General features: G+C 35.7%; 2 protein-coding genes across 2 annotated transcripts; one reads left to right on the top strand and one right to left on the bottom strand.

The window, feature by feature from the left end:
- Positions 1-16,248: 16,248 nt before the first annotated feature.
- LOC148951782 (uncharacterized) lies at positions 16,249-16,650 on the bottom strand. Its single transcript, XM_089089064.1, has one exon. It carries the CDS (start codon positions 16,648-16,650, stop codon positions 16,249-16,251), a length of 402 nt encoding a protein of 133 aa, XP_088945190.1.
- Positions 16,651-39,135: 22,485 nt separating this feature from the next.
- On the top strand, positions 39,136-68,875 carry LOC148951781 (uncharacterized). Its single transcript, XM_089089063.1, has 4 exons — positions 39,136-39,209; positions 41,294-41,611; positions 47,415-47,586; positions 68,607-68,875. The coding sequence occupies exons 1-4, from the start codon at positions 39,136-39,138 to the stop codon at positions 68,838-68,840; spliced, it is 798 nt and encodes a 265-aa protein (XP_088945189.1). The 3' UTR covers positions 68,841-68,875.
- The last annotated feature ends 3,214 nt before the right edge of the window (positions 68,876-72,089 follow it).

Genomic DNA, 72,089 nt, shown 5'->3' with positions numbered 1-72,089 from the left:
ACCTTCTTGTCAATAAGTTAGGCTTGTGCGCAGGAATTCTTTCAGGGGGGACTTGACATACTTTGACTTGGGTCTCCTGCTTGGCACTGCTCGGCGTAGAGTAACGTCTGCCTCCTCCATCCGCTTCTGTTCAGTGCGAGCATTTGTGCTTCGCTCGGTCTGATGTTTGCCATCGCTAGGACCTCGGATAGGCTGTCGAACAATCGTTTCTTCCGGCCGCCGAGGGGTCCCTTCCAACTGGGCTTCGTAGAGTCAAAGTCAAAGATCGTCTTTGCGGGTAAGTGCAGGGGCATTCAAATTGGGTGTCCTAACCATCATGAGTTAATTTCATCTGCTTGGGTAGAAAACAGAGATTGCTTGGTAAGCTGCAGCAGCTTCTCATTACTCACAAAATTAAACCATCTTATATCTTCAATCCATCTCAGGCTCTTCGTCTGGAATACATCGATGGCCTTTAGTGTTGCGGTAGATGCATGCCATGTTTCAGCTCCGTAAAACATTACAGAACTGACAAGGGTGTTCAAAATCCTTGGTTTAGTTGAACGACTGATGTTCGGTTTTCGCCAAAGCTGAGGGTTCAGCCTGCCCATGGCAAAAGACAGTTGGATATCTTTGCCTGCAGCTCGGGGAGAAGTGATTCATCTGAAGAAATTGTGGAGCCCAGGTAGGTGAACCTTTGGGCAACTTCATTTCTAGTTGTTCTGTCTTGGCTGTCTGGAGAATAGACAGAAGGAGAACACGGGTCTATAGCCATAATTTTTGTTTTCTTACATTTCATCTGCAGTCCCACATTGGCTGCCTCTTGTCGTAAAATCCGAAGCACTTCCAGCAATTGATCCATGGAGTCCACTAAGATGGCCAAGGCTTCAGCGAAACCAGCATATGAGATGATGTGATCTCCAAACTTGAGCCCAAAACTGAGACGTGAAGTTGTCATTGTAACAATGTGGTCTAGGATGGCATTACGGAGCTCTGGGGTCATTCCCCCTAACGCACATCCCTAACGCACTCCTTTTGTGATTTGGAAGAACGGGCTGCACTGGTCGCTGACTTGAACACTCTCTGTACCATGGTGTAGAGCTTTGAAGAGTCTGCAATTTTTCTCATACGAGAAGCTTTCCCCGGTTGCCGAATCCTATGAATAATATTCAGACTTTGATCCAGCAGGACCACTGAGAAAAGTTTTCTGGGGACTGACAGCAGAGTTCTTCCATGGTAATTCGAGTAGTCACTTCTAGAGCCTTTCCTCTTCCAAAAAGGGATAATGACACCCTTCCGCCAATCCTTGGAGATTATCTCAGTTTGCCAGATTATTGAGAACACGGTGTGGAGGGCTTGCATATTTGCCTTCTGGGGCTTGCATATTTCAGCAGTTCAGAGCTTATGCCACAGATAACAGCAGCTTTTATTTTTGAGCCTTTTAACTGAATTTTCGATTTCTGAGGGGCTGAAGGGCTCATCTGGAAGAACATATGTTTCAGATCTTTGACTTCAAGAATGGCTGAGACTATTATTTGGTGGGAGAGGCTCGCCAGTATTGTTTAGCAGCGAGCAGAAGTGGTCCTTCTACTGCTCAAGACAGGAAACTTAAAGAAGTATCCTATTCCTGGATAAGGGGGGGGGGGAGGGAAATAATAAAAAAAAATATTTGATAATTTTTGGTTGACTTTTCCGCTCCTCATTAATGCTTGTTGAATAATAAACTTAAAGTTTTTTTTTAATCTTCGACTGAACAACTATCAGTTTTTAGCAATTTTACTTGTTATTATGATTTTCTTTCTTTTTTTGTTACCCCTAAGACTAATACAAAAAACACATTTCAAAATTAAACATGTTTTCAGTAAAATACAAATGAGGTTCTGGTCTTTAGAAAGCATCAAAGGTGTTAGGTCAACTCCTGTTTGTGGTAATTTCTGTTCTTGCTAAGTTTGAATTGATTGTCTAGTTGAATTTTTGTTTATTTTGAGTCTCATTTGTTTATTGATCGCGACTTTTCCTAGTTTTACTTTTGAAATATTATTTGACTTTATTCATCCTAAGTAATTTGTATAATATAATTCTTTACTTTTTGCTTGAAAGTTTCTTTCTTGGAAATGATATTTTTAAATTTGTCAGAGATAGCGCTCTGGAATTGCCTGTAACAAAGAGCCATAAGCTTTCAGTATAATGTGTTAAAGGTAATTACTGGGTCAGAGAAAAATAAATGAAGAGAAAAACAAACCAAAAGAAAGAAGAAAAGAATAGTTTTCCTATTTTAGCAGTTGATATAAATAAGCCTTTGAACAAGGTTCACTTTACTCACATATCCAATCATCTAGGACAAAGCAGTATAACCCAAAAATCAACCAAGTAGAACTGTTCAAATTTGTGCGAAATTTTCATTAGTAAATGTAAGCCGTCAAAAAATTATAAGCAAAAACAGCTCAGATCTAATTATATATGCACAAGTGATCACCCCCCATCATGGCTCCTCAGAGGAATACAAACTTGCCTGTATGGGTTTTGGCACATTAAATTCCTTACCCAGCAAAGCGGCGTGCCTACCTAAAGCTCTTTTATGGTATCCCTGTGGTAAGTGCCGCTTGTTAAATGCATGCCTATTGATAGAATGATAAAAACAAATCAAAAAAAATGAGGTTATATCTATCGTTCATGTAAGAGTCCAGCCAGTAAGTAAGCCAAAAAAAAATCTAGAAAAGTCCCACATTTCACGAGTCAGAGATGAGTTGTTAATAAACTGCTTTATTGGTTTCTAGAACCGATTATAAACTAAAAGCTGTTCAAGCTGGACCGGAAACCATTTAAACAAAACAACCCTCAAAGAAAAGGAAAAAAAGGAGATGAATTATATTAAAATATCCTTCAATATTTCTTGATAACTTTTCGTATGTCATAAGCAGCGCAATAGCGCTGTCTAAGTAAAGAACGATGTCTGAACACTGTATTTTTTAATTACTTTTTTGGACCAGGGACTTTGTATCTAGGGAGTTTTGTTAGAAACTTCGAAAAGGGTTCATTTAATAGAAAAGAATAGTCCCCTTTTGATAGTCGAAAGTGATTGGAGTCAGGCGACCCCCTCACACACCCATCATTTCCCCAAACACATCCAATCTAAGTTTTGAGATAGCCATTTTGTTCAACGCAGTTTTAAAGTCCGCAAATTATGTGTTTGAGGATGATAACCCCTCCCGACCTCAGGTCAAGGGTTGTATGTTATTCCTGGGGGGCTTATGAGGCTCTTATAGAAAGGGTGGTCGTGTAAAATTCGGAGAATGCTCATTGGATTAGTAATCAAAAGTTATAGTGCCCTTTTTCAGATTCAAAGTAATCAGACAGCAGATACCCCCAAACCTTGTATTTTCCTGAAATTCCCCTCATAGAAATTTTGAAATAGCCGTTGTATTCAAAATAGTCCAAATGTCAAAAAAGGCTTTTGGATTTAAAACAAACCCCCAGAGCCTGTGGGCAAGGGTTTTAAGTTATGCTCCGGAGGTATTTAAGGTTTTTATTGATGGGGTAGTTGTATATACATAAGAGGAGGCTTGAATGGTTGAAAATTGGAAGTTATAATTATCTTCTAAGAGTCAAAAGTGATAGAGGGCAGCTATCCCCCACCCCCGACTACCCCTCGTTTCACCAAAAGAATCTGTTTGAAATTGTGAGATAGTGATTTTGTTCAAAATAGTCCAAAGGACATATAACAATACGTCAAAGGTTAACACAACCCCTAGTGCCCTGATGATAGGGTTGTATGTCATACCCTGGGGACAAGTAAACTTTCTGTGAAATGAGTGGTCGTATAACTCCAGATGTGAATCATTTGATTGAAAATGGAGGTTATAGTGCCCATTTTAAGAGTAAAAAATTAGTAGAGAGCAACCACCCCCCCCCCCCACCGCTTATAATTCCTCCAAAGGCATCCAATCAAAATTTGGAGACAGCGATCAGCATCGGAAAGTAAATGAAACCCAAAACGAATAGAAATTACAATAAGTAACCGAGTCAAACTCGAAACGAGCAGAAATTATCATGAGTAGGGCTCAAAACCCTATGCCTTCCCAAAGCCAGAACGTAATTTACACTTTACTAAAAAAAAAACCTCAAATGTTTTCACTTTTATAACTTTAATAAATCAAATATTATTAACATTTTAAGGAATAAGTATGAGCATATGTACAGTAAACTGGCAATGCATAATCATTTGTAATTTCTTTTCGTTTTGGGTTTCATTTATTCATCGATGCTGATTTGTGGTAGTTTTATGCTTGGTAGATTATTTGATTCTATTTTGGCCCATTTTTGGTTTAAGGGAGTTCTTAACTTTTTTTTGAAAACTTATTTCGTGGAAAAGTTTTTTTTAAATTAATTTAGCTAGAATTTCATTATGCTGAGAACTAAATTTGTTAAATTGCCACGTTATTATATTAGCTGAAAACCATTAAAGATCAATTTATGGTTAAACATTTGACATTTATTTTTAACATCCGTATAATTACTGCAATTTTTTGCATATCTAAATAGTGGGGAATAAAAAGCTGAGTATCTGATATTAGAATGTCCATTACTTTCAATGACCGGGAAATCAATTACTTCAAAATGGAAATCATCTGTTTTAATATTTATTTTATAAACTAATCAATTGTTATCTGAAATATTAATATTTAAACCTAAAATGTGATCATATTGGCCTGTCTCATGACTTGGTTTCAGAATCAACTCTGGTGGGTAAATGTTTTTCAAATCTTATTAAACCCCACGCAACTTATTACCAAAAGATTGTCCAAATATCTTTTATTATGTGAAAGAGAATATTTTACATTACTAAAACGAAAAAATAGTTAAAAAGAGAAAAACGAGGATTATACAAGCCAGTGAATCATGATTAGCCATTGTGGTCCCAGAAATTATTTTACATTACTAATTACATATTTATTTCTCCCAGAGCCCCTACGTATAGAAAAGTTGGTAGTGTAAACTTTGGAGTTGGCTCATTCGATTGAAAAGTAAAAGTTCTGGTGCTTTTAAAAAAAACTGCAGGGCAGCCAACTAAGTGTTCAATATGATACCAATTCTGTGAAATTCTGGCAATTCCAAATTCGAGATCTTGTTTAATAGTGTTTTATTTTTGTTTTTTAAATGTTATGATTAAAGAAAAAAGTTTAAAATATAATTGGTTTGGTTTTCCATAAAATGCAAATAACGTAACTGACTTTAAAAAAGGCTCATTGACAGTTTTAGCTCAATGATATTAGCCATTACTGAGACATTGCAGACAACACCTACATAAGCCGCAATACACGCATTGTCTTCTAATAAGTTAAACATATCTCTCAACATTTTTTGAAAATATTAACTTGATAAATATAAAAGTTTCAAGGTTATTGCAGATGCTCCTTTTTTTACAACCTTGATGTATATAGTGCCTTTTGAATTACTACAAAACCCACCTAAATATTCCCTGAAAGTTTCAATTGAATACCCTTAGCCGCTCCTCTGATGTTGCAGATATGTTTTTTTTGTAAAATTTAAAAAACAAAGTTTTTCCGAGGGAAGTAAAGAACGAAGTTGAAACTTAAAACGGACAAAAACTATTACTTCAGAGCCTATTTAATATATATATGAATATAACTAATGTAAATAAACCAACTAATTGTGTTTACCTATGCTTTTTGGATTATACAAAACTAGCGCTTTACTGAAAACACAAAATAATATAGGACTATGGTACAGTAAAAGTAAACCAATTAAGGATACTTTTTATAGAATCAAAATATTATCAGTCCCTTTAAGGATCAACCATTTTAAGATAAAACAACAATCCACTTTAGGATTTTCTTTATTATTTTACGTTTAATTTGGTGTCACTTCTGCACAATGGCTCAGTCCAATGACTGGCTCTCGATTTGGTTAAAAGGACATGTCATGATTAGTTTGTACACAAGTTCGAAGCCAGGCCATATTGATAGTATTAGGACTATAGACTAGCTTTAGAATTTGCATCATAGCTTGAAATTCACTCTTGTATAGAGAGAAATAATCGGATTTCTAGAGTTCATATTATGTCTTATTTGATCTTCATTTCAAGTCATGCTAAAGCATATTTCTTACAATTTAAGACTGTATATTACCCGCTATTGGTATTATGGCTGGTGAGAGTAAAATGCTGCTTCATAAATCAATCCAATATTTCTGTATGCTGTTCAATTACTTCGCGGTTATTAAAAAATATTTAGTTTTACGCTTATGTTTTTAAGATAATTTTAATTGTATACTGAAAGTTACTAATGTCGAAACTGGTGTAAGACTATGAAAAGCTTTATAGATTCATTTACTGTTGTCAGGATACATACTCATTTTTGACTCTTAAATCAATAAACCTGTTTTTTATACTTGACTTTTGTGTTTTCAGTAAAACGCTAGTTTCCTAAAAGCATAGGGGAACATAATTAGTTGGTTTATTTATACTAGTTATATTAATTTATATTAAATAGGCTGTGAAGTAATAATTTTTGTCTGTTTTAAGTTTCAACTTCGCTCTTTACTTCCATCGGAAAAACTTTGTTTTTTTTTAAATTAATCTTTGTTCGTTTTTGATTAAAAGTTAATGCAGAAACAGCGCTGCCATGATCATTTTTATTTATACGGAATAATGTACGCTCATTTTAAGTTTTAATGTCACTTTTTAGTTTCAGTTGAAAATATTCACAAATATGACCTATGATTCAAGTGAACATACCCCTCGATGCCTATTTTTTCGGTTTCTTCTGAATATAATAATTGTTTTTGGCGCAAATTCAATTTTAAACCCTTACGAAGAGAAGTTGTAACCACTTTGCATCCTATGTACTTTTTTATTGTTTTATGGAATCCATGGAATTAATTTCATGGATTCAACGATTGATTTTCAATAAAAAATGGTAAGTCTGTTATTATTTTCCTCAGGTTGTGATTGGAAAATATTTATATTGATAGCTTGTTCTATTCAAATATTTCATCATATTTACTAAGGCAGCCGCTGATGCCATAAAGAATTGCCCCTTCTCTCTCTGAAGAAATAAAATTTCAAACAAAATATCATGCAAAACATTGAATATAATAAGAAATCACTAATATTCTAATGAAAGGAGTGTGCAGTAGAAGCAGGCATGCCACCCCTAGTGATTTACTATTTCTAGTGATTTTTTATGTTGCCTAGTGATTATTTTCTAGCAAGTGATTTTCGTTCTAAAAGTAGTGATTTTTACCTAAATCTAGTGATTTTTTACGATATAGCCCGTATATTCATGATTCAATTGAATAAATGATACATCAAGCTAACTATTAAAAAAAAAAAAAACACAAAATAGTGATTCACTACAGTTCCTAATATGTTCCAGATTAGCGTTTATGCAAATATACCGCCTTTGAAAGCACGTAGATGTGAGAAACAGCTTTCTAATGAGCCATTAAGCATCTCTCTATGATGTTCTGGTAAACCGCTAGCCCTGGAAAAAAATAGAAAAAAGGGAAATAAAATCGGTGCTACCAATACAAAAAAGTGATTTTCATTGGTGATCATGGTGGGGGACTGTAATCAACCGACACAAAGTTCTGAGTCATGTTTCCTCCAACTGAGTACTTTTTCTTCCGATTCGGCGCTATTTTTAAGGGGTTTCAGGCTCTTTCTCGAAATCACTATAAATTTCTTTTTGCAATATACTTTTACTTCTAAGACAAACCAAAATAATAGTTACCATTCCTAAATTTTAAAGAGTTCATAGTGAATTCTTCCAACGGACTAATGAGACTTACTAAGAGGGCTGGGAGGGGGAGTATACGGTGAGGTTCCCTTGTAAATCTCCAGTATAAATCGCAGTCTCAACTAGTCTTAGTCAAATTAGTCACAGTCGCCGTCCCAAGTTGTTGCAGTTGTAGTCACAGCTAACGCATTATAACCCTGAAAGTATCAAGTTAATACCCTTAGCCATTCCTTAGGTATTACAGATATACCCTTCTGATGAGCTGGATGTAAATTGCCTGTTTTGATTCAATTCTAAATTCTGCTTAACATTTCCTTAACTTCCACTTTAGTACCCTTAGTGTTTGCGGACACAGTCAGTATCAAACATTCCCCAAATACAGCCTAATAATTCATATATGCTAACAATCGCCACATTACATAGTTTATAAATCTTTCCCTCGGGACCGTAGGGCTATTTCATCCTCAGAGGTATATTTATCTGACCTTACGGCTATTTTGAACGATTTACCCATCTAAAAGTTTTAATGTGCCCTTTTAATAGTCGAAAGTGATTGGAAGGCGACTAACAACCCCCTCACGCCTACCATTTCCCCAAGCACATCCAATCAAAATTTTGAAATAGCCATGTTGTTTAACGTAGTTGAAAGTTCTGGAAATTCGGTCTTAGAGGATGACAACCACCCTAACAGACCTTAGGGAAAGGGCTGTAATTTATGCCCTGGGGACATATAAGGTGTTTATAGAAAGGGTTGTCGTTTCCAAAAGGGCTAATTCGATTGGAAATTGAAAGGCCTAGTGCCCTTTTTAATAGTCAAAAGTGATTGGAAGGCTTGACATTTTTATAGTAAAGATCGAAGTGGTTATTATGATTATTTTTTGTTGTTGTTGTTGTTTAGACCAGGGCAATGCGTATCGAAGGAGTTGTCGTGGGAACATCAAAAAGGGCTCATTTGATTGAAAATAGAAAGGGCTGATGCCCTTTTTAATAGTCGAAAGTGATTTGAGGGCAACAAATCCCCCTTCCATTCCCACCCTCCCCCAACCACCCTCCCACACCAACCCTCCCATTTCTGCTCTTAAAATTTAACCAAATCAAAATAGCGCAAGTGTATCCAAGCTATCAAAGAAAGTAAACAGATTTTTTTTTGCGAATGGTATCAAGTATTCATTTCAGGTGAACTAGAGGAGGTAAGAAGCGAAATTAAACAGTACTATTTTTGTCCAGATTATTAAAAGGGTGTATGTTGTTAAAAATTGCTGAAAATTTTTCTCTGGCATACAAATAGCAGGCCAAACTATAAAGTATTTAAAAAAGCGCAAGGATTTAAAGTTTTATTTTCTTTTTCCTGAAAATACTATTTCAATATAAAACGAACAGAAATAAATTTAAAAAAAAATTCCGCAAAACAAGTTTTTCAAAGAAAAGTAAAGAACTCTATTAAACAAAAAATGAGCAAAATAAAATCAAATAATCTACCAAGCATGAAACTACCACAAATCAGCATCGATAAATAAATGAAACCTAAAAAGAACAGAAATTACAATAATTAACCGAGTCAAACTCAAAACGAGCAGATATTAACACAAGTTGGGCTCAAAATCCCTATGTCTTCCCAAGGCCAAAACAAAATTTGCACTTTACAGAAAAAATACAAATGAATGTGCTTTGTCAGTTTAATATGCATATACTGATATTTAGTAATCAAAATGTTAGTATTATTTGATTTATTAAAGTTATAAAAGTAAAAAAAGTTATATTTTTTCAGTAAAGTGCAAATTTTGTTCTGGCCTTGGGAAGGCATAGGGATTTTGCACCCAACTTATGTTAATTCCTTCTCGTTTCGAGTTTGACTCGGTTAATTCTTGTAATTTCTGTTCGTTTTGGGTTTCGTTTATTTACCGATGCTGATTTGTGGTAGTTTCACGCTTGGTAGATTATATGATTTTATTTTTGCTCATTTTTTGTTTAATGGAGTTCTTTACTTTTCTTTGAAAAACTTATTTTGTGGAAATTATATTAAAGTGTGGAAAAACTTATTTTTTGGAAAACTTATTTTGTGGAAATTATACTTTTATTATAGTTAAGAGCGATGTGGGTATAATTTATTATTTGTTGTTGTTGTTGTTGTTGTTTAGACCAGGGTACTTTGTATCGAATGAGTTGCCGTAGGAACTTTGAAAATGGCTCATTCGATTGAAAATAGAAAGGGCTGATGCCCTTTTTAATGGTCGAAAGTGATTGGAGGGTAACTAATCCCCCCGCCCACCCTCCCATTTACCCATTATGTTTAAAAACTAAATGTTGCCTTAAGATTAAATCAAAATGCACTGTGTTAATGCTAATTCCCAATAAGGCACCTCAGCAGTATCCCAAAACTGAGGGTATTATGTTCAAGCTTTCGGGGCTACTTCTGCTCTTAAAATTTAATCAAATCAAAATAGCGTAATTGTATCCAAGCGATCAAAGAAAGTAAACAGATTTTTTTGCGAATGGTATCAATTTTTCCATTTCAGGTTAACTAGAGGAGGTATGAAACTAAATTAAACACTAATATTTGTGCCCAGATTTTTAAAAGGGTGTATGTTGTTAAAAATTGCTGAAACTTTTCCTTCAGCATACGAATAGCAGGCCAAACTATAAAGTGTTAAAAAAACGAAAAGATTTAAAGTATTATTTTCCTTTTCCGTGAAAACACTATGGTAATATAAAACGAACAGAAATTAATTAAAAAAAAACTTTTTCCACAAAATAAGTTTTTCAGAGAAACGTAAGGAACTCCATTAAACAAAAACTAAGCAAAAATAAAACCAAATAATCTACCAAGCGTGAAACTACCACAAATCAGCATCGATAAATAATTGAAACCCAAAACGAACAGAAATTACAATAAATAACCGAGTCAAACTCAAAACGAGCAGAAATTAACATAAGTTGGGCTCAAAACTCCTATGCCTTCCCAAGGCCAGAACATAATTTGCACCTTACTGCAAAAAATGCAAATGAATGTGCATTGTCAGTTTAATATACATATACTGATAATTTTTAATCAAAATGTGAATATTTTTTGATTTATTAAAGTTATGAAAGCAAAAACATTTATATTTTTTTCATTAAAGTGCAAATTATGTTCTGGCCTTGGAAAAAATATGTTCTGGTTTCATTTATTTATCGATGTTGATTTGTGATAGTTTCACGCTTGGTAGATTGTTTGATTTTATTTTTGATCATTTTTGTTTAATCGAGTTCTTTACTTTTCTTTGAAAAACTTATTTTGTGTAAAAAGTTTTTTTTAATTAATTAGAATAAATAGCTCTTATGAAAGTTAAAAAAAAAACTTTAGCGTAAAGAGCGGATTTGCTAGATGTTTTCCAGAGAAATTGCTTAAGGATTGTTCTGGGTACCCGGCTGACTGACCGTATTTCAAACAATAGGCTATACGAAAAATGTGGTTCAATACCGCTCTCTAGGGCTATAATGAAAGAAGGGTTGAGGTGGTTAGGGCACGTTGTGTGGATGAACGATGATAGATTGCCGAAGATTGTTCTTTCCGACCAACCTTCTAGGGCAAAACAGAAAGCAGGTCGTCCTTGTCTGTGGTTGAAGGACGTCATAAAGAAAGATTTAATGGAAATTGGAACTTCGTGGAAGGGTGTACAAAGCGACGCTTTGAATTGATGGAGATGGAGGAGGAGCGCGCGTAGCTGTGTTGGCCTCAGGCGGCTTGGAGCTGCGGTGAGTTGTTAGAAGTAGTAGTAGTATTAACTAGGGATTAAACCCGATCATATACATAATAGTTTCTGTTCGCTTTAATTTTAGACGGTGCTCCTTACTCTCAGTTGAAAAACTTTTTTTTTTAATTTAAATTCTGATCGTTTTTTTTTAAATAATGCTGGGAAATCCGGCGCTGTCTTCATTGCTATGTCCCTTACCCCATGAAAAAATTACTCCATGGAAAGATCCTCCCATGTAACCCCCCCCCCCCCCACTAATAGAAAAAATCCTCTTGTGAAAACGTCTGTATACTTCCCTATAGCCAATACTATATGTAAACCTTGGGCAACGTTCATAGCTTGCAGCCCTTTCCCTGGGGACTGTGGGGGATTCAGTCATCCTCAAAGACATAGTTATTGTGTTTTTCAACCATGCTGAACAAAATGGCCATCTCAAAATTTTGATCGGGTGACTTTGGGAAAAAAATGAGCGTTGGAGGGGGCCAAGTTGTCCTCCATTTTTTTTTGGATCACTTAATAAGGGCCCTAGAACTTTTAATTTCTGTTCAAATGAGCCCTCCCACGATATCCAAGTACCACTGGGTCGATACGATCACCCCTGGGAAAAAAAAACAAAAACAAATAAAATATTTTTTTCTAGCAAAAAAATAGAAAATTCCACATTTTTGCAGATAGGAGCTTGAAACCTCTACAGAAGAGTTCTCTGATACTCTGAATCTAATGGTGTGATTTTCTTTAAGGTTCTATGACAATTTAGGGGGTATTTCGCCCTTTTTTCGGAAATCAGGCAAATTTTCTCAGGCGCGTTCCTTTTGATGGGTAGGACTTAACTTGATGAAACCTATATATTTGAATTCAGCATAAGAATATGATTCTTTTTATGTATCTATTGGCATCAAAATTCTGTTTTTGAGAGTTTTGGTTACTATTGAGCCGGGTCGCTTTTTTCGGTGGAGTTTTGAGAGTTTTAGTAGAGTTTTTCGTTAACACAATTGTTTGATTGTATTTATTTTTTTTTTCCGTGTTCTTAGCTATTACAGTTTTAAAAACACATATAGTTGTTAATAAACACAAATGACACAGTAACCTTTAAGAAAGTTTAGAGTGGGCGGAGGGGATATTTAGCCAAACTTTTGTTTGTTGTAATTTTTATTGATTTGTGTTTTCAAATATAACTTAAATATTCATTTTACTTTTTACACCTTTTAGGATATATTGAAACCAAGGCCGTACCCAGAAGGGAGGTTTAGGGGGGTTTGAACCTCACCCGAAATGTTTTTCTGACTCGTAAAGACATAACAAAAATGGACTTAAACAAATTTTTTTTTTTTTTTTTTTGTTTTTTTTTTGTATAACCCCCCCCCCCAAAAAAAAAAAAAAATTCTTTTTTAGTAAAACACCCTCCGAAAAAAAAATCCTAGGTACGGCCTTGTTGAAACATCTGTAATAGTGTATCGGTTTCTGTAATATTATCTTATTTAATGACTCATTATAGTTTCTATTTTTTGTTCTTTTTTAAGTAATTCAGTTTTCAGTTTGAGTTATTTTATTTTCACTCATCTACCATTTGAATACGGCATTATATTTATCTTCGAAAAATTTCGTTTAATCTTCTTTCAAACTATTAGCAGTTAAAGTCAAACAAAGCCCAAGTGATAAAATAACTGAAGAATGTCAAGCCCACCAAGATTCGATATGTATCTTTTTTTTATTAGTTAATTTCTGTTTGGTCAGGGTAATTTCCTGGGCGGAGTTAATAATTCAGTGCCTTTTTAGGCATATATATCAGACCCTGGTCGTTAATCGGCAATCAAAAGGAGATTTACTGCCGGATAATCAAAATGTATGTATTATCAGCTTCTTATTTAACCCGTGTTTCTTAAAATGTGTTTTGAATGATAACAAATCAGTGGGCTCGATTGGACCGTGTCATTCGCGTTTAACAAGTTCTGTACTGCTAATGCTGTTTGATTTTACTATTTGATAATCAATCCCAAAAGCAAAAAAAAAACTCTCTTAATTTAAGTCAAAATTAATAGAAAAAACACCTTTTTTTTGTACAGACAGTTAACGGATGCCAGAATTTTTTTTTGGTTTTTCCGCAAGACAAATTTTCTCCCCCTGCACTTGAACTCAATATTTGTGAAGAATTCAGCGTTTTAACACGTTACAGTGATGATAAAGTCTTTAATTATGCATTTCGGAGAGTTTATAGAATTTCGAGAATGATCTAAATTTTATTCTACTATTTGCTCTTGTACCATCTTTAAGTAATTAAAAAAGGTACTGATGTACTAAACGGACTCTTTTATATAGTGCTAGTTTGGTTAATGCTAATGAAAAAAAAAATAAAAATAGGATGAGTATATAATAGTTTAGAAACAAATTTAGGCTATATATTTGCACATTAGGGGGGGGGGGCCAAAGCATAGCATATATTAAATACGTAACCTAATCTAGGCGCCTTCCCCCCCCCCCCCCCCGCCAAAAAAACAACAAAAACAACACTTTTAATATCTTATGCGCAGTTAAAACCACGTTATACATTGTATTTCTCTACAGCGGTGACTTGAATCATCCCGAAAAAACGGGTTTTTCGTCGCGTCTCCGTCGCGTCTCCGTCGCGTCCGTTTAGTACAACAGTACCTTAAAAAATATATTTCTATTTAAAATTTTGTTGTTGCACCAAATTTTCATGATTTTGTAAAATTTGGGAGAGGATTAATCTACAATCCCCTCTTTTCTATTTTTTTTTTTTTTTAACAATTTATCAAGGTTCTAAAGAATTTGAGTAGTTTGGGTCTTTCTGAATCCCATACTGTGTGGATCAACATATAGTCGCCTATCATTTGCTTGAATAACCCAACCTTTATGGTGGGTAAATTGAGATGTCATTCGATTTTACTGTAGGTAGAAGCGGGTTTTGGCTCATAAGAAAACACTTTTTTAATTTTTTTTTTTATTTCCTTCGTAGTATTGCACCCCTTTTCGGGAAAGGCATTCAATAAGATAATAAGGTATCATCCGTGACTACAAGTGATGTTAATATTTTCAGTTTTTATTCCTTTCCCCGTAAACAATTTGCAGCTCCTTTTCAACAGTGAACCTAAAACAAAGTGAGAAATAACTAACATTCTGGAGTTCTTTTTTGCAAATCTTCAACAAATAATACTTTAAAAAGGAATTCCCATAGAAGGGAGTTCTTCCCAACTGTCTGAATAATTCTTAGAAAAAATTAAGAATTAATGTGTTAAAACCCATAGAAATATAGGACTACACTCTTAAAGTGCAAGCAATTTATTAATTACCTAGAGACTGTACTTTAAAAGCTGAAACCTGGAGATACATATATATAATTTAACCATTATTACCTATGAATCCACTAAACAAGATGCATTTTAATTTACTATCTTCAGCTGGCTCCAGCAGGAGAACAAAAAAAAAGAAAACCATCAAAATTAATACTTAACACTTCATAATGCTACTCATACTACTAAAATTATTAAAAGGTATTATAACAATAAATTCAGCATATTTACTCCGAAACTTGATAATACTATTCCAACCTTCCGACACACTGATCTAGTAGAACACTCATCAATTTAAGTAACATTTTTGATCCAAAATCGTACCAAAAACTCGACTAAACAATGTATTAAGTTCTTACGTTTCCATTTATAAAGATGTTTTTTTTTGTTTAGACCAGGGCATTTCGTATGGAAGGAGTTGTCGTAGAAACTTCAAAAAGGGCTGATTCAATTGGAAATTGAAGGGGTTAGTGTCTTTTTTAATAGTCAAAAGTGATAAGATGGGAACTAACCCCCCTCCCACGCCCACCATTTTCCTAAACACATTCAATCAAAATTTTGGGATTGCCATTTTGTTCAACGTAATTTAAAGGTCCGAAAATCATGTCTTTGGGGATGATTACCCCCCCCCCCCATAGTCCTCATGGCAAGGGCTGAAAGGTTTTTTTTTTAAAGAAAGCGTTTTCGTAGAAACTTAAAAAAGGGCTCATTCCATTTAAAATTGAGAGGGCTAGTGCCCTTATTAATAGTCAAAGCTGATTGGAGGGCGAATCTCCCCCCCCCCCCACGCCCTTCAATTCTCAAAACACTACCGATCAACATTTTGATATAGTCATTTTGTTCAACATAGTAGAAGAATCTCGAAATTATATCTTTGAGGATGACAAACCCCCCACAGCCCTCAGGACTAAGATTTTGAGTTATGCCCTGGGGGCATATAAGGCTCTTATAGAAAGTGTTGTCATAGAAACTTAAAAAGGGCTCGATCGGAAATTCGATTGGAAATGTAGAGGGCTAGTGCACTTTTTAATAGTCGAGATTAATCGAAGGGAGAATCCCTCCCCCCGCACCCATCATTTCCCCAAAGACTTCCGATCAACATTTTGAAATTGCCATTTTATTCAACGTAGTTGAAAGGTCTGGAAATTATGTCTTTTTTTATTACAAGCTTTACGGCTCCATCACAGATGATGATTTGCCGCTAGTCCTAGTATCTACCTTATTTTCTAACACTGTGGTACTTGTTATACCTTCTCTTGAACCCGTCAAGGGAAGGATTTTGAGGAATTACCTCTGCCGGCAATCTACTCCATGTGGCAATCGATCGACAGGTGAGACTCATTTTCAGATATTCTTGGGGGGAGTACCCTGCTCAATGTAGTCCTGACGAGCTGTACTTTGGCGAGTTGATCGCAAGGGCTTTGCTTTATCAGGAACGAGCTTCGGTAGCCCTGCCGACGGAGGGTTTTACAAGTAATTATAGAAAACCGACAGGGAGGCCACATCGAAACGTTCCTGGATCAGCTGTGGGGTTTTAGCTTTCGTGTTGCCAGAGGTTGCTGCACGCACTTCTCTATTGAGAATATGTTGGAGTGGAGCGATGCGGCTTTTTGGTGCACCAGCGAAGAGAGGACATGCATATTCCATGACTGGTCTGATCCACGAATTGAAAAGTGGCAGAAAAAAATTATCAGGGAGAAGACTTTTGCATCTTAGGATAACATCTAACTTCTTGTTGCAAGAGGATCTAATTTTACTGAGATGCTTAGTCCATGAGAGATCCAAAGAGAAATTAACTCCAAGTAAGCGCAGTGTATCAACTCGCGTTATTACCTCTCCTTTGAAAACGAAATCAGGAGGAGCCCTCATATTACGTGCCTTAGAAATTAGGAGCTCTTTCGTTTTCGATATGTTAAAACTTACAGGCCATGCATCAGCCCACGCTCAATTTTCTCTAGGTCAGCCTGTAGCTCCTTGTGGGGTTCACTAGTATATATTCGTCTTTTGCGATGTATGTTTTTGTTGTTGTTTCATCCGCAAAGTGGTGAGGTTCTTTTCACAAGGTTGTCCCCTAGGCTGCTTATGAATACCAAGAAAAGAGTTGGCCCAAGAATAATTCCTTGTGGTACTCCTGATAAAACAGGGTGTTCTTTTTATACGAAGCCATTGAGGACAACTTGCAACGATCGTTGACGAAGAAAATCAGCAAGCACGTCAAACAGTCGACCATGAATTCCATAAGCCTCGTACCATAATGAGAACCCCCCCCCCTCACAGCCCTCAGGACAAGGGTTGTAAGTTATGCCCTTGGGGCATATAAGGTTTTTATAGAAAGATTTGTGGTATAAACTTCAAAAACGACTCATTCGATTGGAAGTTGAGAGGACCAGTGCCCTTATTATTAGTCAAAACTGAATGGAGAGCAAATGATCCCCCCCCACGACCATCATTTCCCCAAATACTTCCAATTAAAATTGTGAGATAGCCATTTTGTTCAACGTATTTGAAAGGTCTTGAATTTATGTCTTTGAAGATAACAAATCCCCCCAGCCCTCAGGGCAAGGGTTGTAAGTTAAGCCCTGGGGACATATAAGGTTTTTATAGAAAGCGTGATCATATAAACTTCGGAAGGGGTTCAATGTATTGGTAATCAGAAGCTCTACTACTCTCTTTGAGAGTCAAAGGGATCGGATGGAAACTAACCCCCCCCCCCCCCACACACACACATACATACACACACAAGTCATATTGTCCCGAAATGCATCTAATAGAAATTTTGAGACAGTCATTTTATTCAAAATAGTCTAAATATGATATAACAAGGCTTTTGGAGTTGAAACAAACCCCAGAGCCTAGGGGTAAGAATTGTAAGTTATGCCCAAGGGGTATTTAAGGTTTCTATGAAAGAGATGATTTTATAAACTTTAGAGGAGGCTCATTTGGTTAAAAATTGGAAGTTCTAGTTTCCTTTTAAGAGTCAAAAGTAATGGAGGGCAGCTGCCCCCCCTCCGACTACCCTTCTTTGCCAAACAAATCTGATTAAAATTGTTAGATAGATATTTTTCTCAAATTGTCCAAAGAACTAAAACAATGACAGTTATTGGGTTATAAGTCACGGCTTGGGGTCATATAAGGTTTTTATGGAATGGGTGGTCGCATAAACTTCAGATGGGGCTCATTTGATTTGAAATTGAAAGTTATAGTACCCTTTTCAAGAGTCAAAAGTGATTTTAGAGCAACCAGCCCCCATCCCCCACGCTCATCATTCCCCCAAGACATCCAATAAAAAGTTGGAGACAACAATTTTTTGCATGTTAGTTGAAGAATCTGGAAATTATATCTTTGAGGAAAACACCCCCACCCCTACAGCTCCCAGGACAATGGTTGTAGGTTATGCCCCAGGGGCATGCAATGTTTTTATAGAAAGGATGGTTGTATATACTTCGGAGAAGACTCTTTGGATTGGTAATCTGATTCTCTAATGCCTGTTTTAGTATCCAAAGTGATCAGAAGGCAGTTACCCCCTAACCCTCAACACCTCGTGTTTTCCCAAAAGACGTCGAATGAAAATTTTTGAGACAGTCATTTTATTCAGAATATTTGAAAGATCATATAACAAGGCTTTTGGGGCTGAAACAAAGCACCAGGGCCTAGGGACGAAGGTTGTAAGTTATGCCGCGGGGCCTTTAAGGTTTACATGGAAGGAATGGTTGGTTAAATTTAGAAGAGGCTCATTTACTTGAAAATTAGAAGCTCTAGTTTCTTTTTAAGAGTCAAAAGTGATGGAGGGCAATTACATCCCCCCTCCCTGACATCCTCTCTTTTCACCAAACACATCTGATTGAAATTATGAGATAGTGATTTTGTTCGAAATAGTCCAAAGAACATATACAAATGTCTTTAGGGGTGACACGACCCCCCAACCGCCCTGAAAATAGGGTTTTAAGTTATGCAATGAAGGCATATAAGGTTTTTATTGAATGGGCGGTCGTGTAAACTTCAGATGGGGCTTATTTGATTTGAGATTGGAAGTTATATGCCCTTTTTAAGATTCAAAATGATTTGTGAGCAGCCAGTCCCCCTCCACGCTTTTAATTTCCCTTAACACCTCCAATCCAAATTTGAAGATAACAATTTAGTTCACCGTAGTTGAAGGTTCCGGAATTTATTTCTTCGAGGAAGACAACCCCCCCCCCGCCAGGCCTCAGGGAAGGGGTTTTAAGTCATGCCCTGGGGCATATAAGGTCCTTATAGAAAGGGTGGTCGTATATAGCTTACTTTGGAGGGGACTCATAGGATTGGTAATCAGAAGTTCTAGTACCCTTTTTAAGAGTCAAAGTGGTCAGTCGGCAGCTACATCCCCCCCCCCCCCCCCACACACACACATAGACGTCGTGTTTTCCTGATATGTATCCAATAGATATTTTGAGACAGTCCTTTTATTCAAAATAGTCGAAATATCATATAACAAGGCTTTTGAAGTTCATACAAACCACTAGAGTCTGAGGGTCAGAGTTGTAAGTTATGCCCCTGGGCCATTTAATGCTCTTATGGAAGGGATGGCGGTATAAATTTTAGAGGTCACTCATTTGGTTAAAATCGGAAGTTCTAGTTTCTTTTAAAGAGTCAATAGAGATTGAGGTCAAGTAGCACCCCCCCCCCACACCCAACTACCCTTGTTTTCGCCAAGTGTATCTGATTGAAATTATGCGATGGCAATTTTGTTTAAAATAGTCCAAAGAAAATATAACAATGCCTCCAGGGTAGTCAAAACCCCCTAGAGCACTGGGGCAAGTGCTTTAAGTTATGCCCTGGGGCCATATAAGGTTTATATGGAATGGGCGGTCGTATTAAATTCAGATGGATCTCATTTGATTTTAAATTGAAAATGCCCTTTTTAAGAGTCAGAATGATTTGAGAGAAACCCCCTCCCCATGCCCATCATTTCCCATGACAGACATCCAAACAAAGTTTTGAGACATTAATTTTTTCAGCATTGTTGAAAGGTTCAGTAATTATGCGTAGCAATAGTTGTATTAGCACAAAGAGAAGTATACAAATTACACTTTTTTTTCAACATCCCCTTCAAAACATGATGAAATTGTTAACTTAATACCATCAACCGGTCCTGAAGCCTTGCTGATACGTCCTCTTATCTTGACAACCTGTATGGGAATAGTGTTTTTCAATGTATTTAAATACAGCTACAATATTGCCCAAAATCTTTGCCTTAATACCCTTAGGTTTATTATTAGAAGTAGTAGCACCAGTAGTTATAGTAGTAGCAGTAGGAGGACTGTTAATAGTTGTAGTCTTAGCTTTAGTACTAACAGTAGTAGTAGCAGTAATAGTAGTTGCAGGAGTAGAAGCCGTAGCATTATGATGCAAATTTTGTTATTTGGTATGTTCAACATACCCCACAGCAAGTGCTGTAAGTTTTAATTGCACACGCAAAACTGTTCATAAAATTTTTCTGATCTACCCTTTTGAAAACCTGCATACGGATGGCAGGTTGTCTTCCTTACAATACAGATACTCTCTGAAATTTTCAAATTCATACCTTCATAGGTTGTGGATTTTGAACTAGCCAGAAGACCCTGTGTGTATATATTTAATGCTGCTTTTACGGCTACTGTAACTAACGGCACTAATGGTATTCAGTTGAAACTTTTAAGGAACGTTTAGGGGAAGTTTCAATTAAACAAAAAAAGTATATGTATGAAGGTATTAAAAAGGCATATAAGCAATATAAGGCATATAAGGACAAAGGCACGATGCCTTATCATAGCTAGTAATGTCATTGATATGTTAAAGAAGCTAATTTGATTGAAAATTAAAAGTACTAGTGCCCTCTTAAGAGTCAACAGTGATTGGAGGGCAATCAGCCCTCCTCTTTAGCTCATAATTTTCCAGACATCACTTTCAATCAAAATTTTAAGACAGCCACTTTGTTCAGTATATATGAACGTTTTAGTATCTATATCTCTATGGTTGTTTGGTTGGGAAAACCCCACAGCATGTAATTTGCCCATTATACTGAAAAGCTAAATTTTAATTTAAAATTAAATCACAACGCACTGTTTGTATGCTGGTTGCCATTAAGACATCTCAGCAATATACCAAAAACGACTAGGGGTATTAAGCTCCAACTTTCGGGGCTACTTCTATTACTATTTCTGCTCTTAAAATTTTACTAAATCAAAAGAGTGTAAGTGTATCAAGGCTGTGAAAAAGTATATATATATAACTTTTTTGGAATGGTATTAAGTTTTATTTATCAGGTCAACTGGAGGATGTATATGACTAAATTAAACACTACTATTTGCGACATGATTTTCAAGAGGGTTTATGTTGTTTCAAATTACTGAAAAAGTTTTTCCAGCATAAAAATAGCAGGCCAAACTATATAAATTCTTAAGAAAAAAATGGAAAAATCAACAATTAAAAAAAAGTTTGAAAAAAAGGAAGATATGTCTGCAAACCAGGAGTAGAATATTAGAAGCTACAGTGTTGACAGTAGTAAAATATGGCTCTGAAGCATGAGTGCTTCGAAAAGCGGATGAAGATTTGCTAAATGTTTTCCAGAGAAATTGCTTAAGGATTGTTCTGGGTACCCGGCTGACTGACCGTATTTTAAACAATAGGCTGTACGAAAAATGTGGTTCAATACCGCTCTCTAGGGCTATAATGAAAGAAAGGTTGAGATGGCTAGGGCACGTTGTACAGATGAAGGATGACAGATTACTGAAGATTGTTCTTTTCGACTAACCGTCTAGGGCTAAACGGAAAGCAGGTCGTCCTCGTCTGGGGTGGGAGGACGTCATAAAGAAAAGTTTAAAGAAAATGAGAACTTCGTGGGAGGGTGTGAAAAGGGAGGCTTGGAATAGATTGGGATGGAGGAAGGAGCGTTCGTAGCTGTGATTGCCTCAGGCGGCTTGGTGCTGCGGTGAGTTGTTAGTAGTAGTAGTAGTAGTAGTACTTTCTTTTTCCTTGAAAAAGGCTCTGTCAGTACAAAACAAACAGAAATTAATTAAAAAAAAACTATTTCCGCAAAATAAGTTTTTCAAAAAAAAGTAAAGAACTCCATTAAACCAAAAATTAACAAAAATAGAATGAAATAATTTACCTAGCATACAACTACCACAAATCAGCATCAATAAATCAATGAAACCTAAAACAAACAGAAATTATGATAAATAACCGAGTCAAACTCAAAATGATCAGAAAGCATATGCTTTCTAAAAGCCAGAATAAAATTTGCCCTTTACTGAAAAAAAAAATTCAAAAAGAACCTGCATTGTCAGTTTAATATACATATGCAGATATTTATTCTTTAAAATATTAATAAATTTTTAATTTCTTAAAGTTATAAAAGTGAAAACATTTAAAAGATTTTTTTCAGTACGGAGCAAATTTTTTTCTGGCTTGTATAAAGCACAGAGGATTTGAACCCTACTAATTTTAATGTCTGCTTGTTTTGAGCTTGACTCGGTTATTTATTTTAATATCTGTTCGTTTTAGGTTTCATTTTTTTTATTGATGCTGATTTTTGGTAGTTGTATGCTTGGTAGATTATTTGATTCTATTTTTCTTAATTTTTGGTTTAATGGAGTTCTTCCCTTTTTTTTACAGAACTTATCTTGTAGAATTTTTTTTTAATTAGTCTTAACAAAGGTCACACCATCAGATTCAACTTGTCAGAGAACCCTACTGTAAATGTTTTAAGCTCCCGTTTGCAAAAACGTGGAATTTGTATTTATTGCCAAAAGAAAAATGATGAATGCTAAAAAATTATGAAAAATTATGTGTTTATTTATTTTCAAACAGTTCGTGGTAACGAACTGTAAGTAAAGAGCAACTCGGCTAAATAGTAACCGAAATTCTAAAAAACAGAATTTTGATACCAATAGATACATCAAAAGAATCGAATTTTTATGCTGATTTCAAATATATAAATTTCATCACAAGTGAAGCCATCAAAAGTCCATCAAAAGTGACGGACCTGAGAAAATTAGCCTTATTTTCGAAAAAGAAGGAAACACCCCCTAACAGTCATACAATCTTAATTTAAATCACACTATCAGATTTAGCATATCAGAGAACCCTACTGAAGAGGTTTCAATCTCCTATATGCAAGAATATGGAATTTTGTATTTCTGCAAAAAGAAAGATCACGGATGCTTGATTATGTTTTTATTTCTTTCCCCAGGGGTGATCGTATAGACCCAGTGGTCCTAGAATATTGCAAAAGCGCTCATTCAAACGGAAATTAAAAGTTCTACTGACCATTTCAAGTGACTGAAAAAATTGGAGGGTAACTAGACCCCATCCCACGATCATTTTTTTACCCAAAGTCACCCGATCAAAATTTTGAAGTTACGTGGGATGATATTTACATGGAGGAATGTTTCATGGGTGAAGGGAGTTTTCCATGAAGGACGCACAGGATTTCCCAGCATTATTTAAAAAAAGATCAGAAATTAAATAAAAACAACAAGTTTTTTTCAAATGAAAGTAAGGAGCAACATTAAAATTTTAAAAGAACAAAAATTATTACGTATATGTGGGGGTTTGTCCCTTGTCAATAACTTGCTCTTTAAGCTAAACTTTTTTTTTGTACTTTCAAGAGATTTATTTATTCTAATTAAACGGCCATTGTGATTTAGGGATCATTCTTTAAGAATTGGAACAAAATTCGAACTTTAGCGTAAAGAGCGAGGTATTGACGAATGGGCGAACTCCCTCATATAGATAATAATTTCTGTTCTTTTTAAGTTTTAATGTTGCTTCTTACTTTCATTTGAAAAAACTTATTTATTTTTTTAATTTAATTTCCCCAGGGATGATCTCAATGATCCTATGGTCCTAGAAAATCTGGCGAGGGCTCATTCAAACGGAAATTGAGAGTAATAGTGCCCTTTTAAAGTGACCAAGCATGATTAAAGGGGAACTGGTCCCCCTTTCAGGCCCATTTTTAATAAAAGTTTTTCGATTAGATTTTTTAAATAGCTATTTTTTTAAACATATTTAAAGGTCTAATAACTATGCCTCTAGAGATGACATGACCACCACAGCCTCTGGGGAAAGGACTGTAAGTTATGAAATACACCTTTTTTTACATAAAGCATCTGTTATTGGGATGTTTACAGACATTTTCGTTGGGAGATTTCCGCAGGGATAAATTTTCACCGGGGAGAATTTTCTGCGGGAAGAACGTTTTCAGGATTGAACTTTCCAGGAGAAATTTTACACGGTGAGACTTTGCCGGGATTCCTGTGTAAAATTCTTTTTATTTGTCTCACCTTCTTTTTGGAGAATTTGTTTTATATGCGGAAGGGTTCAGTGAGAGTCGCTCGGGGGAGATTTTCAGCGGGGTTGGAATTGTGTTGGGGATTTTTCCGTTAAAGGAGGGTTTGTCCGCCATGGAAATTCTTCAAGGGGGACTTTTAAAGGGGATAAATTCTCCATGGGGGAACTTTCCACCGGAAACATTTTCCATTCGAGGCGGAGAGGAAGAAGATTTCTGTGAAATTTGCCCATGGAGGAGGGATTTCCCGCCGTGATTTGAAAAAAATGATAAGAAAATAAATAAAAATTGTGTCTTTTTTCAAATAAAAGTAGGCTAAGGAGACATTTTACTTCCTGTGAGGGGGGGATTTAACGCGGAATGAATTTTCCGTGAAGTAATTGTTCATGGGGTTCAATTTTCCATTGGGGGGAGGGGAGCGGATTTCTCAGCCTTATTTGAGACAAAAATAGAAATTAATTGAAAAATAATTTTGTTTGACTGAAGTAAAGAGCATTATTAAAACTTAAAACAAACAAATTATTTCGCATATGAAGCGGGGAGGTTTCCCTTGAACCCATGCCCTGTTCTCTAAAGTATTAAGGTTCTTTAAAAATACTTCTCATTCATAATTCAACGGGCCTGGTATTTGAGCACTCTTTCTTGAAGTATTTTACAAAAAGTCGTTCTTTTTAATATTGCTCATTACTTTCACTTAAAGAAAGCTCATTTTTATTTAATCCAGAGAAGGTAGATGGTTTATATAAACGGTTCTAAGTGTTTACCCCCCTGGAAAATACCCTCCCCCGCAGAAAATTCCTCCCGGAAAATCCCCGTGATTTACCCCCTGCGGAAAAAATCCCCCCGTGGAAAATACCCTCCCAGAAAATACCCCCCCGTGAAATAACTCCCCTAGAAAATTATCCCCGCGGAAAATATTCCTCCGGAGAATAACCTCCAGAAAATACCCACTCCCCGTGGAAACCCCCCCCCTCCGCAGAAAAAAAAACAGGAAAATACCCCCACCCCCGGAAAATACCAACCCATGGAAAATACCCCCCCCCCCCCCGTGAAAAATGCCCCTGTAAATACCTCCTCCCCCGAAACCCCTCCCCTGGGTATCCCCCCACCCGGTACAGTACCAAAATTCCTTCCCCCAACGGAAAATAAAAAACAAAACTAAAAAAAAATCTCAGATTTGGAAAGCCTTATTTTCCACGGGAGGGGGAGGGGATTTTCCATGGGGATATTTTCCGGGGGTATTTTCCAAAGGGGGGCTATTTTCTGGGGGATATTTTCCTGAGGTATTTTCCGTAGGGGGTATTTTCCACGGGGGGCATTTTCCGGGGTTAATTTCTGAGGGGGTATTTTCCGTAGTTTTTTTAGGTAGTATTTTCTGCGGGGGAGGGGGATTATTTTTTTGGGGGGGACGCCAGGGGGGGACGCCGGCCACCTATATAAACATTTATCTCGGTAGTTTTAGTTTTTCGCAGGGGGATCGTGTCGAACCAAATTTTAGTTCACTGGACAAATAGTGTCCTTTGTTTTTTACAATCTTTTTCTATATAACAAAAAACATTATATTCACATTCCTTGGGAACTAGAGGGGGAAAATGTGAGATTGACGTCTTGAGCCTCACCGGAGAATTTCTTTGATAGTGGAGAGGGCCGACGAGGGCTACCAGAGGTTTATTTTGAGACATTTAAACAGTAATATTTTTCTTTCCCTATTTATACAGTGCTCCAATATATTTAAACAAATGTATGCAATGTATCAGATAACCATATTTTAGAGGTTGTGTCATAGTCAGGGCGCCACGCTTGGCTATCTAGCTTATTTCAAGACGAGGGTACGACGTAATGGGGTTATTATGAAACATATACCAAAAGATAGCCCAAAAAACGCTGATACCGAAAATAAAAACGGCACTTTAAAACAGGAAGGGGAAGTCTATAAAATTTGGATCTGAAATTCAGATTTCCCAAAAAGTGCTATCTTTCGAGCAACAGCCGCAAAAACTGGTTCCAGACGTCATTTTCCGGTAGTCTTTGTGTTGTTTTGACTGCTGTTGTTTTAGTACTAAGACTAAGACCGAATCAAACAGTTCGTGGTAACGAACTGTAAGTAAGGAGCGACCCGGCTCAATGGTAACCGAAACTCTATAAAACAGGTTTTTGATAGCCATAGATACATCAAAAGAATCAGATTTCAATCCTGAATTCAAATATATAGTTTTCATCAAGTTTAGTCTTACCCATCAAAAGTTACGCGCCTGAGAAAATTTGGCTAATTTTTGAACAAAGAGGGAAAGACCCCTTAAAAGTAATAAAACCTTAATGAACATCACACCATTAGATTTAGAGTATCAGAGAATCCCTGCTTAGAGGTCTCAAGTACATAATTGCAAATTTGTAGAATTTTCTATTTTTTGCCAGAAGAAAAATCAAGGATGCGTGTTTATTTGTTTTTTTGTTGTTTTTTTTTTTTTCCCCAAGGGTGATCGTATCGACCCAGTGGTCCTAGAATATCGTCGGAGGGCTCATTTGAACGGAAATTAAAAGTTCTAGTGCCCTTTTTAAGTGACCAAAAAAAATGGAGGGCAACTAGGCCCCCTCCCACGCTAATTTTTTTCCCAAAGTCACCCGATCAAAATTGTGAGATAGCCATCTTGTTCAGCATGGTCGAAAATATGATAAAAATGTCTTTTAGGATGACTTAATCCCCCAAAGTTCCCGGGGGGAGGGCTGAAAGTTATGAACTTTACTCAATGTTAACATATTATATTATTGTTTATTGGGAAGTATACAGACATTTTCAGGGGGGATTTTTTTGGTAGGTGGGGGGAGGGGGTGGGTCGGGGCTTACATGAGAGGATCCTTCCATGAAGGAAGGTTTCATGGGAGAAGGGATATTGCTATGAAGGGGGCGCCGGATTTCCCAGCATTGTTAAAGAAAAAGATCAGAAATTAAATAAAAAAAAAAGTTTTTCAACTGATTTCAACTGATCAACTGATTGTGATTAAGGGGTCATTTTTAAAGAACTTGAAAAAAAATTGAACCTTATCTTAAAGAGCAGGGTATTGACAAAGGGGCGAACCCCCTAATGTACGTATTAAAAATCTATGAATCTAGAAGTTTGTTATGTAAGTTGATTCGGAAGTTACGTATATTTATTACTAATAAAAACGTTCGTAAATAAAATTAAACAAGTTTCGAGAAAGCCACTTAACCAAATAAAAGTAAAATTAATACGCAAATTGTGTTTTAATTATCCATGTACGGTGAGCCAAAATCAAAACCTGCATTAATTCAAAAACGTTAAAAAATCAAATTAGAAAAACAAGTTTTTTTTAACTGAAAGTAAGGAACGACGTTAAAACTTAAAACGAACAGAAATTATTCCGTATATGAAGGGGGCTGTCCCCTCTTCAACGCCTCGCTCTTTACGCTAAAGTTTGACTGTCTCACAACTCTATTTTCTTAAACAATGAAAAAACTTTAGCGCAAAGACCAAGGCGTTGAGGAGGGGAGAGCCCCCTTCATATACGGAATAATTTCTGTTCGTTTTAAGTTTTAACGTCGTTCCTTACTTTCAGTTAAAAAAACTTGTTTTTTTTATTTAATCAAGATACAGACTGAATTGAATGGTATGTTTATTTCTTAGCTATCTCATCAGGTCCTTTATTCCAAATCAACCAAATTGCGAGAAGACATATTATTGACAAATACAGTCGTGGGTAATTTGATGGTAGGTTAGGTTTGATGGTAGTGCCTAATTTTGCAAACATTTTTTAGCTAAGCTTTGATAATTGATAGTTTTTAAGATATAGTTGGTGGAATATAGCTACAGAGGTATTAATTATTTACAGCTATACAAAGGACGGTGTTGGGCACTGGTGCATTGTGCGGACACCGCGAAGAAGTCAAGTTTGGTTAATGCTAATGAAATAAAATAAAATAGGATGCATACATAATAGTTTAGAAACAAATTTGTGCTATATATTTGCACATTAGGGGGGTTGGGGGGTAAAGCATATCATATATTAAATACGTAACCTAACCTAGGTACCTTTCTCCCTCCTAAACCCCAAAAAACAATCGTTTAAATATTGAGAAACCACGCTTTGCCATCAATTTATCTCGCAAATCACCCGTTGTCTGCAAATGAAATAGCAGTTTGACGGGTTTCGTGACTGGTTTCTTTGATACAGTATATAGCGATGTCCGCATAATGCACTAGTACCCGTATTTAATATATGCTATGCTTTACCCCCACCCCCCTAATGTGCAAATATATAGCCCAAATTTGTTTCTAAACTATTATATATATTCATCCTATTCTATTTTATTTCATTAGCATTAACCAAACTCGACTTCTTCGCGGTGCCCGCATAATACCCAAGTACCCGGTATTGTTTAGTCTAGATGTTGCTAGATGGCTTCCTTGATGTTTTTTCATGGAGCCTAGAGTTTCCAGTCTTAAAAGCTTCCCATTCTTTTGGCCAACATCTATCTGCCAACTAAATGGCTATATGTGATAATATTCCACAAATTCAGCATGTAATCCAGTAAGGGCTTTCCTGTACCCTAATGAAACTCCATGCAGACAGTGACAGCTCTGGGAAGGCGTTGTAAGTAATGCTCTGGGGGCATATATAGTTCTTATGGAAAAGATTCTCGTAAAAACTTCGGAGAGGACTCGTATGATTGAAAATTGAAAGTTTTCATTCACTTTTTAAGAGTCAAAAGAGATTAGAGGGTAACTATCCCCTCCCCTCCACGTCCTATTTTCCTTAGACCCATCCGATAAGAACTTTGAGAGAGCCATTTTTTTAAAAATGGTTCAAAGATCATATAACGAAAATTCCGGGGTCGACACAATCCTTCAGGGCCCGGTGTGAGCGTTGTAAGTTATTCCTGGAGGGCATATACAGCTGCTGTGGAAAGGATGCTCGAATAAAATTCAGAGAGGGCTCATTTGATTTGAAACTGTAAGTTCTAGTTCAGCTTTTAAGAATCAAAAGAGATCATAGGGCAACTATCCCCCCATGCCCCTTTTCCCCTAAATGCACCCAATAAAAATTTTGACATAGCCATTTTTTTAAAAGTATTTCAAAGGTCAGAATAAATAATACTCCGGTGTCAACACAACCACCCAGGGCCCGGGGGCAGGCGTTGCAAGTTATGCCCTTGGGGCATATATGGTTCTTATGGAAGGGATGCTCGTATAAACTTCAGAGAGGGCTAATTTGAATGGAAATTGAAAGTTCTAGTTCTATTTGTAAGAGTCAAAAGAGATCGGAGGGCCCCTTGCCCCCGCCACACCCTTTTTTCCCCAAAACCATCCGATAAAACTTTTCAAATAGCCATTTTTAAAAAAAAAATTAATAAAAAAAACAATTTTTTTTTAATTGAAAGTAAGGAACGACGTTAAAACTTAAAACGAACAGAAATTATTCCGTATATGAAAGGGGCTGTCCCCTCCTCAACGCCTCGCTCTATGCGCTAAAGTTTTTTATTGTTTAAAAAAATAGAGTTGTGAGAAAGTCAAACTTTAGCGTAAAGAGCAAGGCGTTGAGGAGGGGACAGCCCCTTTCATATACGGAGTAATTTCGGTTCGTTTTAAGTTTTAACGTTGTTCCTTTATTTTCAGGTAAAAAAATTTTTTTTTTTTTTTATTTTTGAACGTCTTTGAATTAATTCAGGGTTTGATTTGGCTCACCGTACATGAGTAATTAAAACAGAATTTGCATATTAATTTTACTTTTATTTGGTTAAATGGCATTCTCTAAACTTGTTCAATTTTATTTACGAATGTTTTTATTAGTAATAAACATACGTAGTTTACGAATTAACTTACATAACGAACTTCTATTTTCATATATTTTTAATGCGTATATTAGGGGGCTCGCCCCCTAGTCAATACCTTACTCTTTACGGTAACCTTTGAATTTTGTTCCAGTTCTTTGAAAATGACACCTTAATCACAAAGGCCATTATTTAGAATAAATAGCTCTTATGAAAGTACTAAAAAATCTTTGGCTTAAAGAGCGAGGTATTGACTAGGGGGTAAATCCAATCATATACGTAATATTTTCTGTTCGTTCTAATTTTTGATGTCACTCCTTACTTTCAGTTGAAAAACATGTTTTTTTATATTTAATTTCTAATCTTTTTTAAATAATGCTGGGCAATCCGGCACCCCCTTCATAGCAATGTCCCTTCCCCCATGAATACTTCCTCCATGGAAAGATCCTCCTACATAACCCCGACCAGCCCCTCCAATACCAGACAAAAATCCTCCCTGAAAGCGTCTGTATACTTCCCAATAATCAATACTATATGCAAACATTGGGTAAAGTTCGCATATTTCAGCCCTCCTCCTAGGGACTTCGGGGGATTAAGCCATCCTAAAAGATATATTTATCATATTTTGGACCATGCTGAACAAAATGGCTATCTCAAAATTTTGATCGGGTGACTTTGGGAAAAAATGAGCGTGGGAGGGGGCCTAGTTGCCCTCCATTTTTTTGTCACTTAAAAAGGGCACTAGAACTTTTAATTTCCGTTCCAGTTAGCCCTTCCACGATATTGTAGGACCACTGGGTCAATGCAATCACCCCTGGGGAAACAAAAAACAAAAAAAAAACAAAAAAAACAAAAAAACAAATAAACACGCATCCGTGATCTTTCTTCTGGCAAAAAATACAAAATTCCACATTTTTGCAGATAGGAGCTTGAAACTTCTACATTATGGTTCTCTGATACGCTGAATATGATGGTGTGATTTTCATTAAGGTTCTATAACTTTTATAGGGTCTTTCCCCTTTTTTTCGAAAATCAGTCAAATTTTCAATTTTCTGATGGGTAGAACTAAACTTGATGAAACTTATATATTTAAAATCGGCATTAAAATCTGATTCTTTTGATGTATCTATTAGTATCCAAAACCCGTTTTCTAGAGTTTCGGTTACCATTCAGCCGGGCCACTCCTTACTTACAGTTCGTTACCACGAACTGTTTGATAGTTCAAAGGTATCAACAAAAACTCCGGTATAGACACAGTCCCCCACGGTCCAGAGGGCAGGCATTGTAATCTATTTCCTGGGGTCTAAAACCTACTGCTTCATTAGACTTTTACAGTGAGAGAAGGAGGCGATACCCAAACTCTTGTTTGTAGTGATTTATGTTCGTTTCAAGCTTGATTTGCATATTCAATTTAAGTTTAACTCCTTTTAAGATTTATTTATTCATTTACATTAATATCTATTGTATGTTTGTTTGCGATGGATTGTTTATTTAATTTCTGTTCGTTTTATACTTTCATTTATACTTCAAGAGCAAAAATGTTTTTTTTTTTCGTTTTAAGCTTGATCTTCATATCCAATCTAAGCATTGCCCACTTTAGAACCTATTTAATCATTTATATTATTACTTGTTGTATGTTATTTGCTATGATTGTTTATTTAATTTCTGTTCGTTTTGGGCTTCATTTATTGTTTAATAGTAATTTCTGGTTGTTTTGAATTTGAATTTTAACAGGTATTTGTATCTGTTGAGTTTAAATTTAAAATGGCCTTTACTTTTCTTTGGAAAACTTATTTTTCGGAAATTTTTTTTAACTAATTTCAATAAATGCTCTTTAGATCTTCATCGATTTCATGATCTGCTCTTTAGTATATCTTCATCGATTTCAAGGAATATGTTGGACAAGGGTATTAGATAAAAGATAAGGTCGTGACAGCACCTTCAAAATTTTTTTTAATTAATAAAAAAAAAAAAAAAAGAAGTTTTTCAAAGAAAAGTAAAGGCCGTATTAACCTAAGATCAGAAGAAATAGAAACCTACAATAGCTAAAACTCAAAATAGTTTTTTTTATTCTTTATTTTTTATTCCAAAATAAATTAACAGCCTTGCCAAGAACTAATATAATTAAACTGAATATAAGATAAGATAGATAAGATAAGATAAGTTTTATTCTTCATTAAATACACATACAATATTAGATGTTATAAATCCCTCAAAGGCTCATTGGCCTGTACAAAGAGGGAAGACATATGAATTACATACTCAAGGATAAAAAACATACTCAATATGAATTACATACTCAAGGATAAAAAACAAAAGAAAATTTAAAATGATCACTTACTCACATATGAAGAAGAAAAGAAAATATAAATAAAATAGAAACTATAGAAAAAATTAGAATAAATAAACTAAATTAATTAATTATATTAAATAGACTCAAAAAAAAAAAAAAAAAAAAAAAAAAAAAAAAAAAAAAAAAATTACTATAAGCGAATTCCTGTCGTCGAAACAGACTGTAATTATTAGACTATAATAAAATGGTGCGAAAGCAATAAAATTTAACCTATCTTCATGAATGCTACTCCTTAGTGAACTATACAAGTTTCACCAATAAAAAATGATAATCATACCTGAGGCCTGGGAGTCATAGCGCAGAGAAAACCACCATAAAACAAACTAACCATTCAGGGGACATCAACTCCACAAAAAAAAAATAAAAAATAAAAAATAAAAAAATTATTCAGTTTGATTCTTAACTAAATGGTCCTTAAGAATCCTCTTGAAAGTGCCAAAAGAGTGGCATTTCTGTACTGAAGAAGGCAGGGAGTTCCAAACCTGATGACAAGCGATGAGGGGATTGAAATCTGACCGCACAGTGGGAGTAGGAGGAATGCAGATATTATGTGACGAACGAAGGTTATATGGAGCTGAATCAGAAATAAACTGAGGAGTTTTTTGAAGAGATTTTGGAAGATTGCCATGAAGCTGATGATAAACAAAACAACCACAAGAAATAATGTATATAGCCTTTTTTTTTAGACGCGGTCTGGGTTAATACGGTTGGGTGACATTACCCTGCGGCGTTGTTTTATATTAAATGAACGAACGCGACCGCAGTGTAGAAGGAAAAGTAGACATCCATACTATGGGGCAATAAGAGACACATGACTGGACAAGGCAGAAAAAAAGAAGCTTCAGAATAGATCCAGGAAAGGTGTGTTTGAGTTTTCGACTGACACCCAAACTCCGTCAGACCTTAACCCTAATCATGGCTATATGGTGTCTAAACGAAAGGTTCTCATCAAGCAGGATACCACGAAATCGGACCAACCGATTCTTTGGTCTACACAAGAAGCCTTGTGACACCTGAAGCTGTGTCAGTTGAGGGAAAGCTACACCAATTCGAGGAAAAATAAGAAAATGTGACTTGGTAACATTCAAGGCCAAGTAATTCGCCTCAAACCATGAAACTACTCTCTCAAATATTGCCACCAGATTAGATCTGACATCACATTCCGTCCTCCCTAGAGTCCCAAAAGTGCTGTCGTCAGCAAAAGCAACGAGGCAATCTTCATTAGAAGTAGCATTGGGACACGAAGGAACATCCGGATGACACAGATTGCAGCATACCAGAGGACTGGTATTCTTGACTGCTGAAATCAGATCATTGACATAAATCAGAAATAAAACGGGGCCAAGAACAGATCCCTGGGGGACACCATATTCTACTTCAGAAGGGCTTCGGAAAAGCGGATCAATTGAAATAAGTCTACCAGAAAGATATGATTCAAACCAAGAAAAAACATTTGATCTTATACCAATATGCGATAATTTCCAAAGAAGAATCTGATGAGTCAAAGAATCAAAAGCTTGACGAACATCCAAAAATAAAGCTGCCGGGATAAGACCAAAATCTATTGCCAAATGAATGAAATTCAATAGAGATACGCAAGCATGCTCTGTAGAGTGATTCGCTCGGAATCCGAACTGGAAATCATGGAAAAATTTTTGACATCCAGAAAACTAAGAAGCCTGGATAGCCTTCTCAAAAATTTTGCTGAAAACAGATAGAAGAGAAATTGGCCTATAATTAGCAGGATCACTCCGGGACCCACCTTTATACAGCACTATAACCTTAGCTCGCTTGAGTGGTTCAGGGAAAATTCCATTCACGAAAGACAGATTGACAAGCTTAGTCAATGGTGACAGAATAGCGGGAAGAACGGCACGGATAACCCTTGTAGGAATTCTGTCTGGCCCTGAAGACGATGAACCTTTAAGTGCATTTACGATCCGAGCTACCTCAAACTCAGAAACGGGGTTCAAGACCATTGACTTTAAACATGAGGGTCCAAAATAGGCTCTGAAATCACAACACGGAGTTGTAGAGCTCACAGATGAAGCAGTCGCTTTTCCGATATTATCAAAATAATAACAAAGATATATCTTAAAAATTTATTATACATTGAAAATTTTAACGTCAACTATAAGCGTTGTTGGAACCGAATGCGGAGGGGGAGTAGGTTTAAGTACAGAATTAATAATTTTCCATGTCTTCCCAACATCCTTTCCACACTCAGAAAATTTCCTGTGATAATACTGAGACTTGGCCTTCCGACACAGAGACTTAAATATATTCCTATAGGCCTTGAACCGCTGATGATGAGAAGCAGATGACGAAGCCTTATATAGTTTCCACAGATAATTTTTCCTTTTCCAGCTTTTATGGAGACCTGGAGTCATCCACGGATTCAGCAGTACTATCCTTTTCGTGTATGAGGCTTTGGATTCTGGTGGCAAACTTCTAGGATACCTTCTTTTACTGAATCATAAAAGAAATCAAAAGAGCGGTTAAAATCCGATTCAGAATCCAAACTATCCCATGACTGATCAGTCAAACGAGATTTAAGTAGACTGATCTCACTGACACCAAAACGGAAAAATGGGAGATTAGATGGCGAAACTTTACGCTGCGATCGATTAGCAGTCCTATACCGTGAAATAGCAGGGAAATGATCAGAAATATCACTAATAATCACCGAATCATCTAAGACATCTAGTGACGAAAAAATATTATCAATAAGTGATGCATGCATCTCAGTAACTCGGGTTGGTATACAAACTGAAGGTAGAGCTCCCGCAGAAAGCATCATTGACAAAAAATCTGCAGCCGAAGCAGAATTTTGATCCAGCAGGTTAATATTGAAATCCCCCATAAGGATTAGTTCGTAAGGATGCTTTTGGAGTAAGTCCAAAACCTCTTCTAGAATTTTCATAAACGAAGGAATAGATCCACTAGGGGATCTGTATAAACAAGCCAACAACTAAATTCTTACAACCTGACTTAATCTCAATAAAAAGGGATTCAAAGATTCCTTCCTCATTTCTACTCAAATCACTTCGAAAATTATATACAAGATGATCGGCAATATACAGGGCAAGGCCACCTTTCGCCATCTGTTTCCGGTTCATCCTCTCCATCCTAAATCTTTGGATATCTAAAAGCATATCCTTTTTTGAATCCAGGAAAGTTTCACATAATCCAATAACATCCGGAGTTCCACCACTGACGATCCGTTTCAGCTCATCAAAAGAGGAACAAAGCCCCTGAATATTTAGGTGAAGCACAGAGAAAATACCATCTTGTTTAGAAGAGGCAGAACCACTTAATTGCGAAACATTTACTTTCAATAACCGATTTAGGATCATTATAATTCCTATTCCTACTTCCAACTGAATTATTAATTATACTTTCTATATCTAAAGGATTATTTTGTAACTCAACAAAACGTTCCCCCAAAGAGTTAACATCACCCTGGTCACTAAAAGAATTAATGATTTTACTTACGGTGGATAGTAAATCCGCTCCGCGACCAAACTCACCAGACCAAAGGTTAACGACTTCACAGCAGAGCTATGGTATCTATGCAGAAGAAAAATATTAACATCGAAAAATGACACAGCCGAAGTAATAAAAAGAAAAAAATTACCGAAAAGTGCACACAAAAATAAATAGAAACAAACAATATTTTTGAGAAAAAAAAAAAAAAATAGAGAAGAAAAAAATGAACCAAAAACTATTGAATTGGTTTATATAAAAAAAAAGAAAAGGGACAATAAACAAACAATCCATGAGAGAAAAAAAAAAAAAAAAAAAAAAAAAAAAAAAAAAAAAAAAACAGACAGAAAAAACAAAAAAAAACAACTAGATACAGTCAGCGAGAGACCTTATTTTTTTTATTGGAGTCCCGTCACTAGGCTTTGCCAATATTTGTCCCCGATCAGACCAAGCATTCCGGTGACCGAACTTGTCTTTCGCCGCATTCAGAATATCTCGTCTCTGCTTGGTCAGAGACTCAACAACAAAATTACCACTAGAGGCCAACTTGGATTTGGCCTTGAACACTTTACAAGCAATGCTTTTGCTCGAAAACTTCACTATTATCGGAGCGACCCTTGGAGCAGATGGAACCGCCTGAGTTGAATCAGCTGTAGCAGCATTATTCAGTCTAAGTCTATACACGTTCACGACCTCATTTGTACTAATTTCAGGCAAAGACATCTTCTGATTAATAGTTAACAACACAGCAGAACGAGTGTCAACACCAGTTTTCTGCCTAACACCGTGAAAAACCAGGCTGTCTAGTAGTGATTCTTGTTCATAACTATCCAACTTATTCTCAAGCCTGTTCAGTCTGTCCTCATTCCCCCTCATTCCCAATTTTCAAGTTCATTACTCAGTCCCTTTAGCGACTTATCAATTCGCTGAAACTTGGGGTTAAATTCAATCATGAGAGCATCATAAATTTGACTAGCAATAAGCTCAGTCGATTCCTTAAGAGAGTCTGAGCTCGCCAGTTTTTCCGAAACTTTTTGAGTTATACTGTCCATCAGGTCATTTTTGGTTTTATCCAGTTCAGCTTGGGTAGCTACGAGTCTCTGTTGTATCGGGATAATACTGCTAGATAATGCTAATGCTGGGCCATTTGCTCTGCTCTTATCATTACCTCTCATCGCAAGGTATGTTTTTGATAGTCTCATGTAAATATCAGGCGTAGTAGCAAGCTCTTCAAAAGCTTTTTTTGAAGAAGGAGCGGGCAAATTAACAGTGGTAGGATCATAAACTTGGAGATTTGCATCCACGAGGCGAAATTTATCATGCGATCCATAGCAAAATGCCGTATAAACTGGCTTGCCTCGTGTATCCTTACCAGCTTTGATTATTCTTACTGGACAGAGGGGATAATCCTTGAACTTTGCAAGAGCAAGATCAAACTGTTTAAAAGCCATGATTATCAGTAGCAAGATAAAAAAAGCAAAAGACTTATCTTGACGTGAGGCCAAACAAAATATTCCAAATAAATATTCAAAAAGTCTAGCGCCAGCCAGCTAATGTATTAACCAAAACAGGTATTCACTCGATTTTTACGTCACACCACGGGTGAAATGAAAATAGGTCTTGCCTCGGGAGTATTTTCCACGGCGGCCGGGGGGGGGCGGGAAAAAACCCCCCCCCATTCACAAAGGGGGTTTGGATGTAAAAATTATCAAAAATATAAATGAATATCCTGAATCAAGGTCACTTTAACCCACAGCAAAATGTTACGAAATAACAGTCACTGAATTAGGTACTGACTCTAATTGATTCCGGATATGATCCGTTTTCAACACTTGTTTAAAACTGGTATTTAATCTTTTTGAAAGAACAAATTGGTCTTCACAGGTCAGAGACTGAATAGCAATAATATTCAATAATATAATATTCAATAATATTCAATAATAATTTGAATAGCAATAATAGACTGAAAGAATATTCGACATATATTGATATTAATGGCTAAAAGCTCATTAGCTCAAGATTTTGTTTCACTCAGAGCCAAATTTAAAGCTTAGAAAATTTTAGGCCAAGCGTTGTCTGCAAGATTTTCGGGGAAATCCCGAAAACTTAGGGAATAGTGAAAGCCGCAGAGCCTAGTGAGCCTATTGGTGATTCCTGCTCTGGTTTCATTGCATTTTTTTTTCAATTTTGTAATAAGTACAAAAGAAAATATTTGTAATATAATTCATTTTAGTAAAGCGCCAAATACGATGTAGGCCTTATGCTTTTACCGTTAGGGTAATGGGCAGTAGCCAAACTCTTGCTTTTAGTGAAGAATATAGGTGTCTTGAACAGTTTTGGAAAGCACTAAACTGAACAAAAGTGAGAGCCAAACTGAAAGCTAAACTGAAAGAGATATATTGAATGCTCGTCATATCCGGGCTGTCAGGATTTTTGTTGTCTGATCATTGAAATATTTGAAACAAACTGGCAGTCTCAAAATTTTGATCGGATACATTTGGAGAAAAAAAGGTGTGTGTGGGGGGAGAGGGTAGATGAGCCCAGTTGACTCATAAAAAGGCAACTAGAACTCTTAATTTCCAATAAAATGAGCCACCTGTGAAGTTTATACGGCCAACCATTACATACAAACCTTATATACGCCGGGGCATAACTTAAAACACTTGCCCCACGTGTCAACCCCGGAGTTTTTGTTATTTAATGTTTTAACTATTTATAAAAAAAATGGCTATCTCAAAATTTCTTTTGGATGGGTTTGGGGGAAAAGGGCGATGCCCTCTGATCTCTTTTAATTCTTAAAAAGTGAACTAGAACTTTCAATTTCCAATCAAATGAGCCCTCTCTGAAGTTTATACGCGCATCCCTTCTATAAGAACCATACATACCCCCAAGGCATAACTTACAATCCCTATCCCGGGGCCTTTGGGGGTTGAGTCGACATCGGAGCTTTTGTTATCTTATCTTTGAACTATTTTTAACAAAATGACTATCTTAAAATTGTTATCGGATGCATTTTGGGAAAAACTGGCTTGGGGGGATACTTGCCCTCCGATCACTTTTGACTCTTAAAAAGAGCACTAGAACTTCCAATTGCCAATCGAGTGAGACCCTTCCAAAGTTTATACGAAGTGACTTTTTCAATATGAAGTGCCTCTGGGAAAAAAAATCAAATAAAAATAACACATTGGTCCTTTACTATAGACAATGCTATAGTGTTGCCTCTGATATTCCAAATTCCTACGACTCCCGAAAACGAAGTGAAATTTAAAAACAACTCTTTCAAATGAAAGACAAAAACAGAGTTGCAACTTAAAACAAATGAAAATTATCAATTAGTCATATCTAAATCATTCAAGAAATATTTTTCTTTCAAAGTATTAGCTTAATGAGGCTTTTAGATTTTTATCATAATTTTTAACAATGAAAAGACTCATTTATGTACTTTTGCTTGGATCTATACAACTCCCGATTCAAATGCAATGGAAAGGTTATCAGTAAATAAAACATTATAGATTACTAACTGGCTAAACTTTTGTATATTTGAGATTTTACAGATATTTATTAGCCAAAATGTAAAAGTGAGCACTGGGTAACTAAGCAAAACCCAGGATTTGGAGGCCTGGGAAACCAACAATAGAAACACTGGAAGTGTATGCTTTTCGTTTTGTGAATACAGAAAATAAAATTAAAACCAGCTTGGGGATAAATTTGGTCTTAGTAGTCTTGATACATAGAGTTAGACACATCCAAAATTGCTAAGACCTGCATATTCTTCTCCTTGTCCTCTCTTGTTTTTGAATTTCATAAAATTCTTTGTAGCTAGGGTTGGTAAGCCCATAAATGAACTAAATTGTAGCAAGGCAGTTTACCCCTAATACTTAAAATTATTTTTGACGTGAGTTTCTCTTTGTATTCTCTTATCAAACAGTTCGTGATAACGAAGTGTAAGTAAGGAGCGACCCGGCTCAATAGTAACCGAAACTCTAAAAAACGAAATTTTGATACCAATAGATATATAAAACAAATTGAATTTTTATGCTGATTTTAAGTATATCCTTCAGTTTATTCTTATCCGTCAAAGGTTACGAGCCTGAGAGAATTTTCCTGTTTTCCTAATAAAGGGGGAAATAGCCCCTAAAAGTCAAGTGATCTCAATGAAAATCACATCGTCTGAGTCAGCCTATCAGAGCACCCAACTGTGTAGGTTTCAAAATCCTATCTGCAAAACTGTGAAATTTTGAATTTTTTGCCAGAAGAAAGATCACGGATGAGTATTTATTTTTTTTTTTTGTATTTTTTGTTTTTTTCTCAAGGGTGATCGTATCGACCCATTGGTCCTAGAATATTGGGAGGGGCTCATTCGAACGGCCCGAAGTTCTAGTACCCTTTTTAAATGACCAAAAAATGGGATTGCAGCTAGGCCCCCTCTCCGCCCCTTTTTCCCAAAATCGTCCGATAAAAATTTTGAGATAGCCATTTTGTTCATCATAGTTGAAAGATGCAATAACTATGTCTTTGGGTATAACAACCCTCCCCCCCCCCGCAGCCCCAGGGGAAAGGTCTTTAAGTTATAAAATTTACCTATTGTTTCCGCATAGTATTTGTTATTGGGATGTAAGCATACATTTTTTGGTGGAGGGGCACATTTTCTGCTGGGGGGTTGTCCTCAGGGGAATTTTCCATGGAGAGGGAAGTTTCCAGGAAGTGAACTTGTCAAGGAAAAATATACAATGGGGGAATTTGCCACAATTCTTATACAAAATTCATTTTATATGTCTTGTTTTCTCTTTTCCGTCTCAATCTTTCGTGCGGAGTGGCAAAACTGTCTAGAGTAAATTTTCACCGGGATTGAATTGTCTAGAGGATATTTCCATGGGGAGGGGGTTTCTTCATAGATTTAGGGCCAGATTTCCTGGCATTATTTAAAAAACAATCAGAAATTAAATAAAAAACAAGTTTTTTCAACTGAAAGTAAGGAGCAACATTAAAACTTAAAACGAACAGAAATTATTACGTATATAAAAGGGGATGCCCCTTCCTCATCACCTAGCTCTTTACGCTAAAGTTTGAATTTTGTCCCAACTCTTTAATAATGACTTTTGAAACACTAGGGCCGTTTAATTAGAAAAATAAGACGCATTTTTGAAAGCACTAATAAACTTTAGCGTAAAGAGCGAGGTGTTAAGGAGAGCGTAATCCCTTTACATACGTAATAATTTCTCTTCGTTTTAAGCTTTAATGTTGCTCCTTACTTTCAGTTGACATTTTTTTTTTTTATTGAATTTCCTTCCGGGAAGCCTTTAATATTCTCCGCATCATATCTCAAATAAAAACATAAAAACAAACTCCAGCTCAAGTTCCTGTTGCGATCGACTTAAAAAAAACAACAACAAACTATTAAACCCCTCAGGAGAGCTTTTTAAGGAATTATTGATTGTTTACGTTTTTTTAAGTTAGATTTTCCGCATTTCAAGTCTTGACTTCAAGTTTTTTCTTCTTCCATCATCCTTAATCTTCCTATTACTTTCAAGACCTCATTTTAAGTTAGAATTAAGTGAATAATTATACTTTTCTTCAGGTTACGTGCGGCCTGTGTTTTTCTTCCGCTTTTATTCCTTGTCCAAGCGGAAGGGTATTTCCCAGCCCAGGAAAGATTCCTGTTGGGTAATCTGTTTAGACGCAACACAAACATTATCCTTACGTCACATACTACAACCATAACAAAAACTGTAAATCCAACCTGTTTTCAGCTTTTGGCTAGCGAAATTCCAGCTTGTCAGAGAAAGAAGAGGCAATTATTCTGGGATGATAATTCAAAAGCAAGACATTTCCTACGTGGGGGAAACTCTGCAAAGCTCAAAGACTTACCCCACCCTTTTGAAGTTCAATATATGAGGTTTGACTATATGCTATTAAAGCTTAAGGGCCCATTGTAATTTTATAGATGTTTGCATTAATTGGCAAAATGAGGGCAAATAATTGTGAAAAGAATCGTCCATTTTGTATGAAAAGGTGAACAACTGCTATAAATTGAAAAAGGTTCTATGTCTCTTATTTACCTCATTCATTCAAGAATATTCTCTGTATGATTCCATTTTTGTGTTAGCTTCTTTAGGTGTAAAATGCTTATTGATATATATTGCACTAATTAACAGAAGATATAATTTGATATGTTGCTAGGAGTCGGAACTAGACTTATAACACAACTTTGAAATTAATGAGGGAATATTTTCAACAAAATAGGAAAACAACACTAAAACAGCAATAGCTACAAATAAGTGAAGAGTCCAGTGCGGCCCAGACCAAATTTTATTTTTAAACTGTTTCAGGAACACTAACTATTCCTTCGGTTTACCTTAATAATAGAAGTCTATCAAACCAAATTTTATGGATTTTTTTTAGCAAGAGCCCTGCAAAATGGGAATTTTTATACAGAAAATTTTTGAGTTTTTGAAGATTTTCCTGTTTTTATATTTGGAGCAGTCAAGACATACTTTAAAACTGTTCAAGGACAAGCTTTATGCTATGACATCTCATATCTACATTTTTAGTTATAAATAAACTTTAAATTTTTTCAAATGAAAAAGAATTGTTTTTTGCATTTTAATACATTCACATACAACAGTGGTTCTTCCGCATAAAAGTGTATCAACTTTTTGTTAACTCTTTTTCAACTTTAATAAATCTTGTAATTGATTCCCACCTTCATGCTAAAAACTCAGACGTCATACTCTCGGTTCTGGCCAGCAAGCATTAAATAAAAAAAAGTTTTTTATTTGAAAGTAAGGGGGAACATTAAAGCTTGAGAAAAGCAGGAGTTATTCTGTACATGAGGGGATTGACCCTCCCGAGCCCATCCTTCGTTACTCTAAAGTTTCTTAGTCCTTTAAAAAAGTCCCTTGTTCTAATCCAACGACCCTTGTGTTTCAGAAGTCGTTCTTAATAATTAGGACAAAAAGTCGAACTTTAGCATAAATAGCGTGGGGTCAATGAGGGAGGAGGTCAGTCATATCAAAAAAAAAAATAGTTTATCAAGCTTGGGTTAAGGAGGAAGAAACACACTCATTTAGATAATACATCTTGTCAATTTTAATGTTTAATGTTACTCCTTACTTTAAGTTGAAAAACTTACTTTTTTTATTTAATTTATTGTCGTTTTTCAAATTATGTCGAGACCTACCAGAAATAGGATATGTAATCCTGACCCAACTTAATTCCTGTATTTAGATGACAGGATTGAATTTCACTAAACGGACTTTTTGGAATACGTTCTTCAGTATGTTATGGTGTTTTTATGAAATTCGATACCTTTAAGGTGTCAGTTTATTTGTGATATTCATGGTGTGATAGATTGATTTGCATCTAGTGTAAATAGATACTATCTTTATAAACGAGCAATGATTGTATATGCATGTATTTATTTATGTATGTTTACTTTCTCGAAAACGGCTCCATATTTGTTTCGGAAAAATTGGTATCTTGGGATATTCTCGCATAAGAAAACGATCTAGAAAGGTCGAAAGTCTGAGAACATTCGTTAACAGCCTTAATTTTGGATTCGCAAATGATGTCATGTAGTAAAAATTACAAATAGGTCATGTATGTCATGTACGTCATGACATCATATGATGTCATTCATATTATATAAGATACCTGAGTTTCCAACGTAATCTGTTATTTATCCAACGTAATGTCTGTACGAAGGCCCAAAAAACAGAAATTTGCAGTTAGAGTTACTATAAATGAGGGCTATTTGAAACCAACACCCAAACTATCAAACATGATCAGGTGTGAATCTCCCTTAATCTCTTTCAATATCTCTCTCGATCTCTCTCAATCTCGCTCAATTTCTCTCAATCTCGTTCGATCTCTCTCAATCTCTCTCAATCTTTTGCGACAACACCAATACAGGCTGCTAAAGCAAAGGTTATTTGCTAATTTGTCTGAAGTAATCAAAATCCAAAATGAAGAAAATAGACAAATTCGAGCGTGTCAAAAATAAAAATGAAGAGCAAAGACACGCGCGGTTAGAAGATAAACAAAAACGAGAATTAGGACGTGTCAAAAATAAACATGAAGAGCAAAGAAACGGGCGGGTAAAAAAATTGAATATTTTCATGCATGGAAAAGTTTACATTAAGTTGCTTAAAGAGCAAAAAACTGGCAATTGCAAAAATGTTTGTATATATTTTGACAAGGGATTACAACAATTCAAAAATATTAAAAAGAAAACCCATATGTTTGAAGCTTAGTTAACGCGGTGTTCCACGTCATACTATTTTCATTTCATAGTCTTTGAAAAAATTTCTAAGTTAAGAAAAAAAAAACACATCTACAAATGTGGTTATTTTATAAGAGAAAAATCCCGTCCAGAATACGTCAGTTCAATCGCTAAAACTATTATGTAAACTGCAAAAATATTTACGGTGCCTGAGCAATAATCTTAATCTTTTGATTTAAACTAGAGAAATACCTGAAAATTTTAAAAATATTTTTTTTTAATGCAAAATCAACTCACTTAGTAATTAAGCTTACGGGTTTGGACGCAACCAGTTATAAAATGTCAGTAGGAAGACCCAAAAATTAAAATTTTCAATTATTACAAATTAGGCTAGGATTCTCTATTTTGACAAGGGATTACAAGAATTCAAAAACCATAAAAAAAACAAAAGTTTCAAGCTGTGTACATATCGTTGTTATAAATCAGGCCAGCTTCAAGAATCAAATATCTTTGAAAAGACCAGTATGAAAAGACATTAAATAAACTTAGTAGATATCGTTGTTAAAAATCGGACTTGCTTTGATAATCAAATATTTTTGAAAAGACTGTAGTATGAAAAGATAGCTAATTGTCTCTAATTGTAGTGGCTAGAACCCAAGGTAAAAAAAGGTAAAGAATATGGCTTTGGACTTTACAGTCCCTACCGGCGGTGCTGATCTCCGTTTCTTGGCCCTTCAGCCAGGAAGTGCAATGGGGGGCTGGGGGCCAACCATCCTGTGCTTTCACACACCCTTCCTATTTACCTTTCCCCAGGTTTCTCCAGGTACCCATTTAAAGCTGGGTAGATTCTGGCTGAGCTTACAGAGTCACGCCACTGACCCCCGTCCCAAACCAAATAATTGGGAGTACTAGGATTCGAACCCTCGTCCTCTCGGACAAAGGATCCTAAATCCAGCGCACAAATACACTCGACTAGGACTTGGCTAGAACACAAGTGACAACGAAAATCCATTTATATTGAAGCGTGCCGCGTGCTGAGTGCTGGGGCCCGCTGGCGAGTTTTGTATAGCCAACGATATGCGTGGTATATTACATGTTCGAATCTCACTATAAAGAGTTTTCAGGTTACGTTCTTTTATAAGTTTCTTTCTTTCTTCTTCTTTCTTTCTTATTTTCTGTCTTCATATGCGTGTGAAAATTTTTGTACGTTCTTTTATAAGTTTTTTTCTTTCTTCTTCTTTATTTCTTACTTTCTGTCTTCATATGCGTGTGAAAATTTTTGTACGTTCTTTTATAAGTTTCTTTCTTTCTTATTCTTTCTTTATTAATTTCTGTCTTCTTATGCGTGTCAAAATTTTTGTACGTTCTTTTATACGTTTCTTTCTTTCTTCTTCTTTCTTTCTTATTTTCTGTCTTCATATGCGTGTGAAAATTTTTGTACGTTCTTTTATTAGTTTCTTTCTTTCTTATTCTTTCTTTTTTACTTTCTGTCTTCTTATGCGTGTCAAAATTTTTGTACGTTCTTTTATAAGTTTCTTTCTTTCTTCTTCTTTCTTTCTTATTTTCTGTCTTCATATGCGTGTGAAAATTTTTGTACGTTCTTTTATAAGTTTTTTTCTTTCTTCTTCTTTATTTCTTACTTTCTGTCTTCATATGCGTGTGAAAATTTTTGTACGTTCTTTTATAAGTTTCTTTCTTTCTTATTCTTTCTTTTTTACTTTCTGTCTTCTTATGCTTGTCAAAATTTTTGTACGTTCTTTTATAAGTTTCTTTCTTTCTTCTTCTTTCTTTCTTACTTTCTGTCTTCATATGCGTGTGAAAATTTTTGTACGTTCTTTTATAAGTTTCTTTCTTTCTTATTCTTTCTTTTTTACTTTATGTCTTCTTATGCGTGTCAAAATTTTTGTACGTTCTTTTATAAGTTTCTTTCTTTCTTCTTCTTTCTTTATTACTTTCTGTATTCATATGCGTGTCAAAATTTTTGTACGTTCTTTTATAAGTTTCTTTCTTTCTTATTCTTTCTTTTTTACTTTCTGTCTTCTTATGCGTGTCAAAATTTTTGTACGTTCTTTTATAAGTTTCTTTCTTTCTTCTTCTTTCTTTATTACTTTCTGTCTTAATATGCGTGTCAAAATTTTTGTACGTTCTTTTATAAGTTTCTTTCTTTCTTCTTCTTTATTTCTTACTTTCTGTCTTCTTATGCGTGTCAAAATTTTTGTACGTTCTTTTATAAGTTTCTTTCTTTCTTCTTCTTTATTTCTTATTTTCTGTCTTCATATGCGTGTGAAAATTTTTGTTGCCCCCTCATTTTGAAAATCCCAAAATAAAAAGTATACTTACTGAATATTCCAGAGAGTTTATTTATTTCTTTCTAAGAAATAGTATGGTGACTGTTCTAGTATGGTGAGGTTTTCTCGTGTAACCCCACGCCCCCCCCCCAAATAAAAATCTTTGAGTAAAACCGCCTCCGAAAAAAAATCCTGGTTACGGCCTTGCTTCATTGTTCCATAACAAAAAGTCAATTCCTCTCAAGGTTCGTCATGTAAGTAATAAGCTTTCAGTTGGAGACGTGTGTACTTTGGTGTTGTTTTCTGATCAAGTTGTAAACCGAAGCAACGGTGTATTGTTGCACCATTTATCTTATGAACAGCAAAACCAATAGGATGCCATTACGACAAAAGAACAATTTTCTTTTTTGAAGTTAACTACAAAGAAGTCTACTCATAAGACTGATGTCCCTAGTTTTTCCAGTACCACAAAATCCTGATACAACCGTTTTTAGGGATGTATCACCATGGCACCTGGTAATATGGACCACAATTTTCTCAACAACTTTCTTTTGATCAGTTTTTAGTGACCCGTAGTGGTTTTCAGATAACAACCTTACTATTCGTTGACGATTTTGAGATATCTAATCTATTTAATACTATCAAAAAACAATATATTGTGCCTCACAAAATATATTGTCAATCACTATATAGAGTGAATCACTGTGAGGCACGATATATTGTGCCTCACAAAGATTCCCCCTGGTGGTGCTTTCATTTCTCAAGAGTCTATTACTCCATATAGACTAATGGTTAATAAAGACACTTATTTCAAAGCTTAATTTAGCCAAGCTGATTTACTTGCAGTTTGGTAAAACTATTTATAGTGACCCATAATTTTGAATTGGCATAATGAAGAATGGCGGGTGGGTTATTCCGTAGGGGGAGGTGTGCCTGATGCCTCAAGAATTGTACTTTTTACACCAAAATTTTACACCTACGCACTTGTATGGTTTTCAAAATCAACCATTGGTGTCTGTTTTGTTGTCTGCATGTTTTCTGCAGCTTTTTGTTCATTTGTTTTTCATTAATAGTTTATATTAATAGTTATAATTCATAAATTAATAGTTTAAGGATACGAATAAAGCTGCTTCAGATTTTGTTAATAAATTAAATGTTTTTGGATTTCACCTTTAAGGACATTTTTTTAGGCCAGTTGGACTCTTTGCAAATCTGCCATCTTATACTCCGTACAGTGCAAGAGAATTCAAAGACTACGAAGAGAATCGCCTAATTGAATCTAGTATCAAGGCTCCAGCCGCTGTAGAGGGAAGATTTTTCCTGAGTAGACCAACTATTACTGTAACAACCGACATAGCTACTGTAAGTGTCTGTTACCGTTCTGTTAACATTATTGTTTTTGTCTTCTCAGCAATTGATAGCTTAAGGGTATGAAAAACACTGCTCTAATCTTTAACGAATGAAATGTTTTTGAATTTGGCATTTAAAGATAATTTTCAATACCGTTTGCAAATTCTGCAAATCAGCCTATTGGCCAATTTTTGCTGTCTTCATAGTCTTGGTATTCTAATTCTGAATATGCAGATATGCAGAACTAGAATAGAAATACTATGAAACAAATTTAACCTTGCATCAAGGCGCCAGCACCTGTAGAGGAAAATTTTATCCTGATAAAAGACTGTTGCTCTGACTAATGCCATAATTAAGTGTACGGCAGTTTATGTCTGGTGGTAGTAATGTCAGATTTCAAAGTAACAGACACTTGAAGTAAGAATCTGTTGCTTTAAGTAATTTTTAATGAAACAATGAAAATCTATTTACAAATTATGTAAATCAGCCAGCTGGCCACCTCGTACTGTCTTCATAGTCCTGGTATATTTGAACAATCATAGGTTCTAATTAAACAAGTATGCAGAACTAGAATACGAAGAGAGTAAAACAACTCAACCAAGCATCAAGGCTTTAGAAGTTGTAGAAGATTTTTTTTCAATTAGTTCGTGGCTTAAATCCCGCACAGTCCCCGGGGGAGGGAGTTTTTCATGGAGGCAGGGAATTTTGCATCAAGGGGGCGCCAGATTTCCAGCATTATTTAAAAACGATCAGAAATTAAATTTAAAAAAACAAGTTTTTCAACTGAATGTAAGGAGCAACATTAAAACTTAAAACAAACAGAAATTATTACGTATATGAGGAGGTTCTCCCCCTCATATACGCTAACCTCACTCTTTACGCTAAAGTTTTTTCTTGTACTTTCAAAAGAGCTATTTATCCTAATTAGACGGCCTTTATGATTTAGGGGTCATAAAGAACTGGAAAAAAAATTTGAACTTCAGCGTAAAGAGGGTTGTATTGACTAGGGGGAAGAATCCCCTGATATACGTAATAATTTCTGTTCATTTTAAGTTTTTATGTTGTTCCTTACTTTCAGTTGAAAAACTTGTTTTTTTTATTTAATTTCGAGAAAAAACTCTGTTGTTCTGGCGACTGACATAACTAAGTATACGGTAATTATGTCATTTGGTAGTTATCTGAGCTCTCAGAGTAACAGACATTTACAATAAGTGTCTATTACTTTATGGAATTTATTATAAAAAATAGAAATCTCCATTAATAGAGTGCTACCGACAGAACTTGAACTCAGACGCTCTTGCAGCAAGCTAGATTCTTTTTACAGGCTACTGAGCTACTATGGCCCATCAGTAATCGTAGCAAATTTAACTTTTTAGTGTGACTTTTCCCCTCATAATTACCATTTGAATTAGTCCACCAGAGTTTTCAACGAAAAAAAAAATATATGCATAAGAGTGTCACAGAAGAATAATGCTAATACTTTATAAATATACGTCAAGTTATTAATGAAATAATTAACCATTTTTAATTAATAAAACAAGGTAGCTGCAGATTTAAAAGATTCTCCTTAGCACCAGGTACCAGAGGTGGTATTAAGGGAGGAATAGAAAGGGCACTTGCCCCGGTTGCAGAAATTTTAAGGGTGTAAAATATTAAAAAAAATAATCTAGCAGTTATCATCATTCTATAACTTTTAGTTACTTAATAAATTGAAAATAAGCGCGCTAATAAACTAAAATCCAGTTAAAATTCGGTCTAAAAATTTTTTGGGAAACCAGGAGACACGCTAATGAAAATTTTGCCTCAGGTGCAAGAGAGGCCAGAACCGCCTCAGTCAGTTACAATTTATATCTATAGATAACTACTTCACTGGAAGCTGATTTTTTGGTACATTTTCTACGCCAGCTGTTAGATACACGGACATTGCAGAGGAATAAAGAGCTTAATTCTATCATTGGCTTTGTGTTGAGACTAACCTGGTATAGCAATTTGTTTGTTGCTGCTTTATTTTGGCAGCTTCAAGATTCCGCTTTTCTGAAGGAAATCTGAAGTATTGCGAGGAGAAATATTTGAAATCTTCCGTAAGAACATAAAAATTTGATAAAAATCTAAACTATGGTCCTAAGTCAAGAGATTTATTTACCGCCCATTAGAATATTGGACAAAAAAACTATTTAATAACGGTCAAGTATGAACCCTCAGTGCTTAGCCAAAATTCTAAAAAAAACGGAGATAGGTGCACCATCTATTACCCTTTTATCGTGCTAGTTTGGCTATTGATACGCGCAGCCATTTGTATCCTATTTTGCAAAAAGTGTTTTTAACGTAGAATTTTTTTTTCAAGGGTGTCTGTTTGGAATTAAACAGATTGACCCAGGCTGCGGGATCTGCAATAGGATTGTATTTCCAGTAAAAAGGTTGCTTACACAAACAGATTTTAGAGCAGACGATTGGGTGCAATCTATTTAAAAAATAATTCAAATGATTTTAATTCTTAATAACCGCCAGTCGAAGTGCCTTAGGTATCAGGCAGCCAGTCCCAAGCCTGAAAAAAGAGGAGGGTTGGACTGCGGGCCTGCAGCCTATATTCAGAACTTTGAGGGCATTCCCCCTTCAAGGAAAACTAAGAGCAACTCAAACATCAAGATTGAGCCTCGGATCAAATCCCTTAATGATGACAACACCAATGTACCTAAGGATTTCTTATGAAAGTGAATAATAGCGAATTTTTTATGAAAGCAGTATACCGCAATAGTGTATTAACATACTCCATATTAACAGTACATTAGTGGTAACCAGGAGAGATTCCATTACAATATTTGGCGCTGGTGAGGCTTTCCCCTCCAAATAAGTGGTACGGCACTATTTCTGCGCCAATATTTGGTGGTAACCGTGGTTACCAGTACAATATTTGGTGCCAGCGTTGATGCCATTATAATATTTGGTGCCAGCGTTGATTACACCATAATATTTAATTGCAGTTTTGACTACAATATAATAGGGTCGTTCTTAAAAAATTGGGAAAAAATCCAACAGTAGCGTAATGAGCAAGGTATTGAGGAGGATGCGGTTTCCCTAAATATATAATAATTTCTGTTGGTTTTAAATTCTGAAATTTTAAATTTTGATGCCTTAAGTTTTGTATATGGGATGTAAGATTGATGTCTCAACCATCCAAAACTGAACAAGTACCAAAAGTGATGACAGATTGCCACTTAGACTTATTGGCATGGTCAGAAGTATAGTATAGGCTAGTTTTCACAACATTGTATAGGAAGATAGGTCATTTCTCACAAGCTTCCCCTAAAGTATGGGAGGGCTCTGGAGACATTGTGTTGGAGTATAGGGGATATACTGATATAGTGCATTGGGTTATAGGACATCTACGGACACTTTAGCGTTTTTAGAAGTCATAACCCTGGCTTTTGTAGTTCTGTGGGAATCCTTCGGGGGGTCTCCCTCATCACTCTTTTTCTGACACTTTTAAAACCATTTTTAGACAATTATATCGAGAAATTAGTGTCTTAGAAAGTTTGGATAAATTCCCTTTGAAAAAACTTGTTGGGTATGAAGTAAAATGTTGAAATAGGAATATTGTTATACTGCAATTGTACCATCTACAAGGGAATTTTTGATAATGCTACGGATTCTAAGGAGAATATTTCAGAAGATTTTTAACCTACAAAAAATAGAATATATACAGTTAATCTAAAAGGAACTAGGAGAAAACTCCTAGATGAGTTAAATTCTGTACGACCATGACGAATAGAGATAAACACATCTTTATATTGTCCAAGAAGTAGAGCAATGGAACAACGGGCACCCTTACCATCCTAAGAAAGCTCAAGAGCATATGGAAGCTCTCAGAAAAAGATAATTAGTATATTAGAAAGGAATCTCTAAGAGCAAAAACAAAAGATTCAGAGAACAAGATTCTCCATACAGGAACTCATCAAATTCTTCTAGAAATGGTACAGAAGATTTATATGGCTCTTTTGCAGTTTTTGGGCCATCAAACTATTCAATTCTTCTTTAACTCACGATTTCTAGCATTGAGTTTTACGTATATCAAATTGTTAACAAATAGTATTCAAAAGGCTTTCTTTCATTCATCCCAAACAAGTTCCTTTTCTTTATATTCCTGCTACACCCTTTTTTTTACATTGGTGTAGAATCTTTTTCCACTTCTAACCTCAAATTTTTGGCTTTACGTATGCTCCAACACCAACCAATACTATCCGAAAAGTTTTATTATACTAATTCCAAACAGGCTCATTATTTTTATATTCCTCCTAAACCCCTTTTTTAAATTGGCGCACACTCCTTTTCCACTTCTAACTTTACTTTTTTGGCCTTACTAATCAATAGTATTCAAAGAGGCTTTCATCTATTAATAACAATAATAATACTTTTATTTTCCCTCAGAATACACTATGAGGAGTATATTCAATAAATATAAAATATAAAGGCACAACTTACAATTGACACGACCAGAACTACCAACAAATACAACCATCTACGTCAATCGGTTAACATATTAGATTTTTTCAAAAAACGAGAATAAATTTCTTTATTCAAGATAATTTCGAGCCTTTTATTAAACTAAAAGCTCACACTTACTCTTTATCACATCAAGCGGGTTCTTTATTCCATAGATATATTTTAAAGAAGTATTACGAGCAGTAAGTGGAAAACCAAGCAGAAATTTAAGATATCTAAAATACGCAACTTTAATTTGAGATGAAGTAGAAGATGGAAAAGTTTTCAAAATCACAGCAGGAAAGCTAATCAAAGGTAGAACCGTTGACGGATACAGTCTAGCCAATATATCCCTTCTCATATTGCCAACACCAACTCCACACCACCCAATACTATTCAAAAGGCTTTCTTTTATTAATTCCAAACAGGGTCTTTTTCTTAATATTCCTTCTAAACTCATATTTTACATTGAAGAACATTCATTTTCATCTTCTAACCTTCTTTATCGGCTTTAAGTATTCTCCAACACCAACCCAAACTATTCAAAAGGCTTTCTTCTATTATAATTAAAAAATTCTTTTATTTTATATTCCTCATAAATTCGTTTTTTTATATTGAAGTATACGCCATTTTTTCAATCCCAACATTACTTTTTCGACCTTACCTAGAAACCAACACCAACCAAAACTGTTCAAAAGGCTTTCTGTTTTGACTCCAAACAAGCTCTTTTTACTTACTTTCCTCCTAGATCCGTTTTTTACATTGGCGTACATTCCTCTTCATTCCGCTTGGCGTTCATTGACGTATATTCTGCTAAACCAGTTTTTTACATTGGCGTACACTCCGTTTCCACTTCTAACCTTACTTTTTTAGCTTCAGTTATACTCTAACACTGATCAATGCTAGTCAAAAAGGTTGTTTTTTATTAATTCCAAACACATTTACCCTTTTTTTTACTTCTAACTTCACTTTTTCAGCTTTGCTTATACTCCAACACTAACCATTGTTATTCAAAAGGCTTTCGTTTATCAGTTTCAAACGAGTTCTTTTTTCTTTCTATTTCTCCTACCCGTTTTTTGACATTGGCCTACAAACTTTTTCTACTTCAAACTTTACTATTTTTTTTGCTTTACGTATTCTCCGACACCACCCAATACTATTCAAAAGGCTTTCTTTTATTAATTTCAAACAGGGTCTTTTTCTTAATATTCCTTCTAAACCCATATTTTACACTGAAGTACACTCATTGTCATCTTATAACCTTCTTAATTGGCCTTAAGTATTCTCCAACACAAACCCAAACTATTCAAAAGGCTTTCTTCTATTATAATTCAAAAAAACTCTTTTATTTTATATTCCTCATAAACCCGTTTTTTTACATTGAAGTACACACCTTTTTTCAATCCCAAAGTTATTTTTTCGACTTTACCTAGAAACCCACACCAACTAATACTGTTCAAAAGGCTTTCTCTTTTGACTCCAAACAAGCTCTTTTTATTTACATTCCTCCTAAACCCGTTTTTTTACAATGGCGTATACTCTGTTTCTTCCTCTAACCTTACTTTTTTAGCTTCAGTTATACTCTAACACTAATCAATGCTAATCAAAAAGTTTTTTTTATTAATTCCAAACACATTTACCCTTTTTTTTACTTCTAACTTCACTTTTTCAGCTTTGCGTATACTCCAACACTAACCATTGTTATTCAAAAGGCTTTCGGTTATTAGTTTCAAACGAGTTCTTTTTTCTTTCTATTTCTCCTACCCGTTTTTACATTGGCCTACGAACTTTTTCTACTTCAATTTTTACTTTTTATTTGGCTTTACGTATGCTCCGACACCACCCAATGCTATTCAAAGGCTTTCTTTTATTAATTCCAAACAGGTTCTTTTTTTTTAATATTCCTTCTAAATCCATTTTTTACATTGAAGCACACTCCTTTTCATCTTAAAACCTTCTATATTGGCTTTAAGCATTCTCCAACACCAGCCCAAACTATTCAAACTCTTTTCATGTTGTTTTTTTTTATTTATTCCAAACACATTTACCCCTTTTTTTACTTCTAACTTCACTTTTTTAGCTTTGCGTATACTCCAACACTAACCATTGTTATTCAAAAGGCTTTCGTTTATTAGTTTCAAACGAGTTCTGTTTTCTTTCTATTTCTCCCACCTGTTTCTTGCATTGGCCTACAAACTTTTTCTCCTTCAAACTTTACTATTTTTCTGGCTTTACGTATGCTCTGACACCACCCAATACTATTCAACAGGCTTTCTTTTATTAATTCCAAACAGAGTCTTTTTCTTAATATTCCTTCTAAACCCATATTTTACATTGAAGTACACTCATTTTCATCTTCTAACCTTCTTTATTGGCTTTAAGTATTCTCCAACAACAACCCAAACTATTCAAAAGGCTTTCTTCTATTATAATTCAAAAAAAATTCTTTTATTTTATATTCCTCATAAACCCGTTTTTAACATTGAATTACACACCTTTTATCAATCCCAAAGTTACTTTTTCCACTTTACCTAGACTCCAACCCCAAACAATACTATTCAAAAGGCTTTCTGTTATTAATTCCAAACAAGTAATTTTTATTTACATTCCACCTAAATCCGTTTTCTATATTTTCGTACATTCCGTTTCATTCTGCTTGGCGTACATTCCGCTAAACCTATTTTTTACATTGGTGTACACTCTGTTTCAACTTCTAACCTTAGTTTTTTAGCTTCAGTTATACTCTACCACTAATCAATGCTATTCAAAAAGGCTTTGTTTTATTAATTCCAAACGCGTTTACAATTTTTTTACTTCTAACTTCAATTTTTCAGCTTTGCGTGTATTCCAACACTAACCATTGTTCTTCAAAAGGCTTTCGTTTATTAGTTTGAACGAGTTCTTTTTTTCATTCTATTTCTCCTACCCGTTTTTACAATGGTCTACGAACTTTTTTACTTCAATTTTTACTATTATTTTGGCTTTACGTATGCTCCGACACCACCCAATACTATTCAAAGGGCTTTCTTTTATTAATTCCAAACAGGTTCTTTTTCTTAATATTCCTTCTAAACCCATTTTTTAAATTAAAGTACAGTTCTTTTCACTTTCTAACCTTCTTTATTGGCTATGGGTATTCTCCAACACCAATTCAAACTATTCAAAAGGCTTTCTTCTCTTATAATTAAAAAAAAAAAATTTATTTTATATTCCTCATAAACCCGTTTTTTACATTGTAGTACACATCTTTTTTTAATCCCAACTTTTTTTTTGACTTTACGTAGACTCCAACACCAACCAATACTATTCAGAAGGCTTTCTGTTATTTGCTCCAAACAAGCTCTTTTTATTTACATTCCTCCTAAATCCGTTTTTTACATTGGCGTACACTCCGTTTCAACTTCTAACCTTACTTTCTTAGCTTCAGTTATACTCTAACACTAATCAATGCTATTCAAAAAGGCTTTTTTATTAATTCCAAACACATTTACACATTTTTTTTACTTCTAACTTCACTTTTTCAGCTTTGCGTATACTCCAACACTAACCATTTTATTCAAAAAACTCTCGTTTATTAGTTTCAAACGAGTTTTTTTTCTTTCTATTGCTCCTACCCGTTTTTTACGTTGGCCTGCAAACTTTTTCTACTTCAAACTTTACTATTTTTTGGCTTTACGTATGCTCCGACACCACCCAATACTATTCTTTTGAATAGAGTCAATGGACATTAGTCACTGAAGTGCCATCTATATTCAATGGTATTATTTCTGAGTTTGCATCTTTACTGGTAACTTGAAAAGTTTCTGAATTATTTTGAGGTTTTTTCCTCTCTAAAGATAGATTTTTTGCCAAGTAGTGTTTGCATCACCTTCTCCAATTATTAGAATAAGCTCTTTTCCCTGGGTATTTTCACCAGCCACACCTTTTTTCTCGGGTAGATTGGCACGCCATCTAGAGTTTCAATTTTTATAACACCATTTTTGATTTCTTGTTGATAAGAAGCGTACTGGGAACTAGCAGAAGAGGGGAAGGAACCTGAACCTCCCGCAAGCAATGTATTGTACCCGCCAGTATTAGGTTACCTGTAAATTGCGGGGAATAGTTAAAGGGGTCCTTACACTTCCCTTGTTACTAGGTTTTCCTTCATTCTGTATGTATTCGGCATTCGGTGCTGATAGCGTGGACCGCTCAATTGCTCGTTTATTGTCCTGTTCTGAAATTTGTCCAAAACAGTATCGTAAAAGGCTTTTCTCCAGATATTATGAAGAAACATATGTCCGACTGTTACACGCTCACCCAGGTTTCTGAAGCGAGGAGGCAAATCTTCCAGTTTTGCCATCCTGGGGAAATTCAGCCTAAGAGATTGAATACAAATGCATTTATTAATAGTGTCTCTGATTTTATCGATACTATCGCAAAGTATGATGCTGATGATGTTGGTCTACCAGTCTTTGTTATCCGCCACCCTAGTGAAGTACCACTTATTCCTGCCAATGCTTTTTGTGCGTTGAGTTGCCGTGTATACTCCTGTTTGTATAAGCTACATTCTTTGTAGACTCCAACACCAAATGTTTGATTAATGATTTGAGTATGATTGGGCTTTCTGTAAATGCTTCAAAATGCGAGTTTCTGTGTTTTAATATTTCTAACCCTGCTTCTCCTTTGCATGAGGGTACAATGCTACTCAAGTGTGTCTCAACGTAGCAATGGCTATACTCCGACACTAACCATTGTTATTCAAAAGGCTTTCGTTTATTAGTTTCAAAGGAGTCCTTTTTTCTTTCTATTTCTCCTATCAGTTTTATAAATTGGCCTACAAACTTTTTCTACTTCAAACTTTACTATTTTTTTTTGCTTTACGTACGCTCCGACACCACCCAATACTACTCTTTTGAATAGAGTCAATGGATATTAGTCAATGGAGTGCCATCTATAATGTATTCAGTGCTATTGTGTCTGAGTTTGCATCTTTGCTGGTAACTTTAAAAAGTTTTTGAATTATTTTGAGGTTTTTTCCTGTTGTTATTTTCCCTCTAAAGATAGATTTTTTGCCAAATAGTGTTTGTATGACCTTCTCCAATTATTACAATAAGCCCTTTTCCCTGGGTATTTTCACCAGCGCTATCTTTTTTCTCGGGTAGATTGGCGAGTTTTTCAGCTTTGCGTATTCTCCAACACTAACCATTGTTATTCAAACGGCTTTCGTTTACCGTTTTTTACATTTGCCTACAAACTTTTTCTACTTCAAACTTTACTATTTTTTTTGGCTTTACGTATGCTCCGACACCACCCAATACTAATCAAAAGGCTTTTTTTTCTTAATTCCAAACAGGTTCTTTTTCTTAATATTTCTTCTAAACCCATTTTTTACATTGAAGTACTTCTTTTCATCTTCTAACCTTCTTTATTGGCTTTGAGTATTCTCCATCACCAACCCAAACTATTCAAAAGGCTTTCTTCTATTATAGTTAAAAAAATTCTTTTATTTTATATTCCTCATAAACCTGCTTTTACATTTGAGTACACACCTTTTTTTTTAATCCCAACGTTACTTTTTTGACTTCACGTAGACTCCAACACCAACCAATACTATTCAAAAGTCTTTCTGTTATTAACTCCAAACAAGCTCTTTTTATTTACATTCCTCCTAAATCCGTTTTTTACATTGGCGTACATTCCGTTTCATTCCGCTTGGCGTATATTGGCGTAAATTCCGCTAACCCCGTTTTTTACATTGGCGTACACTCCGTTTCAACTTCTAACCTTACTTTTTTAGCTTCAGTTATACTCTAAAACTAATCAATGCTATTCAAAAAGGTTTTTTTTTTATTCATTCCAAACACATTTACAATTTTTTTTACTTCTAACTTCACTTTTCAGGTTTGTGTATGCTCCAACACTAACCATTGTTATTCAAAAGGCTTTTATTTATTAGTTAGAAACGAGTTCGTTTTTCTTTCTTTTTCTCCTACCCGTTTTTTACATTGGCCAACAAACTTTTTGTGATTCAAACTTTACATTTTTTTGGCTTTACGTATGCTCCGACACTACCCAATACTATTCAAAAGGTTTTCTTTTATTAATTCCAAACATGTTCTTATTCTTAATATTCCTTCTAAACCCATTTTTACATTGAAGTACATTCCTTTTCATCTTCTAACCTTCTTTATTGGATTTAAGTATTCTCCAACATCAACCCAAACTATTCAAAAGGCTTTCTTTTATTATAATTCAAAAAAAATTATTTTATTTTGTATTCTTCATAAACCAGAGGCGCCAATTAGGAGGGGCAGGGGGGGCCATGGCCCCCCCCTACACTTTGAAAATTAACTTCTTATTTATATTTCACAGCTATTTTCTATTTTAGCTATGTGCTATATTAAACCAGCAACTGGTCCAATAAATACGACCAACAAACTGGTGCCCTAATTATATAATCTTGTTTTGAAATGTCTAAGAGCGAGCGTGTCTACACTATTTTATTTCCGAGTAGGGTTCATTCAAAACTAAGTTTCATGTGGTCAGTACCCGTTTGTTATTGTTCTTGTGAAGAATTCGTTGTAAACTATGAGTTTTGTATATTGCCTTTTTTAGTAGCTGGGAAAGGAAATGTGTTCTAGGGTTTCAAGGGGTTTTGGTCAGCAGATTCTTGACGTTGTTGAATAGTTTATGGGATAACTAGTCTCAGTGGAGTGTATGGGACTGTCGTGAACAGGAAATGTAAGTGATTGGTTTATGGGGTTTCTAAGCGGGGTAGTTTCACCGTGGAGTATGGGAGTGATTTTCTAAGTGAGTTTCTACGTGTTTCTTCAGTTCTTCTCTTGCCGTGTCTGAGTGAAGTCATTGTCTACTACTCGTTTAACTATGAGTATAAAGCGACAACAAACTTTGGATTTTTTTTCGGTGAAAATGCGGAAGAAAAATGAAGAAACTTTAGTGCAAGAAACTGGCAATAGTGTCAGCGCCCAAAGTCTCGGGTTAGTTGAGATAAATTCCCCCACCTGTGACATAATTTTTGACACAAGCTGAACAATAAATGGCTCAGATCAAAATGAAAGTTAGGTCTGCATCACTGGACCCCTTGCAGGTGCCAGTAGCAGTCAAGAAACTCTTTGAGGTATCTCTAGGACGCGTCATGACAAACCAGCTCAACCTATTCTTGAGAGATATCCGGCTTCCATTTCTAACGGAAGGAAATTCAGTCCACATTACTATAAGACTTATGAATGGGTAGAATACTCAAAAAACTCGAATTCCGTGTTTTGTTTTGCTTGCCGCCATTTTTCTATGGGGACTCTAAGGGCTGGAGAAACTGCTGGAAGAAGGGCTTTCATTGAGTCAGGATTTTGCAAGTGGAAAGACAGTTCTGCTCTATTAAAGCAACATGATGGTTCTGAAAGACATAGGCATTGTATGTCAGCATGGACGGAATTTAAGATAATGAGTACTGGTACTTCGAAATCTATAGCGAATGCCTTAATTCAATCCAGATCTCAAGAGGTTCAGGAAAATAGAGATCATGTGAAGTACATTTTTCGCGCTATTTGCTTTCCTGGCCGCCAGGGTCTTGCTTTGAGGGGTCATGACGAATCAGAAACATCTGCAAACCGGGGTAATTTGGTTGAATTGATGGAGGAAATGTCTAAAGGCGACGAAAAGCTGAAGGCCAAGTTACAGAGCCGATATGGTCACTATTGCAGTCATCAGTACCAAAATGACGCAGTTACACTGATAGGAAATGCCTTGCGCCAAGATATTATTTCAGAAGTAAAATCAGCTAATTACTTTGCTATTCTTGTCGACGAGACAAAAGACGTTTCTAGAAAAGAACAATTAGCGATCCTACTCAGGTACATATCAAAGGGAAAAGTAGTGGAGCGACCAATGGGCTGCTATCACATGCACAAATTAGACGCCGAGAGCTTATCCAACTCGATTTGTGAAACTATAGAAAAGCTTGGTGTAGATTCGATGCTGTGTATTGCCCAATGTTATGATGGCGCATCCGTCATGAGTGGGGAATTTAACGGAGTTCAAGCAAAGTTTAGGGAGAAGGTGCCTCATGCAGTTTATGTACACTGTCACGCCCACAGATTGAACTTGGTTTTGACTGACTGCCTAAAAAATATCAGCGAACTTTCTGAATTTTTCTCTGTGGTGCAAAGACTTTACGCATTTATATCATGCAGCAATACTCGTCACGAGCTATTTGTGGAATCCCAGCGTATTAGCGGGCAATAAGTCTTGGAGCTAGAGAGGACCGTCCAGACTCGCTGGTTTTACGCAGTCCGCTCTATTTCGAAGGTGAAGGCCAGATTTGATTGTATTGTTGCTGTGCTTGCCGCAGTCTCTGATAGTTCCAACGGCGAGGCAGCGTGTGAAGCAAAAGGACTACTGGAAAAAATCAACTCTGCCTCTTTTGTTTCAACTTTACACATAATGGAAAAAGTATTAGTCATTGTAAATTGTTTATCAGAGCAACTTCAATCCGGAAGTTTGTTGATTTATAAGGCACTTGCACTGATTTCTGGGACATATGAGACACTCCAAAAGCTGAGAAATGATAGCGAATGGAACAACTTAAGCAAAAACATATCTGAATTCTTAGCTTTAAACGATATCCAGGAATCGAAATCTCCACAATCTAAAACCAGTGCTCGAAACAAGAGAAGTCAAGCCATTTCCATTCGTCTCAAAGCCTTTCTTTCAAACTCAACAACCGGTAAACGCAATATCAGTCAGCCAGTTAAATCAGACTGCGGTAAACTTCTGTACTTTGAGGTAATAGATCGTTTCACGAGTGAGATGGACCAACGTTTCATGCAGAATATGCCTCTGCTCGACGCTTTATCTGCCTTCGACCCCTCAAGTTCCAATTTTCTCGAAATTTCGAAAGTGGAAAGAGTTATGTGTCATTATCAAGAGATTCTAGGTGTTGACGACCATGCCATAGAATCCCAGCTTTCTCTTGCGAAGCTGCATCTGTCAAAAAGTGATATTTCAAAAATGGATCTTCTTCGAGCTATCGAAACCTTATCCGACCTCCCAGTTGCCTATTCTGCAGTGCTAAAACTGATGAAGCTAGTTGCTACTTTGCCTGTGACCGCTGCCAGCAATGAACTATTCTTCTCGGCATTAGGGCGTGTGAAGGACTATCTGCGATCGAAGACGGGAAACGACAGACTCAGTGATCTCATGATAATGGCCGTTGAAAAAGAGGAGGTAAAGAAACTGGATTTGGATAGATTAGTCAACAATTTTGCCAAGCAGCGACCTCGCCGCTACCCTCTGTTTTAGGTATGTTTGCTAAATGTTGTTCTTTTTTTTGCATCTTAATTAAAAAAAAAATCGAAAAAAAATCCTTGCCCCCCCCCTACATTTTCGTGAATTGGCGCCACTGTCATAAACCCGTTTTTACATTAGAGTACAGACCTTTTTCAATCCCAACGTTACTTTTTCGACTTTACGTAGACTCCAACACCAACCAATACTATTCAAAAGGCTTTTCTATTATTAACTCCAAACAAGCTCTTTTTACTTACATTCCTCCTTAATCCATTTTTTACATTGGCGTATATTCCATTTCCACTTTTAACCCTTTTTTTTGGTTTTAAATATACTTCCATACCAACCAATATTATTCAAAAGGGTTTCTTTTATGAATTCAAAACATGTTCTTTTTCTTTATATTCCTCCTAAATCCGTTTTATACATTGTTGTACACTCCTTTTCCACGTCTAATCTTTATTTTTTGGCTTTACGTATACTAAAACATTAATCAATACTATTCTAAAGAGTTTCGTTTATTAACTTAAAACAAAATCTTTTTCTGTATATTTATTCTAAACACATTTTTATAGTAGTATATACTCCTTTTCTACGTCTAACCTTACTTTTTCTGCCTTTACGTATACTTGAACTCCAACCAGTACTATTCAAAAGGCTTTATTTTCTTAATTGCAAACGGGTTCTTTTTCTTTGTATTCCTCCTAAACCCCCTTTTTACTCTGGTGTACACTCCTTTTTTGCTTCTAACATTAGTTTTTGGCTTTATGTATATTCCGACCCCAACCTAAACTCTTCAAAAGGCTTTCTATTATTAATTTTAAACAAAGTCTTTTTGCTTCATAAAACCTAAACCTGTTTTAACATTGACGTATACTTCTTCTGAAATTCTGGCCTTACTGTTTTGTCTTTACGTTTACTCTAAAACCAATCAAATCTATTCAAAAAGGTGTTATTCTATTAATTCCAAACACATTTTTTTTCTTTATATTTTTCCTAAGCCCGTTTTAATATTGGCGTACACTCCGTTTTCACTTCTAACCTTACTTTTTTGGCTTTACATACGCTCTAACACCAAGCAATAATATTCAAACAGCTTACTTTCATTAATTCCAAACAGGTTCTTTTTCTTTATATTCCTCGAAGTTCGGTTTTTATATTGACATACACTCCTCTTCCACTTCTAACTGTACTTTTTCCGCTTTACGTATACTCCAACCCCAACCAATACTATTTAAAAGACTTTCTTTTATTAGTTCCAAACATGTTCTTTTTTCTGTATATTTCTCCTAAACCCGTTTTATACATTGGCGTACACTCCTTTTCACTTTTAACCTAATTTTTTTGGCTTTTCGTATGCTCCAACACCAACTAACACTACTCAAAAATCTTTCTTTTATCAATTCCAAACAAATTATGTTTCTTTATATTCCTCCTAAACCCGTTTTTTCACTAGCGTACACTCTTTTTCACTTCTAATTTTACGTTTTTCTTATTAGCTTATACTCCAACACCAACCAATACTATTCAAAATGCTTTCTTTTATTAGTTCCAAACAGGTTCTTTTTCTTTATTTGCCACCTGAACCCAACTTTTACTCTGGTGTACACTCCTTATTCTCCTCTAACCTTACTTTTTCGGCTTTATGTATACTCTAACACCAACAAATATTGTTCCACCTAAACCCATTTTTATATTTGTGTACACTTCTATTCCTATTCTAACATTACCTATGTTGGTGTTATGTATACTCAATAACCAATCAATACTTTTCGAATATCTTATTTGGAATTATGAAAAGAAAGCCTTTTGAATAATACTGGATGGTGATGAAGTATACTTAAAGCCAAAAAGTAAAGTCAGAACTGGAAATTCAGTGCGTACCAATGTAAAAAAAAGGGTTTAGGAGTAATATAAAGAAAAGAGAACTTGTCCGGAAATAATAAAGGAAAGCCTTTTGAATAGTTTTTTGTTTTGTTTTGGAGTATACGTAAAACCAAAACAGTAAGGTTAGAAGTGTAAAAAGAGTGTATACCAATTTAAAATAAACGGGTTTAGAAGAAATATAAAGAAAAAGAACTCGTTTGGAATTAGTAAATGCAAAGCCTTTTTTAATAGCATTGGTTGGTTTTGGAGTATACGTCAAGCCAAAAAAGCAAGGCTAGAAGTGGAAATGGAGTATACTCCATTGTAAAAAATGAGTTTAAGAGGAATTTAAGAAAAAAGAAGTTGTTTGTATTTAATAAGCAAAAGCCTTTTGAATTTTATTGGTTGGTGTTAAAGCATAAAGCAGATAAAGTAAAGTTGGGAGCGAAAAAAGGTGTGTCTTTCAATTTAAAAAACTGGTTTAGGAGGAATATAAATAAAGAACTTGTTTGGAATTAATAAAAGAAAGCCTTTAGAAGAGTATTGGTTAGAAAAATTGATATACTGTAAAACATAAGCTAGAAAGTGTGAGTTAAAGGAGAATCAAATTTTATGGTGGTCCGCAATCTTTAGAAGAGCCAGGGCCCAAGAAAGGACTATATAGATACTTCTTCTTAAAAATAAAAACAAATCTTAAAATATAGAAAATAATTGGTTAAAACACAATACAAGGAGTAACCCCCTGAAAATTGGCTGGTATAGTGACATTAGCGACGCTAACCCCCTAACGGTAGGTTTGGGAACTAAAAAAGCGGTCCGGGTTGCAATCTTGCTCGTAATTCCCCTATCCATCTTGCTATTGCCGCCACTACTAGCATTGCCATAGTCAAATAGTATTGAAGCATACCAAGGCCAAACAGCTTGGATTGACATTTTTAAAACAGCTTGGAAGTACAGTGGGGCAAAACGGCCAGTATTGCCATAGCCAAAATGACCCAGAATACATTCTTGCTTTTATTCTTACCCTTCTTATATCGAAAGTCTAAGACAGAGCTCATATAATAAACAGATTTATTGTATGTGTAACGTGAAAACTTTTAAAAACTATCAATAATGATGTTTGGAGTAAATTGAGATGTTGAGCTTTTCCAGAACAATAGTGAAGGTTTGTAGGTACATTCTATTTCTTTTATACGAACTTTCTATATCAGTTCTCGAAGATTGTGAAGAATGCCTATATGGAGAGTCTTGTTTTCTGAATCTTTTGGTTTGCTCTTCGAGATCCCTTTTTAATGTACTGGATCTCCTTTTCTGAGAGCTTCCTTGTGCTGCTGATATTTCTTGGGACGGTAAGGGTGCCCGTTCTTTCATTTCTTTCCTGCTCGGTAAAAATAAAGATAGGTTTCTCTCAATTCGAAGAGTTCGTAAAGAGTTTTGCCAATATATTATTTTTCTCCTAGTCCCTTTGAGATTAACTGTATCTACTCTATTGTTCATAATTTCAAATCTGCTGAATTAGCCTTCTCAGAATCCGTGACAGCATTAAAATATCTTTGCAGATGCTACAAATACAGTAAACAATATTTCTATTTTGGTATTTTGATCCAACAAGTTTTTCCAACATCCAACAAGTTTTTTTCAAAAAGAGCTCGTAAAAACTTTCTAAAAACTTTCGTAAAAACTTTCATCCAACAAGTTTTTTTCAAAAAGAGCTCGTAAAAACTTTCTAAGACAAATATTTACCGGTAAATAAGTATCTAAAAGAAGTTTAAAAATGTCTGAAATAGATGTCTGAAATGTCTGAAATAGAGTGATGGGAGAAGCCCCTCAAAGGATTTTCAAAGAACTAAGGATTTCAGGGTTATGACTTCCAAAAATGCTAAAGTTTTCACTTATCCCCTATAATCCAATGCACCTTGTCCGTGTGTTCCTACTGCTCTAATACAATGTGTCGGAAACCCACCTATCATGTGTCTGAAACCCACCTCCAATGCAATGTCGCGAGAAATAGCCTATCTTCCTACACAATATCGTGAGGGCTCTTCTATCTTCCTATTCAATGTCATGAGGAAGGATATGTCCATTAATGAAATTTCGTGAAGATTTGCTTATATTAGATTATAATATTAAAAATTAGAACGCTTTTTTTACGCAAGAAGTATACACGCTTAGAAATGGTCTGTTTAGGGGGTATTCTGCAATCTTGCAAAGAAAATGCTTTCCAGGAGATATTGTTTGCATCTGGTAAGATTCTATTTCAGGTCTCAGATTAATAAAGTTAAAGTTCAGCAGACATAAGTTTGCATGGGGGTTCTATTCCGTTTACATACATAGAAGCAATAAAAAAGATATTAGCGTTATTAATGCTCTATTTAGGTAAACCAAAAAGGGATTGCAATTGTTGACAGGGTGATCTGTCATAAAGCCTTGTAAGGTATCCTACTGACATTCTTAAAAAGTTAGAATCCAACCATAATATTGAAAAACAAAAAATAAAACATTAAAATGGAAAAGACAAAAAGGAAAGAAACACTAAACTTGAAAAACCAGAAAAAATCTAATTTTCTGATTGTCCGAATGTCTGAGTCTCCGGATGTCTGAGTGTCCAAGCAACCAAGTTTCCCAGTGTCCTAGTCATATTAGTGTCATAGAAAAGAGTATTGAACACAAAATTCTGGGTTGGGTAAAATAATAGTCTATAGAAAACTCTGTTTGTAAAAAAATTTTTGTGCATGGCTTGCCGTATAAATGTGACCCGGAAAAAATACCATGAGGTATACCCTATTTCTCAATGCAATGAAGCAGTAAGCCCCATATCTCCGTATACTATGTCATTGTATTTTCCAATCTCCCTATATAATGTCGTCATTAATCCCTATTTTCCAATATAATGTCTTTTTTTCCAATCTCTCTCTACAGCATTGTTGTACATCCCCTATCACTTGTGGTCCGTAATGGCCTTGTTATGTTCCTATACAATGTCATAGTATGCTGTGTATCTTTTTACACATTCCCTGGAGGACTTCGCTATGTCCCTGCAAAAAAATAATAATGATAAGTTTTAAACAAGTACTTAAAAAATAAGTTTTAAATCTTCTCCTAATACAAACTTAAAAAAAATCAGATTTTCAGAATGTCCGTTTGTACGAGTATGGGAATGTCCGAGTGTCCGAGTTTTCAAATGTCCGAGTGTCCAAGTAACCAAAGGTCCTAGCCTGAAGGTTTGATGTCCTAGAAAACAATAAATCAGGTGGGAGAGTTTGTCTGAAAATCCTATTTCAAAATTTCTGTATTCCCATAGAAAGAAGAAACATGCCATTTTGTTCATATTTCCCTTAGATGTTTTTGTAAACAAGCCCTTTTCAGACGGTCTAAGTACTCGCAAAGGATTTCTATATGGGAGGTGTTTAGGAAATACTATGTGGGGGATATTTGCATGTTTAAACTTGTATCAAAATATACCTCTTAGTGAGAATAACGTGTTAGATTAAAAGCACTGAAAACAAATGTATGTCTGGGTCCCTAGGAAATTTTATATTGGTTCACTATGTGACGAGTAACCCCCTGATAAGCTGGTGTAACACCCTTGGTAAAATCCTTATATGTGCTATATTTGGTGAGAAACCCCCTGAAAATGCGATAATTCACTGTAGATAGGTACACTTTGTCATGACTAACCCCCTGACAAGGCGATGTAGCGCTCCTAGGAAATTCAATATTGGTAGGCTATACAATACGGGGAGAGTGGGAGATTTCCTGAAAATCTGTATGGTGTGACTCTGGGCTTTCTAGTAGAATACAGTATCAGTATCTAAGGAATGGCTAGGTGTATTAAGTTGAAATTTTAAAATCATGTTGAGAGTAAAGCTTAAAAAGGAGTGAAAAGCACATATTTCTCTTACCTTTTTAGAGGCTTCTCGTCATATTGACAAAAATCTTAAATTACCATTTTACTCAAAATGGTTCCAAGGCCTAATAGCATTGCGTTCGGGGATGTCATGCCCCTTCAGTCACCCAGGAAGGATTGTAAATTGTTCAATTTGTCTATTCATAGCCTACAGGACCCTTGGCTCGATACAATCATTCCTAAAGGAAGCAAAAATTAAAAAAAATATCAATGATCTTTAAATAATGACGAAGACCACACTGCTTTTCCGTCATAAAAAAACAACAAAATTTAGACTGTTTTTGTTTTGTATTTCAATTTCAGTTTTAAAGGGATTATTTGCTTATAAGTTATATACGTAGTTTATTGAGCACGGCCTTGGATATAGAGCTGAAATATTTATAAGATTTAAACAAACTTTACTGTCCTAGGTAAATCCTTTGTTGTTTTACTTGTCAACGTTTTTATCCATGATCTTTCTTTGGTAGAAAATACACAATTCCATATATTTTTATATAAGAGCTTGAATCCTCTAAAGCAGCGCTCTCTGATTGTTTTATAGCTAGGGTGACCGAAGATGCATCAAAAGGTTTATTTCAATGAAAAAACGTCCTAATCATAACCCTCAGTGAGCCTTCAGATAAATACAGAATTAGTCTAAGGAAGGGGTGGGGGGGGGGTAGAAATCAAAGCGTAATCCCTCTTGATTTCCAGGAATATTTATGATCTATGTTGTTATTATCATAGTCAGTGAATATTTTTAAACCCCAAAATGAGCAGAATTTATTCCGTATAGTGGGAGTGCTCCCCCTCCTCATCCCAAAATTCCCCGTTATGGTCGTAGAAACTTCAGAGGATGCTCATTTGATAGGAACTTGAGAGTTCCAGTCCTATTTTTAAAAGTCGAGAGTGATTGGAGTCCCCAGTCCTAATAATAATTTTTATATCATCTGATTGACATTTTGAGTTTCCTATTGTGTGCTTTCTCTCTGGCGGCTCAATATTACGCGTGGGGGAACATTCAATAAAGGGGGAATTATCCAGAAGCATTTTTACACAGGGGAGGACATTTTTTATGGGACAATTTCCTGTGTTGGGGCAGGTTTTCGTGGGGAATTGTTCAAGGGAAGAATTTCTGTGGGATGAGGGAAATTTTCGAGGGGAAACACCGTCTCCCATCAATTTGATACCTTTAATATTTCAAACCTTTATTATATGATACCTTATCATATAACTTATCAATATTATATTGATGTATTATTATATGTCCCCAATTTTCATTTACGTTCATAGATTCTCGGGAACAAAAAACCCTACCTTTTAGTCTATTTTAAAATAAGTTTATAATTTACTCTCATTTGTTAATTTCTACCATAGGAACCTTCTGTCCTTCCAGTTTTTCTCTCTTTCTTAGTTATATTTTATTTCAATAGCTATTCTCCTGCCCTTTGTCTGCTTCAAAAAGTAGCCATTCAATTATCAGATGCAACAGAAGTTATTAATATCCTTTTTTCAGATTACAGTGACAAAACCGGCAGGAGTAACAGTGACAAATATCCTTCCATGTTTCCCCCCTACTGGAATAAGCGGACCTTTGTGCAACCCGTCTGTTGCAGACCCATGCCAAATAAATCCAACCGGTAAAGAATGTAAATGCAAAGGTGTGACAGAAAGTCAAAGTCCACCTAATTGTGCTGCTCCAGGTAATCCGACGGAAGTTCTTTATTGTGAATGCTACCCCCCTGCATGAAACTAAATGAACTTTAATGAACCTGTGAACTTTTGGGATTATAGTACAGGAAAATGAGCTCCAAAAAGAGGTCGACCCGAAACAAATTGCAACAGAATTGATTTTTACACCATCTTGTAGAAAAAAAAAAAATGAACAACATATCCATTTTTGCATATTCTGAGTCAACGCAAAATAACCATTTTTTGGCTTTTAATGCTATTTTTTCCGTTATTCGAATAAAAATCGCAATTTTCGTGGGAACCGGTTTTTCTTGAATTGAAGTATGATTCTAACCCAAAATAACATGGCGAGACCGAAAACGAAGTCGGATTTAGCGTAAAGAAGCACCATACAAAAAGTAACTGTATTTTTTCGACTTTTTTAGCCTAAAAATACATTTTTCGTTACAGCCCGATTTTCTTGAATGAAAGTGTGGTTCTGACGTAGAATCACGAGCTGAGACCGAAAATAGAATCAAATAGTTTGTTCACTGAACCAGAAAAAAAAATCGTAATCATTAATGAATGATCTACATTTTTTTAGAAAATAATTAGGGAAAGTGAATTACAAACCGAACTGGTTTTCAATGGTCAGTATCGTAAATCACAATTAAAACACTCTTCATATACTATTTAGGGTCAACCCATAGTGTCTAATCTTCACAGTCTATTAAATAGAATCAATCCTACAAAAAATACAAAATAGAGAATCAGATTCCGACTAGTTTTACAACTTCTTCATTTGGAATGGATTAACAACTAGGGTTCTAGGTTCTCTTCATCATTGTTGCTGTCGAGTTTTGGGGAGTTGGAACACATTGTTCCCTTGCAGGTTCTGCATGCTCAAGTACAAACTAAGCCGTTTTTAAAGCACCTAAACCTCGCTGAACTACACTGTACAAGACAGGAGCTCTTCACGATCTTAAGGAGCATACGCGGGGCTGGTGGGAGGTCAGTTGTTAATGGGTACAAGAAGTCATCTTTATTCTTCCATCCCCATTCCTCGGCTTTCAGTTCCGGATCAGGCTCCCCGGTCCATACCTGAGCTTGATAAAAACTCTATAGCTATGAAATTTGGCTGCATCAGAAGTTGGTGGCAGATGTTCTGGGTGAACAAAAGAGTTTGCCGTTGTCACTTTCTTTTCAAAAACTTCTCTGCGGAGTTTGTTCAAGTTCCCTCCTTTCGACGAACCGTATATGATCAGCAGGGCGTCTTCATCAGTGGTCTTGATTCCTTCCTTCGAAGCAGACTTCTGCATTAACACTTCAGCTGATGTTCGGAAATCATTGTCTTCTATCAGCCTCTTCAGTGCAAGACCTTTTCCCACACCGTGGATTCGCGAAGTAGAGTCACAGCCTAACAGGGCGTGAGCAAAAAGGATCAGATGACAAGTATCTTGTCCCAGCTTCTCTTTCAGGGTGTGTATGTCCCATATTCGGGGAGCTTTATTCTACTTTGGCTCAGGTGCGAAGAATAGTTTCTTGCTTGACAAGTCACAGTGGTAGCATAAGAGAACCAATAGATCGGTATCGTCCCCAACTACGGCAGTGTCGTGATACCGTGAAGAGGCAACAGCAGCTTCCACAATCGGGACATCTGCGTCACCTGATGCCTGGGAGACAGAGACACCCTTGGCACGGAGATGATCAGCCAAAGCGCAGATAAACCTGGCTTTGTTTTTCTTGAAAGATAAGAACTCTTCTTTATTCACCTTGAGCTGCATATCTGTTGTGAATAAGATCTCACGGCCAACTGAACGACTCCTCTGCGAGTGAGCCATATCTTTTATGGAAGCCCCACCATCGTAGCCATCGAAAACGATAGTGGCAGAAGGGTACTTTCCTGTCACGTAAGTTGCATAATGGTTTAAAATCTCCAGGTATCTTTGATTTTTTGTCCATGGTATCCTGTGCAGCAGAGCTCCTCCGTCTAGGATATATCGAGTGCCTTCGGGGAGGGGAAATAAATGCTTCTCAAGGTTGCACACCTGGGCTATGGCCTTCGCAAGTTCTGGTTTGTTCGCAGTCCGGAGCATGCAGGAGCTGTCAAAAAGTGACGCTGGGTAGGAACACAGTTCGTGTTGAAAGTACTCAGTTTCCGTAAGATTGATCCTTTTCGCGATCATGATAAACCTCTGAAAAAGAAGAGTCGGGTATAGTCGTTTGCAGTCTCCGCTTGGACGTTGCTTGGTGGTCATCTGGATTGCCTGTTGTTTTCGTCGAAACACAAAGTCAGAGACCAGCTGTCCAGACATGGCGTCAATGACTTATAGGCCAATATCTTTGGCAGAATCAACGTTGGCAGACGGATAGGCAGTTAGACCATTTGCTATGCTTCTTAACTGAACATCTCCCTCAAATGGTGAACCCCTTACCAGAAACTCGATAATAGTCTGCGTATCTTTGCAGTATCTCAGTTGCATCGGCACTGACATCTCCTTTTGCTGATCGCTTGTAACGTACAGAATTTGTGAGATAGGTTCCATCTAGAAGTTTACTGTAGAGCAGACTGGTCGCGACAAAACCCATAAGGACCTCTGAGCCTCTGTCATGCCGCTGCCGTTGATAGGGCCACCAGAGGTTTTAAGAGAGCGCATAAGCTCCTGTTCAATGACAAGATCTGTGGAGAGTCCAGCCCAGAATCTATCAGAATGTCTTACTACATGCATGCCACTCTGGAAAGCCTGGTAGACCGTAGGATGGGTATCTTGGAGCTTGTCCATTCGCTAGAGGTAAAGATGGCATGATTTCGTATAGTGGTTGTGTCCTGCAGCCGCCAGGTAAGTTAACATGTCTGAGGTAGACTTCAAATGGAGCTCCCATGACCCAGTTCGTTCTCCTTTTACAAAGTTTCGTAGAATCGCAACCATGTCCAAATACTGGAACCAAAGCTTTGATGTTCGACAGTGGACTGATGTTCTACTCGACTTTCTGGCATTACTTGAGGTCTTCGTCTAATTGATTTCTCAGTCAAATCTTGGGAATAAACTTTGAAATCTTTAAAAAACTGAGTGATGAATGTGACGATTTTCATTTTTATTGCATTACGTAGCCTTCGAAGTGTCTTATACTAGTGCCTAGTTCAGGTATTTTTACGAACAACCGATCATTTGTTGAATAACAAGTGCCGATTGATTGTCTTTACAAAAATTACCGCAACGCATATTGATGATAGTGAAACTTTTTTGTTTTGCACCAGACACCCAATCTGGCTTCATGTTCTGTCTCAGCTTGTCATTCTGCATCAGAATCATACTTCATTTCAAGA

Source organism: Artemia sp. Qi Xiang Cuo, chromosome 5 (assembly GCF_049724085.1).
Source record: "Artemia sp. Qi Xiang Cuo chromosome 5, ASM4972408v1, whole genome shotgun sequence".
NCBI classification, from domain to species: domain Eukaryota; kingdom Metazoa; phylum Arthropoda; class Branchiopoda; order Anostraca; family Artemiidae; genus Artemia; species Artemia sp. Qi Xiang Cuo.
Note: the sequence above shows the minus strand (reverse complement) of the source record. Positions and strands in the feature narration are given on the sequence as shown.

Bases quoted from the DNA above. Each gene is read 5' to 3' on its own strand.
- LOC148951782 (XM_089089064.1), bottom strand. From the start codon at position 16,650: ATGAGGGCTCCTCCTGATTTCGTTTTCAAAGGAGAGGTAATAACGCGA.
- LOC148951781 (XM_089089063.1), top strand. From the start codon at position 39,136: ATGAAAAGACTCATTTATGTACTTTTGCTTGGATCTATACAACTCCCG. The intron at 41,612-47,414 runs GTTTGACTATAT...ACATTTTTTTAG, and splicing joins TTTGAAGTTCAATATATGAG to GCCAGTTGGACTCTTTGCAA. The intron at 47,587-68,606 runs GTAAGTGTCTGT...TCCTTTTTTCAG, and splicing joins TAACAACCGACATAGCTACT to ATTACAGTGACAAAACCGGC.